Raw genomic sequence first — 72089 nt, 5'->3', positions numbered from 1 at the left:
CCAGGAGACCTTAGAACTGATAAATTCAATAAAGTGTGTGATGTACAATTACGAATACAAAGTGGTAGCATTTTTAAAGATTTATTTATTTAGTTGTTTATTTATTTGAAAAGTGAGTGTCAGAGGAAAAGAGAGTGAGAAAAGGACAGAGAAAGAAAAAGAGAGAGAGGAAGAGAGAGAGAGAAGGAGGAAGATCTTCCATCTGTTGGTTCACTCCCTAAAGTCCCATACCAACCAGGGGTGGTCCAGGTTGAAGCCAAGAACCAGGAACTCTAAGTCTCCCACATGAGTATTAGGAACCCAAGTGCTCAGGCCATTATCTCTTGCCTCCTGAGTGCATTAGCAAGAGGCAGGATTGGAAATGATGGAGCCAGGATTTCAAGCTGAACTCTGTTATAAGATGTGGGTATCCTAGATGGTGGCTGAACCCACTGTGCCACAACATTATCCTACCCCTTTTTAGGATTTATTTATTAATTTAAAAGGTAGACTGACAGAGTCACACTCACACACAGAGAGACATTAGCATATTTACATACTAATAGACTTCAGTTTTTAGAACAGTTTAGTTTACACTATAATTGAGCACAAAGCACAGAGATTTCCCAGCCCCCACACAGTTAAAGCTTTCACTATTACCAAAATTCTCAACAGATATATAATCATTAAAATTGAACTTACACTAGCAAATGTTATAATCTCAAAGTTCATAGTTCATATTAGTGTTCATAGTTGATATTTCCTGTTCTATGCACTTGGACAAATATGTGATGCATATATCCACAATGATAGTATCAAACAGAGAATTCCACTGAGCTAAAAAGCCTCTCTGCTCTACCTGTTCCTCCCACCCACCCCCCATTTCTCTTCCCAGCAATCATCGATTTAGTTCTGACTTTTCTAGATTACTGCAAATCCAATTGTAAATAGCCGCTTCACATTGGCTTTCTTCATGTAGTAATATGCTTTTCATTGCCTTTCATGGTTTCTCAGATTTGAGAGCTTACTTTGTTTCAGCACTGTCTATTATCCATTGTACTGATAGTATCACTTAATCCACTCTTCTACTAAAGGGCATCTTGAGTGCCTCCCACCCCCAGCCTGTGTCTTCTCTTCAGTTTCTTGACATTAACATTCACATAGCAAAATTTTGAAATTTTAATGAGGCCCAGCTTATCAAATTTTTCTTTCATGGATTATATCATTAGTGTATCTTAAAAGTCGATTTACCCAAAAGAAATGAAATCAGCATATGATACAGTTATCTGTATCCCAATGTTTTTAGCAGTTAAATTCACAATAGCTAAGATATGGAATCAACCCAGAGGTCTATCAATTGATGACTGGATGAAGAAAATGTGGCCCATGATGGAATTCAAGTCAGCCATAAAGAAGAATGAAATTATATCTTTCAAAGCAAAATAGAAACAATTAGAGGCCATTATACTTAGTGAAATAAGCAAGTTCCCAAAATACAAATATCAGAATGTTTTCTTTGATTTGTGGTAACTAATATACACAGTACTATACAAAAGTAAATGAGTGTAATTGACATCTTGAGATTTTTTTTTCCTTCCTAATGCATTTTTTTAACTTTTATTTAATGAATATAAATTTCCAAAGTACAGAATATGGATTACAATGGCTTCCCCCCACCATAACTTCCCTCCCACCCGCAACCCTCCCCCTTCCCACTCCCTCTCCCCTTCCATTCACATCAAGATTCACTTTCGATTCTCTTTATATAGAGAAGATCAGTTTAGCATACATTAAGTAAAGATTTGAACAGTTTGCTCCCACACAGAAACATAAAGTGAAAAATACTGTTTGAGTACTAGTTATAGCATTAAATCTCAATGTACAGCACACTAAGGACAAAGATCCTACATGAGGAGTAAGTGCACAGTGACTCCTGTTGTTGACTTAACAAATTGACACTCTTGTTTATGGCCTCAGTAATCACCCTAGGCTCTTGTCATGAGCTGCCAAGGCTATGGAAGCCCCCTGAGTTCACCAACTCTGATCATATTTAGACAAGGCCATGGTCAAAGTGGAACTTCTCCCCTCCCTTCAGAGAAAGTTACCTCCTTCTTTGATGACCCGTTCTTTCCACTGGGATCTCACTCACGGAGATCTTTCATTTAGGTTTTGTTTTTTGTTTTTTTGTTTTTTTGGTTTTTTTTTCCCCAGAGTGTCTTGGCTTTCCATGCCTGTAATTAATACTCTCATGGGCTTTTCAGCCAGATCCGCATGCTTTAAGGGCTGATTCTGAGGCCAGAGTGCTGTTAGGACATTTGCCATTCTATGGGTCTGCCATGTATCTCACTTCCCATGTTGGATCATTCTCTCCCTTTTTTATTCTATCAGCTAGTATTTGCAGACACTATTCTTGTTTATGTGATCCCTTTGGTTCTTAGTCCTATCATTATGATCAATTGTGAACAGAAATTGATCACTGGGACTAGTGAGATGGCATTGGTATATGCCACCTTGATGGGATTGAATTGGAATCCCCTGGTATGTTTCTAACTCTACCGTTTGAGGTAAGTCAGCTTGAGGATGTCCCGAATTGCATATCTCTTCCCTCTCTTATTCCCACTCTTATATTTAACAGTGATCACTTTTCAGTTAAGTTTCAGCACTTAAGAAGAATTGTATATTGATTACAGTATTCAACCAAAAGTATTAAGTAGAACAAACAAAAAAAATACTAAGAGGGATAACATATTAAGCTGCTCATCAACAGTCAGGGTGAGGGCTGATCAAGTCACCGTTTCTCACAGTGTTCATTTCACTTTAACAGGTTTCCTTTTTGGTGCTCAGTTAGTTGTCACCTATCAAGGAGAACAAGTGGTATTTGTCCCTTTGGGATTGGCTTATTTCACTCAACATAATGTTTTCCAAATTCCTAACAGGGATCACTTTTCAGTTAAAATTTAAATTTGATTGTTATTTATAGTCCTTGTCTATACTGTTAAGGAGCAATGTTTTTTTTTTTCTATTTACTACTTGTTGAATTCTTTATTTAGTGGAGGATTAAGCTTGTACTTACAAAGTAAATTGACACTATGTTCCTAAATCTGTATATATGAAACACGAAATTTATATATATTAAATTTTTAAAAAAGAAAAAAGTGAATTTAAAGTGTACCATTGTAAAAATTAAAAGAAAAACAAGAAAAGAAGGAGGAGAAAGAATGGGAGAGAGGAATGGAAGGTAAGAAATATCATTAGTTTTTTAAAAATTTTTGTTTAATAAATATAAAATTCCAAAGTACAACTGTGGATTATAGTGACTTTTCCCCCCGTAAACTCCCTCCCACCTGCAACCATCCCATCTCCCGCTCCCTCTCCCATCCTATTCACATCAAGATTCTTTTTAAATTATCTTTATATACAGAAGATCAATTTAGTATATACTAAGTAAAGATTTCAACAGTTTGCACCCACACAGAAACACAAAGTATAAAGTACTGTTTGAGTACTAGTTATGCCATTAATTCACATAGTACAACACATTAAGGACAGAGATCCTACATGGGGAATAAGTGCATAGTGACTCCTGTTATTGATTTAACAATTTGCACTCTGATTTATGACATCACTAATCACCTGAGGCTCTTGTCATGGGCTGCCAAGGCTATGGAAGCCTTTTGAGTTCGTCAACTCTGATCTTATTTAGACAAGGCCATAGTCAAAGTCGAAGTTCTTTCCTCCCTTCAGAGAAAGGTACCTCCTTCATTGATGGCCAATTCTTTCCACTGGGATCTCACTCACAGAGATCTTTCATTTAGGTTTTTTTTTTTTTTTTTTTTTTGCCAGAGTGTCTAGGCTTTCCATGCCTGAAATACTCTCATGGGCTCTTCAGCCAGATCCGGATGACTTAAGGGCTGATTCTGAGGCCAGAGTGCTGTTTAGGACATCTGTCATTCTATGAGTCTGCTATGTATCCCACTTCCCATGTTGGGTCGTTCTCTCCTTTTTTATTATATCAGTTAGTATTAGCAGACACTAGTCTTGTTTACGTGATTCCTTTGACACTTAATCCTATCATTATGCTCAACCGTGAACAGAAATTGATCACCGGGACTAGTGAGATGGCATTGGTACATGCCACCTTGATGGGATTGAATTGGAATCCCCTGCGGCACCGGCACACTGGGTTCTAGTCCCGGTCGGTGCGTGGGATTCTGTCCCGGTTGCCTTTCTTCCAGGCCAGCTCTCTGCTATGGCCCGGGAGTGCAGTGGAGGATGGCCCACATGGGAGACCTGGAGAAGCACCTGGCTTCTGGCTTTGGATCAGCATGATGTGCTGGCTGCAGCGCGCTGACTGCGGCGGCCATTGGAGGGTGAACCAACGGCAAAAAGGAATACCTTTCTCTCTGTCTCTCTCTCTCACTGTCCACTCTGCCTGTCAAAAAAAATTAAAAAAAAAAAAAAAGAGTTCAACCAACGGTATTAAGTAGAACAAAAAAATACTAAAAGGAATAAAATAGTAAGTTTTTCTGTCTGGCTGAGGGTGGACGCAGCCCAGAGCTGGTGCAGTTGTTATGTATGACCAAAATGGCACCTACTCTATTGTCTTGCTCACCTTTGTAAGGTGAGTAGAGAAAGAGAATCATGTCCATACTGGTCCCTTTTATTTATTTATTTTTTCCTCTCCTCTAGTTAGGCTGGTGTACTTTCTCCCATGGGATTTCAAGCCTCGTTCCTTCTATTCTCTTCCTGCCACTTTTCCACCAGTGTCTCAGGCTACTGTGGTTTCACCTCACCTCCCTTTCCAGCGCTGGTGCATAGACTTGGCAGCTGGGATCCTGAGCCATGGGTGCCTGTGCTCTCCACATAGGTCCATCATGTCCCTCTAATTCCAGAAGAGTTTTCTCTGCAGTTTTTTCCCTTAACTCTTCCCTGAGACTACAGTATCTCCATTTTTATTAAACTATCTTTTACTGGACTATCAGTGAGCTCCCTCCCTATTGTGCCATCTTGGAGCCCTCCCTCATTAGGTTCTTAAAATTGTATACATGAAACACATGAAATCCATTCTTTGTATACAAATAAATTTTAAAAATTAGAGAAGTGGTTGTGGCCTAACCATAACTCATACAAATATTTTCTTATTATTTTTTAGCAGTTTTAGAGTACTGTGTTTTACAATGATGTCTATGACCCATTTGATTTAATTTTAAGGGTATAAAGGTTAATTTAGATTACTTTTTGGTATAATTTTGTGGTGAGTATAAAGTTTTTCTTTAGATATTCAATTGTTTCAGCATTGCTTTTGAAATGAATACACTTTGTTTGTCTTTGCTTCTTTTTCAAAGATGAGTTTACATTTATGTAATATAAAACTATTTCTGAGTTCTTTATTCTGTTCCACTGACCTAACTTTCTATTCAATAAAAGTAAGACTGGGAAGTAGAGGAAGTGATTGAGCCACCCGGGGGTACCTTCTATTAACTCAAGGCTTACTTGATATGAGTTTGATTCCTCTTGGTCAGAAGATGAATAGACCCCCCACCTAGACCAGCTTTATATCAGTTCAGGTGGCCAAGGTTGACTTACATTGACCTACAGATTACTATATGCTCACTGTAATACATTAGCATGCTAGATGACATACCTACCAGCCACAACAACAGGAAATATTAGTCCACATAAGGAGCAAGTAGTAGCGGCAGTTAGAATCAGGGAAAGCTCCACCTGCTTCCTAGCAAAACCATGAACATTTCTCTCCTTTATTATAATAACCCCTTCTTCTCCTAAATAAGCCTTATGATGTTAAAGAGATTTCAGTACAGTAGTGTATATTTTTGGTTTCTCAATAAAATGTTTGCTACTTACTATTTGCTATTCTTTGACTTGCTCCTGAATTCTTTCTTAAGTTAAGCATCTGGTTTCCAGGTGTACTCACTGTCTGTTATCAGAACCACATGACTTGGTTATTGTAGTTTTTTAAAGGGCAGTGTCAATCCTCTTCCTTCAATATTGCGTTGGCTCCTTTGGGTCTTTTACCTCTTCATATAAACTTTAGACTTGTTTTGTTGATATCCCTAGAATGACTTGTTCAGATTTTTATTGGGATTACATGGAATCTATAGATCAAGTTAGAAAGAACAGACATCTTGACAACATTGTCTTCCTACCTATGAATATGGAATAGCTCTCCATTTCTTTAGCTCTTCATTGATTTCTTTCATCAGAGTTTTGTAAATTTTCTCATATAAATTTTGAACATCTTTGTTAGATTTGTATACTTGATTTTTGGGGTGCTAATGGAAATAGTGTTGTGCTTTTGATTTCAAATTCCACTTTTGCATTGCTGAAATATAGAAAAGTGATAGCCTTTTGTATATTAATCTTGTATCTTGCAACATTTCTGTAACTCCTTATATGTTCCAATGAATTTTTTGTTATTGTTTTGTTTTGGATTTTCTATACATTCACATCATCAGTGAACAATCTGGTTTCTTCTTTCTCCAGTTGTATAATTTTATTTATTTCCTTTTCATATCTTACTACATTTGCTAGAACTTCTAGTAGAATATTGAAAAGCACTGGTAAGAGAGAGCATCCTTGTTTTATTCCTGGTCTTAGTTGGAAAACTTTGAGTTTTTCACCGGTAAGTATATTAGCTTTAGGTTTTCTGTAGCTATGCTTTGTCAAGATGAAGAGGTATCATACATATTTTATTAAATTTATCCCTAAGTACTTTGTTTTTATGCAATTGTAAATGCTATTTAATTAACATTTCCACTTATTTTTGCAAGCATATAAGGATATAATTAGTTTGTATATTAACCTTATATATCATCTAGCATTATTAAACTCTCTAGTAATAGCAGAAAACTGTTGGATTCCATGTGAATTTCCAGATTTATGAATACTCAAATAAAATATTTTTTCTAATTTTTGCATTTTTTATTTATTTTTTCTTATCTCACTTAACTGGGTAAGGCCTTTAATACACTATTGAATAGATACTATCTTAAGTGTAAAGATTGCAGTATTTATTCCATAAGTATAGTGATAGTTATACATTTTACTTGGATATCTTTTATTGGACAGAGAGAGTTACTATTCATTCCTAATTTGGAGCTTTTAATTATTAATAGCTGTGGAACTTTGCCAATGCTTTTTCTACATTTATTAAAATTATCATAAGATTTTTCTCTTTTTTTCTATTGAAAAGGTAAATTATATTACCACTTTTCAAATGGTAAAACAGCCTTGTATTGCTGATAAAGACCCTAACATGTTGTATTTTCCATTTTAAAATTGGTGAATTTGATTGGCTAAAATGTGTTAAATATTTTTGTGTTGATGTTTGAATTAGAATTATTTTCGTTGATACTTATGTTGGGATTGTTAAGATGATCTATTTATTTTTTTAAAAATTGGAATTACAGAGAAGGAGAGGCAGAGGCAGAGGCAGAGAGAGAGAGGGAGAGAGAGAGAGAGAGAGAGAGAGAGAGATACCTTCCATCCATTGGTTTACTCATCAAATGGCCGTAATGGCTGGGGCTGGGGTAGTCTGAAGCCAGGATCCAGGAGCTTCTTCCAGGTCTCCCACATGGGTGGAAGGGTGCAAGTATTTGGGCCATCTTTCACTGCTTTCACAGGCACATTATCAGGGAGCTGGATTGGAAGTAGAGCAGCTGGGACTTGAATCAGCGCCCGTATGGAAAGCACTGCAAGCAGCAGCTTAACACACTAAGCCACAGTAAGCAATCCACTTCTATTTATTTTTGAGCCAACTCAATAATTTTATGAAAGAATTTGCTTATTTTCTTAGGTTGTCAGTTTTATGTCAATATATACCAAATATATACATATTTATGGCAATATGTCTATTTTTTAATAATTCTAATGTCACATTTTAACACTTATGCTGATATTAGAGTCTCCTCTTTATTTTATTAGTCTGACTAAAGATTTACCCTTTTAAAAATATATTTCACAATTTTAAGTGGTTTTTCTTTTATATTGTTATATATCACAGTGTTGTGTTCTATTTCATTTATTATTTCTCTTATTATTTCCTTACTTCTTATTCTGAAATCAGTTTGCTATTTTTTAAAAAAATTATTTAAAATACACAAATTTTATGCATTTCATGTATACAGATTTAGGCTTATAGCAATACTCCCCACCCCTCCTTCCTCCTATTCCCATTCCCACCCTTCCTCCTCTTTCCTCTCCTATTCCCATTCCCACTCATCCTCCTCCTTCTTCTCCTATTCCCACTGTTAATTTTTATAATGATCTACTTTCAGTTTACTTGATATTCATAAAATTAAACCTATACTTAGTGATGAGTTCAACAAATATTGTGAAGAAAAAACACTGTTCTTCAAAAGTAGAGAAGAGGGCTGTAAACAATCATCAAATCTCAAAATATCAATTTTATTCCTATTATATTGTTGATACTCTATTAGTTACCACAGAGCAGGGAAAACATGATATCTGTCTTATGGGGACCTCCTCATTTCACTAAGTATTATAGTTCCCTGTTGCATACATTTTGTTGCAAAAGACAGGATTTTATTCTTTTTAAATATTTATTTATTCATTTGAAAGGCAGAGTTACATAAAGCAGAGGCAGAGAGAAAGAGAGACTTGAACTGGCACCCAAATGGGATGATGGCACTGCAGGCAATGGCTTTACCCACTACGCCACAGTGCTGCCCCTGACTTTATTCTTTTTTATGGCTGAGTAGTATTCCACAATGCATATATATATATACATATATATATACCATAATTTCTTTATCCAGTCTTTTTTTTAACTTTTATTTAATGAATATAAATTTACAAAGTACGACTTATGGATTACAATGGCTTCCCCCCCATACCGTCGCTCCCACCCACAACCCTCCCCTTTCCCACTCCCTCTCCCCTTCCATTCACATCAAGATTCATTTTCGATTATCTTAATATACAGAAGATCAGCTTAGTATACATTAAGCAAGGATTTCAACAGTTTGCACCCACACAGAAACATAAAGTGAAAAATAATAGATGATTTTTTTTAAATGATGATGAAATCAGATCAGACCTATTGTCATGTTTAATCCCAGTGAGAGTCAAGTTGGGAGTTGATAATTTCTTTTTTTTTTTTTTTTACAGAAGATCAGGTTACTATGCATTAAGTAAAGATTTCAATCGTTTGCACCCCCATAGAAACACAAAGTGAACTCGTTATAGCATTAAATCTCAATGCACAGCACATTAAGGACAGAGATCCTACATGAGGAATAAGTGCACAGTGACTCCTGTTGTTGACTTTACCAATTGACACTCCTGTCTATGGCATCAGTAATCTCCCCATGCTCCAGTCATGAGTTTCCAAGGCTATGGAAGCCCTCTGAGTTCTCCGACTCTTATCTTGTTTAGACAAGGTCATAGTCAAAGTGGAGGTTCTCTCCTCCCTTCAGAGAAAGGTACCTCCTTCTTTGATGACCTGTTCTTTCCACTGGGATCTCACTCACAGAGATCTTTTGCCAGAGTGTCTTGGCTTTCCATGCCTGAAGTACTCTCATGGGCTTTTCAGCCAGATCCGAATGCCTTTAGGGCTGATTCTGAGGCCAGAGTGCTATTTAGGACATCTGCCATTCTATGAGTCTGCTGAGTATCTCGCTTCCCATGTTGGATCACTCTCCCCTTTATTTATTCTATTGGTTAGTGTTAGCAGGTACTAGACTTGTTTATGTGCTCCCTTTGACTCTTAGTCCTTTCATTATGATCAATTGTGAACTGAAATTGATCACTTGGAATAGTGAGATGGCATTGGTACATGACACCTTGATAGGATTGAATTGGAATCCCCTGGTATGGTTCTAACTCTACCATTTGGGGCAAGTCAGCTTGAGCATGTCCCAAATTATACATCTCTTCCCTCTCTTATTCCCACTCTTATGTTTAACAGGGATCACATTCAGTTAATTTTCAACACTTAAGAATAACTGTGTATTAATTACAGAGTTAAACCAGTCATATTAAGTAGAACAGACAAAAAAACTACTAAGAGGGATAATGTATTAAGTTGTTCATTAACAGTCAGGACTATGCTGATCAAGTCACCGTGTCCCATAGTGTCCATTTCACTTCAACAGGTTTCCTTTTTGGTGTTTAGTTAGTTGTCACCGACTAGGGAGAACATATGGTATTTGTCTCTTTGGGACTGGCTTATTTCACTCAGCATGATGCGTTCCAGATTCCTCCATTTTGTTGCAAATGACTGGATTTCGTTGTTTCTTACTGCGGTATAGTATTCTAAAGAGTACATATCCCATAAATTCTTTATCCAGTCTACCGTTGATGGGCATTTAGGTTGGTTCCAGGTCTTAGCTATTGTGAATTGAGCTGCAATAAACATTGGGGTGCAGACCGCTTTTTTGTTTGCCAATTTAAATTCCTTTGGGTAAATTCCAAGGAGTGGGATGGCTGGGTCGAACGGTAGGGTTATCTTCAGGTTTCTGAGGGATCTCCAGACTGACTTCCATAGTGGCTTGACCAGTTTGCATTCCCACCAACAGTGGGTTAGTGTCCCTTTTTCCCCACATCCTCTCCAGCATCTGTTGTTGGTAGATTTCTGCATGTGAGCCATTCCAACCGGGGTGAGGTGAAACCTCATTGTGGTTTTGATTTGCATTTCCCTGATTGCTAATGACCTTGAACATTTTTTCATGTGCCTGTTGGCGATTTGGATTTGGATTTCCTCTTTTGAAAAATGTCTATTGAGGTCCTTGGCCCATCTCTTAAGTGGGTTGTTGGTTTTGTTTTTGTGGAGTTTCTTGATCTCTTTGTAGATTCTGGTTATTAACCCTTTATCTGTTGCATAGTTTGCAAATATTTTTTCCCATTCTGTCGGTTGTCTCTTCACTCTCCTGACTGTTTCTTTTGCAGTACAAAAACTTCTCAATTTGATGCAATCCCAATAGTTGATTTTGGCTTTGACTGCCTGTGCCTCCCGGGTCTTTCCCAGAAATTCTTTGCCTATGCCAATATCTTGAAGGGTTTCTCCAATGTTCTCTAGTAACTTGATGGTGTCAGGTCGTAGATTTAGGTCTTTAATCCATGTTGAGTGGATTTTTGTGTAAGGTGTAAGGTAGGGGTCTTGCTTCATGATTCTGCACGTGGAAATCCAATTTTCCCAGCACCATTTATTGAATAGACTGTCCTTACTCCAGGGATTAGTTTTAGATCCTTGATCAAATATAAGTTGGCTGTAGATGTTTGGATTGATTTCTGGTGTTTCAATTCTGTTCCATTGGTCTATCCATCTGTTTCTGTACCAGTACCATGCTGTTTTGATAACAACTGCCCTGTAGTAAGTCCTGAAATCTGGTATTGTGATGCCTCCGGCTTTGTTTTTGTTGTACAAGATTGCTTTAGCTATTCGAGGTCTCTTGTGCCTCAATGAATTTCAGCACCATTTTTTCCAGATCTGAGAAGAAGGTCTTCGGTATCTTTATTGGTATTGCATTGAATCTCTAAATTGCTTTTGGGAGAATGGACATTTTGATGATATTGATTCTTCCAATCCATGAGCATGGAAGATTTTTCCATTTCTTGGTATCCTCTTCTATTTCTTTCTTTAAGGTTTTGTAATTTTCATCGTAGAGATCTTTAACGTCTTTAGTGAATGGACATTTGGGCTGATTCGATTCCATAGCTTAGCTATTGTGAATTGTGCTGCAATGAACATGGGGTACAGGTCACTCTTTCGTATGCTGATTTCTTTTCATTTGGGTAAATTCCTAGAAGTGGGATGACTGGGTCATATGGTAGGTCTATGCCTGAGATAGCTCCATAATATCTTCTATGGTGGCTGTACCAATTTACATTTCCACCAAAAGTAGATTAGAATTGTAAGTTGATTGGTTGTTTTTTTTTTTTTTTTTTTTTTTTTTTCAGCAGAACCTTAAGTATGTTTTTCCTGTTCACCTAGTTTCTGGCATAATGTGTCAATCTTTCTTATGTTTACTCTACTTTATTTACTCTACTTTAATATATCTCTGGTTGCATTTAAGATATTCTTACTTTCAGTAATTTGATGCCGCAGTGTGTTTGTATGTCTGTATTTCTCTGCCTGCTCATCAGTGAGTTCTTTATACCTACAATTTTATAATTTTTTTCAAACTGGGAAAATTTGGGCAATCTTACCCTTAAATATTTATTGTATGTCTCTTCATCTTCTAGAAACTTAAATATACATATGTTAGGCTGTTTAATGGGAATTCCACAAGTCACTGAGGCTCATTTAATTTTTTTTCTGTATTCTTATTTTTAACTATATTTTTCCAACTTCTATTGCTATACCCTTCAGTTCACTGAATTTTCTTTTTTTGTGTCTTTTCTTATTCTTGTTCCATAAGTGATATTTTCAAGTTTAGGAGTTTGCTTTTTTACTTAGTACTTATTTAGGAGTTTATTTTGTTCCATAAGTAGATATTTTCAAGTTTAGGAGTTTAATTTTGTGCTTTTTTTAATCTTTCATATCTCCCCTTACTGTGTTTGTGTTTTCCTTCAACTACTCAAACATAGCCTTAAAAGTTTTAAAGTCCTCATTTCCTAATTGATTCAGTTTTATACCCTTGGCTTCTTTTTTTGTTGATTGTTTTTCCTGGCTAAGGGCACACTTTTTCCCTTCTCTGTTAGTCCAGCAACTTACTAGATCCCAGGCATTGTGGATTTTATATTTCTGAATGTCCGGATGTTATTTTCTTTCTTTAGAGTATTTGTTTCCTTCTGATAGGCAGTTCACTTCTTTGTGTTTAATTTGTCAATTCAGTGCTTGTTTTTAAGCTTTGTTAGGGCATGTATGATTCACCTTTACTGTGCGGATAGTTTTGCTCTCTGTTAAACTTTGACTTTTTTCAAGTCAGGACCAAGCGCAACAAGTTATGACCGAACACTTCTAGCCTTGGTCACCTTCAGGAAATGATCAACTTATTTCTTCTTGGTCGTCTTCACCCATCGTCTAGTGTTTCATACTACACATGTGCAACTCAGAGTTGATTAAAGTCTCCAAGGTGGGTGGAGAAGCAGGTGTTCAGTTCAGCAGTTACATTGTCACTTGGACTCTCACATCCTATATTCTAGTGTCTGGTTTCAGTCCTCCTGGTTCCTCCACTTTGGATCCAGCTTCCTGCTAATGGGCATGCTGGAGGCAATGAATGATGGTTCAAGTTCTTGGATGCCTGCCACCCATGTGGGAGACCTGGATGCAATTCTGAACTTCTTTCTTGGTCCCGACCTGGGCCCTGGCCACTACAGACATTTGGGAAATGAACTAGCAAGTAGAAGATTTCTCTCTCTCTCTCTCTTTCTCCTCTCTCTCTCTCCCTCTTTCTCTCTCTCCCTTTCAAATAAATGTTCCACATGTAACCATTGCTCCTAATCCAAACAGCTGACAAGATGTTTCCAACTGCTGTTAAACTTCTAATAGTTTGAAAGATCTTACGTATGAAAGTCAGCATCCTAGATTTTAATTTTGTTTTTGTTTCTTTGTTTTACTATTTATTTGTTTAATCACTTGAAAGACAAAGAGGGAAAGACCAAGAGAGATCTCCCATCTGCTGGTTCATTCCCTAAATGCCTGCACCAAGCAGGGCTGTGGTAGGCCAAAACCAGGAGACAGAAACTTCATCCAGGTCCCCAAGCAAGTGGCAGGAAACCACGTGCTTGGGCCACCCATGAATCCAACTGGCATTCTGATATGGGAAGCAAGCATCGCAAGTGGCAGTTTAATTCATTGCGCTACAACACCTGTCCCTCATTCTAGCATTTGATGAAGTTGTTGGTGTGCTTAACTAATACCATATTTTACTATGATGTCAAGGAGATCAAATGATAATAGCTTTCAAAATTTCCACTGTGATTTTACTTTTTAATGAAAAAACTAAATTCATTTTATTTGAAATGCAGAGAGAGAAAGATCTTTCATCCATTTGAACTAAGATTTTAACCCAAAATGCAAAAATGTCTGCTATTGTAAAAGATACTTAGTGAATGTTTGCCAAACTGAATTTAAGTGAACATTCTCTGTGGCTATCTTGTAACTAACTCATAATCATAATAATTGTCTTCGTTTAAGAACAAGCCAAATACCTAAGTCAGTATAAAGACCTCTTCAAAATCACCTAATGACTAATAGACTGTGCATTAGACATGATTCTCCAGAGAGACAGAACCTATAAGATGTGCACAATGTATGAAGAGATTTCATTTTCAGAACTGGCTTATGTAATTATTGAAACTGGCAAACTAAAAACCTATCAGAATGATAGTAGGCTGGAGGCACTGAGAAGACTCAACCTTGCAGATCCTCTAGGCTGGAGATCACAAAGAGTTGATTTTTCAGTTCAAGTCCAAACACCACCTGCTGCAGCATTCCTGCTTGCTCATGAGATGTCAATCTTGTTCCTGATATTTGTACCTTCAAGTTGACTGTTTCTGTACCCACCGTGGAGTAGCAGTCCAATTTCCCCTTGGTAAATAGGACCAATCACTGCAGCCAGCACAGTAACTCCCTAGATTGCCTGTTGATTCAGTGGTCTGAGGAGCCCAAAGTGGCTGAGTGGCTATCTCTGGAAAACAAAGCATTCTTGCCTTCCAGCTTACCTAGAAGAAGGAAGAATATAAGAAGTAGATTAAAATAAAAAGTAAAAGGAGTCATCAGTGGCTCAAAACTGAATCCCAGCAGTCAGCAGTCTACTGTTTACCCTTTATAGCTTCCATCCAATCTTGACTCATTATGCTTCCTAAATACATCATGAGTGTCCAAGCTTCTGTCTGCCTCGTCACCATCCTTGAGTATGCCACCCTGTCTTGCTTGGATTTTGAATGTAACTTCCTAAAATGTATTCTTGAATTCATTCTTTCCCTTCTGGAGCATTCTCCACGGTAAACAAATTGGTCTTGCAAAAGCCACAACACTTCAGTGGCTTCCTTCCTGTAAAGATTTCAATGATTGCCCATTGTGCCATGGCTTTTAGGGTAAAGTTCAAAATGCTGGAAATGACCTGCAATGCTCTGCTTGATCTTACAGCTGTCTATCTTTTTAGCTTCATGTCTTGCACCTTCCCTTCTGATTCACTCTGCCCCACCCTCTTTGGCATTCTCTTTCCTGGAGCACAGTATAGTCTACCTATTCATAGATTTTGTACACTTATAAATGTCTAGTTCCTCTGACTGGTTATTGCCCACTTTCTATCCTCACTCACTCACACTCTCTTTCCTTACACTCCCCTGGTATTTGCCTAATATTTACCATCTCTACCTGGAATTTTGCTTTGTCACAGAGACCTTCTCTTTCCACCCACTCAGATTAACCTGTTATGTTCTTTCATGCTAGATTATAATTACATAACTCAATTTGCAAAACTGAACAACCATCTCTATTTTACCTATATCTTCATATTCAGCTGGCAAGCTTTAAAGAGTCAGAGACTGTTTTTTATTTTTATATCCTAAGATCCACACGCTGAACTTAGCCATAGAATAAATATAAATTAAGTCAGAATATGAACAAATGACAGGAAAACAAATGACAGGAAACTTTGAGTAATCAAGTGACATTATCTGTTGTTAGAAATGATAGCATCAGGTGTTCAGGGTTGAATGAGAATAGGCCTGCAGCATTTGGCCCAGCCCCTAACAATAGACAAAATTTTCAGCATCTCTCCCTAAACCGACCCAAAATCAGGGAGCTTCCCTTCACTCGGAACAACCTGGATCCTCTACCAGACCAAAAATTCCCACACCATCTGGCAGAACTGTCTGACGGAGATTGCCTTTCCGCTTGTGCTTCCTGGGAGACCGTGTGGAGGAAATGAGAGTGGATGTGACACAGAGGACCTACAGGGAGAGCAAGGTCGCCCACCGTGTGGAAGCTGCGCCGCAGAAGCTGCACCACAGAGTCTGTGCGCCAGCGCTGGAAGGGGAGGTGAGATAAAAACTTTGGTAACCTAAGACATTGGCGGGGGAAGGCAGAAAGAGCCTAGAGGGAAGGAAAGCCCCACTGGGGAAAGTTCATCAGGCGGACTGGAGGAGAGAAAAAACTAACAAATAAGGGGAACTGGCACGGACATTAGCCTCTCTCCACTCACCTTACAAAGCTGAGCAAGACAAAGAGCAGGCACCATTTTACGTATGTAAAGAGGCACCCGCCATTAGCCAAACAGAAAAACCTGACTCTGGTGGGGAGAAATAACAGGAGGTTAAGACTTAGTGAAAGTGAGGAGCTAACGAACTGAGACTGTGAAAATCTGAGGGGAGGGTGAGAGAACTCACCAAGTACACAAACTCGGCAAACTGGTGAGAGACTATTGAGAAATTTGAGACCACACTGATGGCTGCATAAACTCTTTGTGTGGTCCCAGGGGTAAGCAGACAAATACACACACAGGCCAGATTTCATACATCAGCTACCCTCAATTCCACTCAGCTGTGTGGAATTACTTCCCAACTGAGTCAGAAAAAAAAAAGAGAGAGAGAGAGAGAGAGCAAGTGGGAGAACAATCTGGGTGAGTCACTTTTGGCACACCCTTAACCCTGAAGAACCAAACAGAGCTCTCTGGCCACACCCATCACAGCCTCTAAGGATCCATCAAAAGCAGACAGTCCACTTAATCTAGAGTCACAGCATAACAAGAAGAAACCAAAGAATATCTCCAATATGCCAAACAACAAACGCAGAAACTGAGGTAACAAGAACAAGGAAGGCACTATGATGCTCCCAAATGAGACACCCCAATTCAAGATTATGAAGATGATGAGATAGAAGAAATGCAAGAAGCAGATCTCAAAAAATTGATAAGAACATTAAGAAGTTCTCAAAAACAAATTCTTGAACTACAGAAATCCTTAATGGACAAGATAGAAAATCTCTCTCGTGAAAATGAAATGTTAAGGAGAAATCAAAATGAAATGAAACAACTAGTAGAACATGAAACTGTGATAGTGACGAGAAATCAAAATGAAATGAATTCAATTGATCAAATGACAAACACGTTAGAGAGCCTTAAAAACAGAATGAGTGAAGCAGAAGAGAGAATATCGGACTTAGAAGACAGAGAACAGGAAAGGATACAGTCAAACCAAAGAAAAGAAGAGGAAATTAGAAATCTAAAAAATATTGTCGGGAATCTTCAGGATACTATTTAAAAACCCAACATTCAGGTTCTAGAGTACCTGAAGGCATGGAGAGGGAGAAGGGATTAGAAGGCCTTTTTAGTGAGATACTAGCAGAAAATTTCCCAGGTTTGGAGAAGGAAAGAGAAATCCTAGTACAGGAAGCTCACAGAACCCCTAATAAACACGACCAAAAGAGATCCTCACCACGTCACATTTTAATTAAATTCACCTCAGTGAAACATAAAGAAAAGATCCTAAAATGTGCAAGAGAGAAACGTCAGATTACTCTCAGAGGATCTCCAATCAGACTCACAGCTGACTTCTCATCAGAAACCCTACAAGCTAGGAAGGAATGGCGAGATATAGCCCAGGTACTAAGAGAGAAAAGCTGCCAGCCCAGAATATTATATCCTGCAAAGCTCTCATTTGTGAATGAAGGTGAAATAAAGACTTTTCACAGCAAACAGAAATTGAAAGAATTTGTCAACACTCGTCCAACCCTGCAAAAGATGCTTAAAGATGTGCTACACACAGAAACGCAGAAACACAGTCATCAGTATGAAAGAAGGTAAAGGAAGGAAACCTCACATAAATTAGAAAATATCTTTGGCAAATGGCAGGGCAAAGCTACTACTTATCAGTAGTCACATTGAATGTTAATGGCCTGAACTGTCCAGTTAAAAGACACCGATTGGCTGAATGGATTAAGGAACAAAACCCATCTATTTGCTGCTTACAAGAAACACATCTTTCCAGCAAAGATGCATACAGACTGAACGTGAAAGGTTGGAAAAAGATATACCATGCCAACAGAAATGAAAAAAGAGTGGGCGTAGCCATCTTAATATCGGACAACATAAACTTTACAACAAAAACTGTTAGGAGAAACAAAGAGGTGCACTATGTAATGATCAAGGGATCAATGTAACAGGAAGATATAACAATTATCAATGTATATGCACCTAACTACAGGGCACCGGTTTATTTAAAAGATCTGTTAAGGGACTTAAAGGGAGACTTAGACCCCAATACAATAGTACTGGGGGACTTCAATACTCTGCTCTCAGAAATAGACAGATCATCCGGACAGAAGATCAACAAGGAAACAGCAGATTTAATCGACACTATAGCCCAAATGGATCTAACAGATATCTACAGAACTTTTCATCCTACACACAAAAGAATTTACATTCTTCTCAGCAGTACATGGAACCTTCTCTAGGATTGACCACATATTAGGCCATAAAGCAAGTCTCAGCAAATTCAAAAGAATTAGAATCATACCATGCAGCTTCTCAGACCATAAAGGAATGAAGTTGGAAATTAGCAACTCAGGAATCCCTAGAGCATATGCAAACACATGGAGATTGAACAACATGCTCCTGAATGAACAATGGGTCATAGAAGAAATTAAATGAGAAATCAAAAACTTTCTGGAAGTAAATGAGGATAACAGCACAACATACCAAAACTTAACACTGCAGCAAAAGCAGTGTTAAGAGGAAAGTTCATATCAATAGGTGCCTACATCAAGAAATTGGAAAGGCACCAAATAGATGAGCTTTTAATGCATCTCAAGGATCTAGAAAATCTGCAGCAAACCAGACCCAAATCTAGTAGGAGAAGAGAAATAATTAAAATCAGAGAAGAAATCAACCGGATTGAATCCAAAAAAAAAATTACAAAAAGTCAGCCAAATGAGGAGCTGGTTTTTTGAAAAAATAAACAAAATTGACACCCCATTGGCCCAACTAACTAAAAAAAGAAGAGAAAAGACCCAAATCAATAAAATCAGAGATGAAAAAGGAAATGTAACAACAGACACCACAGAAATAAAAAAGAATCATCAGAAATTACTACAAGGACCTGTATGCCAGCAAACAGGGAAACCTATCAGAAATGAATAGATTTCTGGACTCATGCAACCTACCTAAATTGAACCAGGAAGACATAGAAAACCTAAACAGACCCATAATTGAGACAGAAATTGAAACAGTAATAAAGGCCCTTCCAACAAAGAAAAGCCCAGGTCCAGATGGATTCACTGCTGAATTCTACCAGACATTTAAAGAAGAACTAACTCCAATTCTTCTCAAACTATTCAGAACAATCAAAAAAGAGGGAGTCCTCCCAAATTCTTTCTATGAAGCCAGCATCACCTATCCTAAGCCAGAAAAGATGCAGCATTGAAAGAGAATTACAGACCAATATCCCTGATGAACATAGATGCAAAAATCCTCAACAAAATTCTGGCCAATAGAATGCAACAACACATCAGAAAGATCATCCACCCAGACCAAGTGGGATTTATCCCTGGTATGCAGGGATGGTTTAATGTGTGCAAAATAATCAATGTGATACACCACATTAACAGACTGCAGAAGAAAAACCATATGATTATCTCAATAGACGCTGAGAAGGCATTTGATAAAATACAACACCCTTTCATGATGAAAACTCTAAGCAAACTGGGTTTGGAAGGAACATTCCTCAATATAATCAAAGCAATCTATGAAAAACTCACGACCAACATCCTATTGAATGGGGAAAAGTTGGAAGCATTTCCACTGAGATCTTGTACCAGACAGGGATGCCCACTCTCACCACTGCTATTCAATATAGTTCTGGAAGATTTAGCCAGAGCTATTAGGTAAGAAAAAGAAATTAAAGGGATACAAATTGGGAAGGAAGAACTCAAAGTATCCCTCTTTGCAGATGATATGATTGTTTATTTAGGGGACCCAAAGAACTCTACTAAGAGACTATTGGAACTCATAGAAGATTTTGGCAAAGTAGCGGGATATAAAATCAATGCACAAAAATCAACAGCCTTTGTATATATAGGCAATGCCATGGCTGAGGAAGAACTTCTAAGATCAATCCCATTCACAATAGCTACAAAAACAATCAAATACCTTGGAATAAACTTAACCAAGGATGTCAAAGATCTCTACGATGAGAATTGCAAAATCTTAAAGAAAGAAATAGAAGAGGATACCAAGAAATGGAAAAATCTTCCATGCTCATGGATTGGAAGAATCAATATCATCAAAATGTCCATTCTCCCAAAAGCAATTTATAGATTCAATGCAATCCCAATCAGGATACCGAAGACCTTCTTCTCAGATCTGGAAAAAATGGTGCTGAAATTCATATGGAGACACAGGAGACCTCGAATAGCTAAAGCAATCTTGTACAACAAAAACAAAGCCGGAGGCATCACAATACCGGATTTCAGGACATACTACAGGGCAGTTGTTATCAAAACAGCATGGTACTGGTACAGAAACCGATGGGTAGGCCAATGGAACAAAATAGAAACACCAGAAATCAATCCAAACATCTACAGCCAACTTATATTTGATCAAGGATCTAAAACCAATCCCTGGAGTAAGGACAGTCTATTCAATAAATGGTGCTGGGAAAATTGGATTTCCAAGTGCAGAATCATGAAGCAAGACCCCTACCTTTCACCTTACACAAAAATCCACTCAACATGGATTAAAGACTTAAATCTATGACCCAATACCATCAAATTATTAGAGAGCATTGGAGAAACCCTGCAAGATATAGGTAGTGGCAAAGACTTCTTGGAAAATACCCCAGAAGCACAGGCAGTCAAAGCCAAAATTAACATTTGGGATTGCATCAAATTGAGAAGTTTCTATACTTCAAAAGAAACAGTCAGGAGAGTGAAGAGACAACCAACAGAATGGGAAAAAATATTTGCAAACTATGCAACAGATAAAGGGTTGATAACCAGAATCTACAATGAGATCAAGAAACTCCACAACATCAAAACAAAGAAACCACTTAAGAGATGGGCCAAGGACCTCAACAGACAATTTTCAAAAGAGGAAATCCAAATGGCCAACAGACACATGAAAAATTGTTCAAGATCACTAGCCATCAGGGAAATGCAAATCAAAACCACAATGAGGTTTCACCTCACCCCAGTTAGAATGGCTCACATTCAGGAATCTACCAACAATAGATGCTGGAGAGGATGTGGGGGGAAAGGGACACTAATCCACTGTTGGTAGGAATGCAAACTGGTTAAGCCACTATGGAAGTCAGTCTGGAGATTCCTCAGAAACCTGAAGATAACCCTACCATACAACCCAGCCATCCCACTCCTTGGAATTTACCCAAAGGAAATTAAATTGGCAAACAAAAAAGCTGTCTGCAACGTAACAGGGTTAAGTTTCCCCACTTAATACATTATCCATCACAATTAATCAATTAACAATTACCATAGATTTTGGGGACCAAGTCATTAACTCATGGACTTTTGGGACTCACACAAACTATATGCAAACCATAGAATAATAAAAAATTTATGGGGCAGGCATTTGGCACAGTGGTTAAGATACACTTGGGATGCCTGCATCCCACATCTGAGTACAGGAATTCCAGTCCTGGTTCCATTCTCTACTCTAGCTTCTTGTTAATGCACATTCTGGGAGGCAGAAGGTGAAGGCGCAAGTAGTTAGGTCCCTGCCATCCATGTTGGAGACCTGGACTGAGTCCCTGACTCCAAGCTTCAGCCTAATCTGTCACCAGCTGTCGCTGGCATTTGTGAAGTGAACAAGCACACAGGAGATGTCTCTGTACTCTGTCTCTCTCTCTCTTTTTGCCTCTCTACCCTTCCACTAAAACATACAAATGAATAAATAAATGACTTTAACTTGAAAAAATTAAATCAATAAAAGCTTATTCTCTGATACAGAGTACTCCACTGCAGTACGCTGGATTGAACAACTAACTATTGTGTACGGCTTTCTTAAGAGAAATCCTCTCTCTTTTGTGGCTTTGCTCTCATGTGGCTCTGCTATCCTAAGGATGCTTAGAATCTTGTAGATTCGGCATAGGGATGTGGAGAGACAATGTAGAGAAAGAATGAATTTTTATGACAGAATATCATAGGAGAGAAGCAGGAAATGACATTCATGTATTTCTCTGAAACAGAGGCTAGGAATTGTCTGTCTAGGAAACCAAGAGACACACTTTAGTGAATAAATAGTAAATTTCTGCCACATCTTTCATCTGAGTTGTCATAACATTATCCCAATCCCTAACGCATCACTCAGAAACTCTCCTTTATTCAAGTCTTTATTCTTGTTACTCCACTGGACCAGCTTGGGGATCTATGATGTTTACAGAGTTACAGCCATTAACGTTTAATTGGAATTCATTTTGTTGCTATTGTTGACTTGGTTGTGGGAATTGTGCTAACATTTAAAAATTAATTTGAAGTCCAATGGAAATATATTCACTATTCCTATTTATCTACATCTGACTATATTGAGATTTTCAAATAGTATTTGAAGAGAAGACATTCTGTTTTAGAATCATTTCCTTATTATGTACTTCAGTTTGGTAAGAAGTAAAAGTGTATTATTTACATGGACACCAATATCATCAATGATGAATATTTATTTTAGCAGAAAATCAACCAAGCATAAAAGGCTTAGTTCCCCATGACTCTATAAAAATTCTTCCTTCAATTTTCATGAAAAAGAAGAAAATGTTAGACAGATTCAATGAAGATGGGATTTAAAAGATGGAGAGTCAGTGTTATACAGCAGCCAGTTAAGCTATGCTTGCAACACTGGAACTGCATGTTGAAGTACTGGTTCAAATCCCAGCTCCCTGCTAATGTGACTGGGAATGCAATGAAGATGACCCAAGTACTTGGGCTCCTGCCACTCACGTGGGAGACCAGGATGAGTTACTGGCTCCTAGTTTTGTCTCAGCCCAGACCTGGCTATTGTGGCTATTTAGAAAATTAACCAGTAGATGAAGGAAGATTCTCTCTCTCTCTCTCATATCTATGCTCTTTCTGTTGCTCTACCTTTCAAATAAATTAATCAAAATCTTATTTTAAAAAGAAGTTAAAATGTATTATATTCATTGCATCACCAATCCTTCTATTTCTCCAAGATTTAAATTCTTACATGATTATTATATCGATTCTGTCTGATTCTACAATGAACCACAGCATGCATATATATATACATACATATGTATATATATATATACAGCACGCATATATACACACATATATATGCACACATATATGTATATATGTATATGCTTATAGAGTCACCATGATTTCACATGTGGTCCCCACCCTAAGAAGACATTCTAACCTAATCATTCCCCAGAGGCCTCACCTTCAGGCACCATAACATGGTTAAGTTTCCCCACCTAATACATTATCCATCACCATAAATTAACAATTACCATAGATTTTGGGGATTAACTCATGGACATATATATGTATATGTATATGCTGACTATATATAAATTCAGCAAAATCAAAATAGCAAAGACTTGTGATATATATATATATATATATATATATATCATGAAGCATTCAAGAAATAATTATAAGCTGATGCTTTCTAATTTCTGGATTGACTTATTCCATGTTCCCAATCATTATACATTGTTAGACTCATTTAATTACTGTGTTATCAGTCAGTCATTTTCATTTCAACAGGTGAATTTGAAATATGCTGATATGCTGTGTCAAATATTTCAAGTAATTTTAATTTCTAAAAGGTAAAGCTATTGTTGAAATAGATTTGGGTTTTAATGCTTTACAGCAGAAATTTTTCTTTTGCCTTACAAAATTGTTGATTCCTCTTTGTCTTAGAAAAGGATGAGCTGAAGCCATAGTTAAATTCAAGATTATATGGATAAAACTAGAAACAAAATACCAAATAAGGCAAGTATCAGATTTCAAACTTCCCTTAGTTTTTTCCTTTTTAAAATTTTTACAGGAATATAACCTTACGCATTTAATATATACAGATTTCGGAACATGGTGATTCTTTTTTTTTTTTTTTTTTTTTTTTTTTTTTTTTTTTTTACAGGCAGAGTGGACAGTGAGAGAGAGAGACAGAGAGAAAGGTCTTCCTTTGCTGTTGGTTCACCCTCCAATGGCCGCCGCAGCCGGCGCATCACGCTGATCCGAAGGCAAGAGCCAGGTGCTTCTCCTGGTCTCCCATGGGGTGTAGGGCCCAAGCACTTGGGCCATCCTCCACTGCACTCCCGGGCCACAGCAGAGAGCTGGCCTGGAAGAGGGGCAACCAGGACAGAATCCGGCGCCCCGACAGGGACTAGAACCCGGTGTGCCGGTGCCACAAGGCGGAGGATTAGCCTATTGAGCTGCGGCGCCAGCCAGGTACATGGTGATTCTTGTCCCTACTTCCCTCCCACCCATCCTTCTGCCTTTCTTCCATCTCGTTCTTCCTGTCCCATTCTTATTTTTTACAGAGAATAAATTTTCAGTTAATTTTTATACTCATAAAATTAACCGTACACTAAGTAGAGAAGTATGAAGTAGTATGAAGAAAAAACAGAACCAATGTACCAACCAAACAAAAAAATATTGTTCCTCAATAGTCAAGGCAAGGGCTGTTCAAAATCATGGCATCTTAAAGTGTCAGTTTCACTCCTATAGGTTTTGTTTATGTACTCTATTAATTACCATAGATCAGAGAAACCATATGGTATTTGTCTTTCTGTGACTGGCTTATTTCACTAAGTATAATAGTTTCCAGTTGCATCTATTTTCTTGCAAATGAAAAGATTTCATATTTTTACCACTGTGTAGAGCTCCATAGTGTATATATACCATAATTTCTTCATCCAGTCTTCAGTTGATGGACATCTGGGTTTTTTTCGTATCTTGGCTATTGTAAATTGAGCTGGGATGAACATCAGAGTACAGATCACTCTTTCATTTGCTGATTTCATTTCCTTTGGATAAATTACCAGGATTGGGATGGCTGGGTCATATGGTAGATCAATATTCAGCTTTCTAACATATCTCCATATTGTCTCCACAGTGGCTATACCAGTTTACATTCCCACCAACAGTGAGTGGATTAACGTACCTGTTCCCCACATCCTTTCCAGCATTTTTTGTCTGTTGATTTTTGTATTAGGGCCATTCTAATGAAATGAAACCTCATTTAGTTTTGATTTACATTTCCCTGATGGCTAGCGATCCTGAGCATTTTTTCATGTTTCTATTGGCCATTTGAATTTCCTCTCTTGAAAAATGTCTGTTCAGATCCTTTGCCCATTTCTTGACTAGGTTGTTTGTTTTGTGGTTGTTCAGTTTCTTGAGCTCTTTATAGATGCTGGAAGTTAATCCATTGTCAGCTTCATAGTTTGCAGATATTTTATCCCATTAAGTCAGTTGCCTCTTCACTTTGTTGAGTGTTTCTTTTGCAGTGCAAAAGCTTCTCAGTTTGATGTAATCCCACTTGTTAATTTTGGCTTTGATTACCTGTGCTCCTGGGGTCTTTTCCAAGAAGCCTTTACTTATGCAAATGTCTTGTAGGCTCTCCTCAATGTTTTATAGTAATTTGATAGTATCACATCATAGATTTATATCTGTGATCCATTTTGAGTGGATTTTTGTGTAAGTTGTAAGGTAATGGGTCTTGTTTCATGCTTCTGCATGAGGAGGTCCTGTTTTCTTTCCAAACACCATCTGTTGAAGAGACTGCGTTGGCTCCAGGGGTTGATTATTATTGCTCCTTTGTCAAAGTTAAGTTGGTTGTAGATGTGTTGATTTATTTCTGGAGTTTCTATTCTGTTCCATTGGTCTACCCATCCGTATTTTGCCAGTACCAGGCTTTTTTGATTATAACTGAGGTCTGGAATTGTAATGCCTCCAGCTTTGTTTTTATTAAGATTGCTTTAGCTACTCAGGGTGTCTTGTGTTTCCATATGAATTTTAACATCATTTTTTTCTATATCTGATAAGAATATTATTAGTATTTTGATAGGGATCACATTGAATCTATAAATTGCTCTTGGTAGTATGGAAATTTTGAAGATGTTGGTTCTTCCAATCCATGAACATGGAAGATTTTTCTACCTGTAATGTCTTCTTCTATTTCTTTATAATTTTGTGTAATTCTCTTTGTAGAGATCTTTGATGTCATTGGTTAAGTTTATTCCAAGGTATTCAAATTTTTTTGTAGTCATTGTGAATGGGATTGATCTCTAAAGTTCTCTCTCAGCTATGGCATTGTCTGTATACAAAAGCTTTTGATTTTTATGTGTTGATTTTATATCCTGCTACTTTACTAAACTATGTTATGAGTTCCAATAGTCTCTTCATGGAGTCTTTTGGGTTCCCTATATATAGAATCATGTCATCAGCAAATAGGGATAGTTTGACTTCTTCCTTCCCTATTCATATCTCTTTGATTTCTTTTTCTTGCCTGCTGGCTCTGGCTAAAACTTCCAGGACTATATTAAATAGCAGTTGTAAGAGTGAGCATCCTTTTCTTGTTCCAGACCTTAATAGGAATGCCTCCAATTTTTTTCCCATTCAGTAGGACACTGGCTGTGGGTTTGTTATAAATTGCTTTGATTGTGTTGGGGAAAGTTCTTTCTATATCAAGTTTGCTTCAGGTTTTCATTGTAAAAGTTGAATTTTGTCAAATGCTTTCTCTGAATCTATTGAGATAACCAGATGGTTTTTGTTCTTCAGTTTGTTAAGGTTATGTATCACATTGATTGATTTGCAATTGTTGAAATATCCCTGCATATCAGGGATAAATCCCTCTTGGTTCAGGTGAATGATCTTTCTGATATGTTGTTGGATTTGATTGGCTAGTGTTTTGTTGAGGATTTTTGCATCTATGTTCATCAGGGATATTGGTCTATAATTTTCTTTGTCGTATTTTTTCTGGCTCAGGAATGAAGGTGTTATAGTCTTCATAGAAGGAGTTTGGAAGGATTCCCTCCTTTTCAATTGTGTTAATAACTTGAGAAGAATTGAAGTTAGTTCCTCTTTAAATGTCTGGTGGAATTTAGCAGTGAAGCCATCAAGACCTGGGCTTCACTTTGTTGGAAGGGTCTTTATTACCGGTTCAATCTCCATCTTGGTTATTGGTCTGTTTATGTGTTCTATGTCTTCATGATTCAATTTAGGTAGATTTGCCATGTGTCCAGGAATCTATGCATTTCTTCTAGGTTCCCTGATTTGTTGGCATACAATCCTTTACAGTAATTCCTGATGATTATTTTTATTTCTGTGGTATCTTTGATTCTGTTAATTTGGGACTTCTCCCTCTTTTTTTTCTTTTTTTTTGGTTAGTTGGGCCAATGGTGTGTCTAATTTGTTTACTTTTTCAAAAATCTAGCTCTTCATTTCATTGATATTTGTATTCTCTTTCTTTTCTGTTTCAATCTTGTTTATTCCTTAGTTTTAATGATTTATTCTTAAAAATTTGGGGTTTGATTTTTTGTTGTTTTTCTAGGTCCTTGAGATGTGTTGACAGCTCATTTAGTTGGTGACTTTCCAGTTTCTTGATGTAGGCACTAATTCCTATAAACTTTCTCTTAACACTATTTTTGCCGTATTCCATATTTTTGATATTAATGTATTGTTATCTTCATTTGTTTCCAGAAAAGTTTCAATTTCTCTTTTGATTTCCTTTATGATCCACTCTTCATTTAGGAGCAGATTGTTCAGTCTCCATGCATTTGCATATGTTCTTGAGATTCCTGAGTTGTTGATTTCAAGCTTCAATCCACTGTGATCAGAGAAGATACACGGTATAATTTTGACATTTTTGAATTTGCTGAGACTTTCTTTATGGCCTAGTATATGGTCTATCCTAGAGAAAGTTCTGTGCAGTGCTGAGAAGAATGTGTATTCTGTCACTGTATGGTGAAATGTTCTGTAGATATCAGTTAGATCCATTTGGTCCATAGTGTCACTTAGCTCTGTTGTTCCTTTGTTGATTTTCTGTTTGGTTGATATATCTCTTTAGATACATTAATAGTTGCTTTAGATGACCAGGTGCCTTGTGGTTAGCTGCATATACATTTATTATTGTCATATCTTCCTGATGTATTAATCCTTTAATCATCATATAGTGTCCTTCTCTGTCTCTTTTAACAAATTTTGTGTTAAAGTCTATTTTTTCTGATATTAGGATCTCTACACCTGCCTTTTTTTCCCCATAAGGGTGGAATATCTTTTTCCGTCCTTTCACTTTCAGTATACATTTATCTTAATTGGTAAGATGTGTTTCTTGTAGGCAGCAAATAGAAGGGTCTTGTTTTTGAATTCATTCAGCCAGTCTGAATCTTTTAACTGGATCGTTGAGGCCATTTACATTCAGGTTAACTATTGATAAGTAGCTACTTGGCTTTGCCATTTTTGTGTGAATGTTCCTATCATTTGCTTTGGAGTTCTTTTGTACTTTTACTGGGGGATTTTTCTATCTTCCCACTCTTTCACAACTGTTTGTAGCACATCTTTAATCATCTTTTGTAAGGCTGGATGGGTGGTGACATATTCTTTCAATTTTGCTTGTTATATAAATCTTTATTTTACCTTCATTTATAAATGAAAGCTTTGCAGGGTACAATATTCTGGGTTGACAATTTCTTTCTCTGAAAATTTAGACTGTATCTTGCCATTGTCTTCTAGACTGTATGGTTTCTGCTGAGATTTCAGCTATGAATCTCATTGGAGATCCTCAAGGTAATGTGGCATTTCCCTTGTGCACATTTAAAATATTTTCTGTATGTATCAAGTTTGATTACAATGTGTTGTGAAGATCTTGAACATTCCTTTCTTTCTCCACATTAGGGGAGTTTTCTGTAATTATTTCACTAGGTGGACCTTCTAGTCCCTTCTCTCTTTCCACACCCTCAGGAACTCCTAAGACTCATATGTTGGGTCTTTTGATAGTATACCATAGATCTCCAACACTGTTTTTAAGTTTCTAATTTCTTCTTCTTGTTTTTGGTCTGACTAAAATTTCCAGAGATTTATCTTCTAGCTCAGATATTATTTCTTCTGCCTCACCAACCCTGTTGTTAAGGCTTTCCACTGCATTTTTTATTTGATCTATTGAATTCTTCATTTCTAGAATTACATTTTGATTTCTCTTTAATGTCTCAATTTCATTGGAAAAATTTTTACTCATATCATATGTAGTTTTCTTTAGTTCACACATTTGCTTCTCATTGCTTTTGAGTAACCAATGATTAATTTTTTGAATTCCATTTCTGTCATTTGCTCAATCTCTTCATCTTTACATTCTAATATTGAAATGTTGTAGTGTTCTTTTGTGAGGCTCATAGTTCTTCCCTATTCTTGTTTCTTGAATTTCTTCATTTATTTTTAGGCATTTATAAAATGTATTTTTTTTATTTTTTGCCTGATGGCTTTAATCTTTGATCTGTGCCTCTGTGGCTTAGTGTGTCATCTACACTTTCAGTGAATACCAAGAGGTGTGTGGTAGGCATAGCCAGAGAGCTCTTTTCAATGCTCCAAGGTGGGGCAAGTATCCAGAGTAACACCCAAATTGGGCATGGTAGCTCTCCTCTGGTTAACTGGATGGAGAGGAATGGTGACCACCCCTTCAACTCCAAACTGAGGGATGCCCAGCTGTTAGTTCCCAGAGTGGTCAACACTGATCTGCACCACTATAAAAACTGCACATATGATATATGCAGAATCCTTCCTGTAAGCATGATTCCCTCTGCTATGAGCTGCTCTAGGAAACCAAGGAGCTCTGAGAGTGTGGAGAAGCACTTTTTGGTTGCCCAGAACCCAGCCACACCCAGCTTCCTCTCATGAACTCACAGTGTTTTCTCAGTCTCTGCTCCCAGGGCTCTCAGGGTCAAGGAGTGCCAGTAGAGCCACTCTGTCTGTCCTTTCCAATGGGAAACCAACGTGTTCCCAGAGCCATTGTCTGTGTGTACTTCAGCCTGTTGGATCAAGTCTGGTCCTCCCAACCAGATTCAGTGTCAGTGGAAAATATGGGTTTTTCTCTGCTTAGATCTATGCTTCACAGGCATGCAAAATACCCACCCGCCACAGCTCTACTTGTTTCACAGTTGTGCTGGGTGTGTAGGGGAATCCTGCAGATGGCACTTCTGTTCTGTAGGGATTGCTCCCCCTGCCCATCCTGTTGCCAAGTGGGTACAACTGGTGCAGTGGAGGCCATCTCCCTCAGTTTCCCCTGAACTGCTGTGGTTGCCCACACTGACTGAGTGAAAGATGACCCCAATAATTGCTGGGTACCACACAGGAGCTGGGGCAGCTGCTACCTGCCTGTGTCTAAAAATGGCACCAGCCCTCTCACCACTGGCTGCAGATCTCTGTTGTAGCAGGGAGGAGGGTAGGGAGAAAGACACTCACTTTTTTTTTCCCACCTTGGGGTGAGCGGTTGCCTTGCTATCCTGGGAGATTCAGGTGGGACTATAAAAGGTACAGTTCACTAGGCTCTCCCTCCCTCTGTATCAGCAGCACAGTGGGCCTGCAGTGTCCACTCTCATCTAGTTTGCCAGGGTGGGTGCCTTCCTCCCCAGATCCAAGCTGGTGGATCTTTTGCTGTGCATCTGTTCATTCTGTATGGGTCTGGACCATTTCCACTGGCCTCAGAGGATCTACTACTGCAGCTCCCCCATAGCTTTACCTTGAGAGTGCACCTTTTTGACTTTTTTCCAATATTAATTTCACCCAGCTTAAATCAAACAGCCCTGTTGCTATTCCACCATCTTGGAACACCTGAATTTCTTTCTTCAAATCATAAGCACAATTATCAGTTCTCAAATCTCCCATAAAATCAGGTCACATCTTATTATTTTATAGAGGTTATTTTGTAATTGCTGGTTTTTAGAGCAGATGAAATTACCAGAAATGAGGCAGGGTAACATATGGTAAGACACAGTTCTCCTGGTTTTAGAATTATTTTAGAACCTTTGTAATATTCTTAGTATAATAGTCTTCAAGTATTTTATTAATCTTCTCAGTATCACTCTGATAAATCACTCAGTAGCTACCAATTCAGACACAAGCATAGTTTATTAATTTATGTATTTCTAGAACTTTGGACAATGCTTAAAACATAGCAAACACTTGTTAAGTGTTTGATGAAAAATTCATTGAAATCTATTTTGTTTTTATAAACATAAATCAAAACAAAGTAGAATGATTCAAGTCTGATAAATTGCATAAAATAACTCACATTTATTTTTCTTGGGTTGCCTCCAACTCAAAACTTCCCAATTATCAAATTCTGTTGTAAAATATCATGGCACAACTCCTGGTAAAATGTATATGTGATACAGAGTAAATATTTAATGATACACATTTGAAGAATGACTGAATGAACAAATAGGGATGCCAAATAAAAGGCAAAATTGTGAATAAGGCTTAGATGTGGGAACTATGTTTTAAAAGGATTATTGTCACATTAGTGTAATTCTTATAATTCACAGAAAAAAGCATATTGATAACAATGTATTTAACCAATTACATCATACAATGAGATCAATATAAAATGAAATCTTAAGGAGGAATCAAAATGAAATACAGAAACTAGTAGAACATGAAATTGTGATAGTGAAGAGAAATCAAAATGAAATGAAGAATTCAAAAGATTAAATGACAAATGCATTAGAGAGCCTTAAAAACAGAATGAGTGAAGCAGAAGAATTTGGACTTAGAAGACAGAGAACAGGAAAGTATACAGACAAACCAAGGAAAAGAAGAGGAAATTAGAAATCTAAAAAATATTGTCAGGAATCTACAGGATACTATTAAAAAAACCGACATTTGGGTTCTAGGAATTCCTGAAGGCATGGAGAGGGAGAAGGGATTAGAAGGCCTTTTAAGTTAGATACTAGCAGAGAACTTCCTGGGTTTGGAGAAGGACAGAGACATCCTAGTACAGGAAGCTCATATAACCCCTAAAAACATGACCAAAAAAGAGATCCTCACCATGACACGTTGTAATCAAACTCACTACAGTGAAACATAAAGAAAAGATTATAAAATGTGCAAGAGAGAAACATCAGATTACTCTCAGAGGATCTCCAATCAGACTCACAGCTGACTTCTCATCAGAAACCCTACAAGCTAGGAGGGAATGGCGAGATATAGCCCAGGTACTAAGAGAGAAAAGCTGCCAGCCCAGTATATTATATCCTGCAAAGCTCTCATTTGTGAATGAAGGTGAAATAAAGACCTTTCATAACAAACGGAAATTGAAAGAATTTGTCAACACTCGTCCAACCCTGCAAAAGATGCTTGAAGATGTGTTACACACAGAAACACAGAAACACAGTCATCAATATGAAAGAAGGTAAAGGAAGGAAAGCTCACAGTAAAAGATCACAGGAAGTTCAAAACATAAATTAGAAAATATCTTTGGCAAATGGCAGGGCAAAGCTACTACTTATCAGTAGTCACATTGAATGTTAATGGCCTGAACTGTCCAGTTAAAAGACACCGATTGGCTGAATGGATTAAGGAACAAAACCCATCTATTTGCTGCTTACAAGAAACACATCTTTCCAACAAAGATGCATGCAGGCTGAAAGTGAAAGGCTGGAAAAAGATATACCATGCCAACAGAAACAAACAAACAAAAAAAGCTGGCGTAGCCATCTTAATATCAGACAAAATAAACTTTACCACAAAAACTGTTAAGAGAGACAAAGAGGTGCACTAAATAATGATTAAGGGATCAATTCAATAGGAAGATGTAACTATTATAAATGTATATGCACCTAATTACAGGGCACTGGTTTATTTAAAAGATATGTTAAGGGATGTGAAGGGAGACTTAGACCCCAATACAATAGTACTGGGGGACTTCAGTACTCCACTCTCAGAAATAGACAGATCAACAGGACAGAAGATCAACAAGGAAACAGCATATTTAATCGACAGTATGGCCCAGAATTAAGAAGGAGATAATGACCCAATATGGGAAGTGAGATACACAGCAGACTCATAGAATGGCAGATGTCCTAAATAGCATTCTGGCCTCAGAATCAGCCCTTAAGTCATTCAGATCTGGCTGAAGAGCCCATGAGAGTATTTTAGGCATGGAAAGCCAAGACACGCTGGCAAAAAAAAAGACCTAAATGAAAGATCTCTGTGAGTGAGATCCCAGTGGAAAGAACGGGCCATCAATGAAGGAAGTACCTTTCTCTGAAGGGAGGAGAGAACTTCCACTATGACTATGACCTTGTACAAATAAGATCAGAGTCGGTGAACCCAAAAGGCTTCCATAGCCTTGGCAACTCATGACTAGAGCCCAGGGTGATTACTTACGCCATAAACAAGGATGTCAAATTGTTAAGTCAACAACAGGAGTCACTGTGCACTTACTCCTCATGTGGAATCTCTGTCCTTAATGTGTTGTCCAATGGGAATTAATGCTATAACTAGTACTCAAACAGTATTTTACACTTTGTGTTCTGGTGTGAGTGCAAACTGTTGAAATCTTTACTTAATATATGCTAAATCGATCTTCTGTATATAAAGGTAATTGAAAACAAATCTTAATGAGAATGGAAGGGGAGAGGGAGCAGGACATGTGAGGGTTGCAGGTGGGAGGGGAGTTATGGGGGGGAAGCCATTGTAATCCATAAACTGTGCTTTGGAAATTTATATTCATTAAATCAAATTTTAATAAAGAGATACTTCTAATTTATAAATATACAAATGACTGATAATAAAAGATTTGAATTGATATGTGAAGTTAATACTATTCAAAGGCTAACAGTAATGTAATATCAGTGAAAACAGACTAAGGTACAAAAATTTGTTTTATGTTACAGGCTATTACATGGTTGAACTTTGAACATATTATACTTAATGAAATAAACAAGACAATAAAGTATAAATATTGTATGATACCATTTACGTGAGAAAGCTAGATTGGGCAATTTCATACAAGTAATGTGGAATAGAGGCTAGTAGGTATTTGAGACAGGAGAGAGTTTTACATAGTGGGTACAGAATTCCTGATTTGGATGGTGATAAAGTCCTCGATATATAGACAGTGGCAGTATGGGCTACATGTTCCCCCAAATTTTATTTTGAAACTCTAATGGGATAATATTATGAAATTTGACTTTTGGAAATAGTTAGATTTTAATGACCTGGAGTCATGAGGGTAGACCTCGGTGGTGATATTAGTTTCATTGTAACAAGAGAATGAGTGCCTCTTTCTAGCTCTCTCTGTCTTTCTAGCTCTCTGTCTCTGTCTCTCTCTCTCTCTTTGTCTCTCTCTGTGTGTGTCTCTGTCTCTGTCTCTCTCTGTCTCAGCCATGTAAGCAAACAGCAAGAACACAACCATCTGAAAACTAGGAAGAAGGCTCTCACTGGACACTAAACCTGCCAGAGCCCTGATCTTGAACTTCCCAGACTCCAGAACTTCAATTATAGAACGCACATCTGATGCACATACCTGATGCACATATATAACATTAAAAAATGATTAGAAGCATTAGTAGGCCATAGACAATATTCAACTACCCCTGACTGGTACCCTAAGGAAACAAATAAAGAAGAAAATTAAAGGCAGTATTTAAAAGGAAGAAATGACATCAAAGAATCTAATTAGACGAATTGAGAATAATATGAACATATATAGCAAATTGGCAGAATATTAGATTCATAGACAATAATAAATCATATTTTATAGAGCAGCAACAAAAAGTAAATGCAATTTATTTATTTATTTTCAATGATTTATTTATTTGAAAGGCAAAGTGAGAGAGAGAAAGAGAGAGATGTATCCTTCATCCATTGGTTCACCCCATAAATTACTGCACCATCCAGAGTTGGGCTACTCTGAAGCCAGGAGCTTCTTCTTGTTCTGCTATGTGGGTTCAGGGGCTCAGGTACTTGGGACATCCTTTGCTATTTTCCCAAGCTGATTAGCAGGGAGCTAGATCCGAAGTGGAACAGCTGGGACTTGAACATGTACCCATATGGGATGCCAGTGCTACAGGTGGCAGCTATTCCACTACACTACTGTGCTGGCCCCACAAATGTAACTTTAAAATACCATTTGCATTAGCAACTAAAACAATATCATAATAGGAAAAAAATCAAATACATGATATGGAAGGGCAATTAATATTCTAAAGATTCAGCCAAAAAATTAAACTAAGACTTATATTAATGGAGTAATTATATATATATATATATATATACACACACACACACAGATAACCAATGATGTAAAATTTTCAAATGAACCGAATTTGATCTATAGCTTTATTGCTATCTCATGTTTTAAAATCAGATTCTAATATTTAGAATAGAACAGAATTGCTACAAAAAGCTATATGTTAACAAATTGGGAAACCTAGAAGAAATGGATAGATTCTGGACACATGCAATCTACAAAAGTTGAGTCATGAAGGCATAGAATATCTAAACAGACCAATGACCAAGACAGAGGTAGAATCAGTAATAAAAACCACCCCAAATAAAGAAAAGTTCAGGGACAGATGGCTTTGTTGCTGAATTCTCCCAGACAGTTAAAGAAAAATTAACTCCATTTCTTCTCCAGGTATTCAAAAAAATTGAAAGAGAGGGAATCTTCCCAAACTCCTTCTGAGAAGTCAGCATCACCTAAATTCCTAAACAAGTAAACGTACAACAGAGAAAGATAATTATAGACCAGTATTCCTGATGAACATGGATGCAAAAATCCTCAACAAAATAATAGCTAATTGAATCCAAAAACACATCAGAAAGATCATTCAACCTGGACAAGTGGGATTTATCCCTGGTATTCAGGAATGTTTCAACATTTGCAAATCGCTCATTGGGATACCTCACATTAACAAACTGAAGAACAAAAATATACAATTATCTCAATAGATGCAGAGAAATAACTTGATAAAATACAACATCCTTTCATGACGAAAGCCTTAAGCAAATTGGATATAGAAAGAACATTCCTCAACACAGTCAGGCCAATTTATGACAAATCCACGGGTGGCATCTTACTGAATGGGGAAAAGTTGGAAGCATTCTTACTAAGATTCAGAACCACTTCTATTTAATATAGTCCTGGAAATTTTAGCTAGAGCCATTAGTCAAGAAAAAGACATCAAAGGGATACAAATCGGAAAGGAGGAAGTCAAAATATTCCTACTGGCAGATAACATGATTCTATATATAGCAGATTCAAGAGAGACTATTGGACCTCATAAAAGTGTTCGGTAAAGTGTCAGGATCTAAAATTAACACACAAAAATCTGTGTACACAGGCATTGCCATGGCTGAGAAAGAATTTCTAAGATCAATCCCATTCACAATAGCTACAAAAAATTTAAATACCTTTGAAAAAATTTCACCAAGGATGTAGAAGATCTCTATGATGAAAACTAGAAAACATTAAAGAAAGCAGTAGAAGACAAAAAAAAAAAAAAATGGAAGAACTTTCCATGCTCATGAATTGGAAGAATCATTATCATCAAAATGTCTGGACTACTGAAGCAATTTACAAATTCAATGAAATCCCAATTAAAATACCTATAGCATTCCTGCCTTCGGATCAGCGCGGTGCGCTGGCCACAGCGCGCCGACCACGGCAGCCATTGGAGGGTGAACCACGGCAAAGGAAGACCTTTCTCTCTGTCTCTCTCACTGTCCACTCTGCCTGTCAAAAAAATAAATAAAAAAAAAAGAAGAAGAAAACAGCACTAAAATTCATATGATAGCACAAGAGATCCTGAATAGCTTACTCAATCTTGTACAACAACAAAAAAGCTGCAGGCATCACATAACCAGATTTCAAGACATACTACAGGGCAGTTATAATCAAAACAACCTGGTACTGGCATAATTCAGATGGTAGACTCATGGAACATAATAGAAACTCCAGAAATTAATCTATGCATCTACAGGAGAAAGGGGCTAAAAGCAATCTTTGGAATAAGGAAATTTCTTCAACAAATGGTTTTGGGAAAACTGGATCTCTGCATGAAGAAGCATGAAGCAAGACCCCTACCTTACACTTTATTAACAAATCCACTCAAAATGGATCAAAGACCTAAATCTATGACTCAATACCATCAAATTATTAGAGAACATTGGGGAAACCCTACAAGACACTGGGATAGGCAAAAACTTCTTGGAAAAAATCCCAGAAGCACAAGCAATCAAGCAGAAATTGACAAATGGGATTACATCAAGCTGAAAAGCTTCTGCACTGCAAAAGAAGCACTCAACAAAGAGGCAATCAATAGAATGGGAGAAAATATTTGCAAACTATGAAACTAATAAAGGTGAACATCCAGAATCTAGAAAGAGATCAAGAAATTCAACAACAACAAAACAAAAAAATACAGTTACAAAATGGGAAAAGGACTTGAGCAGGCATTCTTCAAGAGAGGAAATTCAAATGACCAACATGCACTTGAGAAAATGCTCAGGATCACTAGCCATCAGGGAAATGCAAATTAAAATCACTATGATTTCCCTGATCTGGGATAACTAATAGAGTACCTAAAATGTAATGTGTTGTAGTGTAATAGACGTTTTGAGATTTGATCGTTGTTTATAGCCCTTGTCTCTACTTTTGAGGAACAGTGTTTCTTTTTCTTCATACTATTTGTTGTACTGCTTACTTAGTGTAGGGCTAATCTTATGAGTATAAAGTAAATTGAAACTAGATCTTTATAAAATTTAAGGGTGGGGTTAGGAGAGGAAGGAGGAAGTGTTAGAATGTGGGTAGGAGGAGGATAGAGTGAAAAATACCACTATGTTCCTAAAACTGTTTGTATGAAATACATGACACTTATATACCTTAAATAAATTTTTTAAAAAAGGTGAAACATTTTTCCAAGCAAACTTATGAATTATAAATTCTATCTTATTGATAATAAGTAAAATGCATATTAGATGCAATGAGCAGTCACCATTGGTACCTATTTAAACAGCAGAACAAAGGATCAGCAGTTGGAAATTTCCAGGCTACCCTCTAATTCAGATCCAACTATTTGATAATGCACCTGTCAGGAAATGAGTGATGTCCCAAGTACATGGGTTTCTGCCACAAATATAGGAAGCTGGGATGGAGTTCCTGGCTCCTGTCTTTAGCCTGGCCCAGGACAGGCTGTGGCAGCCAGCTTGGGAGTGAACCACTGAATGGAAATCCCTCTCTTTCTCTTCCAATTTCTCTCTGTTGCTCTGCCTTTCTAACAAATTAATTTTTGAAAACACATTAAAAGAATCTGACAATGCAATAATTGAAGAGGATATGGAAGCTCTTAATCAGTAGTGGCACAATATTAATTCTTTCAATTAAACCCTTACAAGTACATCAACTGTTCCCACCAGGGCACTGAGTAGAATGAACATTGTTGCTTATGTCATAAATCTCAGAGTCATGGTTGGTAGATTTATTCTTGTAATTTATAACATTTCTTTTTTTAATACATAGTTTATATTATTTCATAGTACATGTTTCAGACAATCCTCTATATGTATTAAATATGTTTAAAAATAATATTTGTATATAAATATTACTTATATAATGTTATTATGCATATATAAATATGACAGTTATCAATATGGATAAAGTCTTCTATTGATATAAATTTCATTCATAAATGAAAGTTTCTGAGTTCCTTGAATTCCTGCTTTTGTATGAAATAAGCTTCTGAAATTTCTCTATTCCAGAAATTTAACTGTAGTTCTCTTAAATACTAAACATAACTAAGAACAAAATTTACATGTTTCAAAATTATTTGTTGTGCTTTACTGTTCAAAAACGTGCTTTAAATATATTTGAGTCCCAAAGTAAGGCTGAGCCATGGATGGATAACTCAGCTATTAGGGCAACTAAATAAACAGAAACAAAATCTTTCATAGGGTAAGTTTACCTACAAACACCCACACAACTAGTTAGTGGTGTAATTGTACTTTTTAAAAATTTGTTTTATTTCCTCCACCTGCAGCGCCGGCACACCGGGTTCTAGTCCCGGTTGGGGCGCCGGATTCTGTCCCGGTTGCCCCTCTTCCAGGCCAGCTCTCTGCTGTGGCCCGGGAGTGCAGTGGAGGATGGCCCAAGTGCTTGGGCCCTGCACCCACATGGGAAACCAGGAGAAGCACCTGGCTCCTGGCTTCAGATCAGCGTGGTGTGCAGGGCGCAGTGCGCCAGCCACGGCGGTCATTGGAGGGTGAACCAACGGTAAAGGAAGACCTTTCTCTTTGTCTCTCTCTCTCTCTCACTGTCCACTCTGCCAGACAAAAAATATTTATTTTATTTGATTTATTGTATTGATTTGAAATTTTATTTTTTTTATTGATTTGAAAGGAAGAGAGACAGGGAGAAGGGAGAGAGAGAAAAGGAATGAGATCTTCCATCTGCTGGTTCACTCCCCAAATGGCTTGTGACAGCCAGGACTGGGCCAAGCCAAAGTGAGAAGCCAGAAACTCCATCCAGTCTCCCACAGGGGTGGCAGGGACCCTAGGACTTAGGCCTTCCTCTGTTGTCTTCCAAGGCACTTGAGCAAGGACCTGAATCGGAAGTAGAGCAGACAGCTTCCAACCAGTGCTATGATATGGGATGTCAGTGTTAGAAGTGGTCACTTAACCCACTGTGCCACAATGCCAACGACAGTTTGTACTTCTGACTCTGTGTCGGCTCTTTCTCCTGCGCTGTTTTACCTCTAAAGATGATAATAAGCTTGGAAGTCTGAAAAAACATTTCGTAGTTCAAATGCTTTCCATATCACATCATCTGTTTTGATTCTCGCATTTAACTTTGAGTTCCTAAAGCATGTATCCCGCTTCTCTGGACATACAAAAATGACAATTTAAACCAAGCATGCTATTAGCTATCAATGTAACATTTTCAGTTTAAAAATTAATGGAAAATTGAATCAAAGTAACAATAAAATGATTGTGTTCTGTTTCATAAACTCTGTGGCTGTGTCCACTGATTTTGCTAAGATATAAGTACAAGCAATTATTTTAGAAGTTTCTTGGTGGTTTCTTTTTTTTTTTTTTTTTAAAGAACAACTGAATGAATGAATAGCTATAGAAACAAAATAGCTTCCGTTTTTCTGGACTTTGTAGAAATAGAAAGGAATTTGTCCCTCCTTCTAGAAAACCACTTATGCTACATCTAACAAAGGAAATCTTCCTAGAAATGTTTCTCTAACTTTGCTGCAGCAATCATGGGTATTATTTGAATGACTAAAGTAGTAATATTAAACAATAACATTTATTTTCATTATTATTTGTAAACACATTGCTTAAAAGTCCTCTCTCTCTCCTTAACCGTCCATGTGACCTTGGCAGTGAATGGTAGTCTGGTTTTAGGCAAATTACATCTCACATCCCATTAAACCCACCTGCTCACACGAGGCAGGGTTTGGCCGGTGTTTCTGCTCATTAGAGCCCCTGGCAGAGAGAAAGGGTGAATGGAAGAAGCAATGAAACCAGTGCCTGAAAAGTGAAACTGAGGTTTAGGTTTTATATGGGGTTTTATTTGGTGAGTGGTTACACTGCTTTTCATTATACCAGATAACAGGTTGCTGGCAGCGTATTTAAGAGATACGAAACTTTTAAGGGGCTGAAAATGAAATTAAAACTTGATGAAATAAATTCTAATCTGTGCCCCCATGTTCATATGTGTGCCAGGCAATGAGCATGCTGGTGTTTTAATGGTAATCCGGCTGCTCCCTTAAAGGCAGCAACAATATCCACTCTGCTGCACATGGAGAATCTAGGAAACAATGCCGTTAAGAGTTTATGTGCCATCTTAGGCTCTGCTTTCTTCATAACTTTACATCAGTTCTACAGGCATTTTCTGCCCCATTGACCAACTCCACTCTAGTCAATGAAGTTTTGCTCTATATGCCCCCAGGGAAGAAAATAATGCAAGAGTTTTACTGTCCATGTTAATGCCGTTTAATACATTACTCAAACACATACTGAGGACCAACAGTTCTGATTGCACAACTTGGGTTTAAAGTGGCTTCCAAACTTTCTTGCTAACTGGCAACTTCTCCAGAGCTCCTGTCTTCCCAGACTTCTTTTTGGAGGATTGGAGGGTCAAGCAAATTCGGTTTGTGATGCAGCCTACCCTCTGGGTTGTTTTTAATACTGTCATTTTATTGTCTGAAAATAAAAGGAAAGAGTAGTTTCCTGCTGGTTTATTTTGCTTTGTTTTTAAAGCTTTTTGCATTTAAATGCTGCTTTGAAATGGAATTAGTCCCCATCTACCTCTTGGAAGGCTAATGTCTTTGAAAAATGGTTTAACATTCTAAAAATGATATGAGTCCAAAAGTCAGAGTTTGAAGTAGAAGTGAATAGTGAGGTACAACAGCATTCCATGTCTTTTTTTGGAGGACTTGGATTTCACTCCAGTTCTTTGGAGTAGGAGAAAACATATCTGTCTTTTCTCTGTTTGGATAAGGAGGGGAGAGGGCTTAAAGAAGAGAAACATTTCAGTACCAGCTGTTCCCCAACTCAAGCCCTGCATAAATTTATTCTTTCCTAAGCTGCAGATATTAGAACAAAACCCTAAATAGAGCGGAAAACAGTCAGTGAATCAAAGAAGTCAATTTTATTATTCTAAGTCACAGATTTCTTACAGAAGAACAGAAAGACTAAGGAGATAAACTAACCACATTCACTCCGAATGGTGCTATGAAGATAGGGATCTAAGCACTTCTCTGAACATACTCTCGTGGGGGAAGAACTTTCAAGCCATCTATGTGAGATCGATATCAACAGCTAATTTTTTTTTAAATAAAGCTCTCTATATTTGTTAGCAAATATCACGATTTGTATGAATCAAACAATGCCATCTCAAGACTAACTAACTGGCGCTCTTATTTTTGATTAAATGTGTTTTCCATAGCTAAACTTATTATAATACTGTCTTCATATTAGGTCTTGTTATTAAAGCTTAATATCTAAGCTTAACACTAAGTTTAAAGTCTTGTTTAAGGTTTGACTCCCAGGAGTGAGTGTTGGGGTGCTGCAGGTTTTGCTGCTGCTTGGAACACTTGCATCCCGTATCAGAGTGCTGGTTCATGTCCCAGTGCCTCTTCTAATCCAGTTCCCTGCTGATGCACTTGGCAGGCAACAGATGACTTCTTGCTACTGGCTTTGGCCTGGCCTATCCCTGACTGTTGTGGGTATTTGGAGAGTGAACCAGTGGATAGAAGATTTCTCTCTCTTTCTCTCTCTCTCTCTTCCCTCTCTCTCTTTTTGCACTTTTCAAATAAATTAAATAAATATTTTTAAAAAAGATTTAACCGTTTATCCTGTAAACATAGTATAGACTAGCAGGTTTGGGATATGTGTACTTAAGTTCAGGAAGACTTTAGCTATTTCAGTTCCATAATAAGAGTAAAAGACACATAATAAGCATGGCAACAGGAATTTAAAAACAGTGTCTCTGTATAACTCTATATTTTATTCATTCTGACCACTGAACATAGATTTGTTTAAAAGCAGAGAGTAAGTGGGATCAGGAGGCAAGCTAGAATTCTATTTCTCTTGCCGCACATGTTCATTTGAGAGAAATTATTTGCTAGACAAACTCATGATTGTTTCTGTCATACTCAGACCCTTTCTTTTCCAAAATTTTCCATTTCTTACAATGGCACCCGTTTTCTTGATTTGCTGAAATAAAGATTTTATGTCTTTTCCCCTACATTCTAGTATAGATTCTACGATATTACCTGAATTTTTTCATCTTTGTAAACCACCTTAAATTCTGCATGAATAGTCATGGGTTTTGGCACCCAACAGATCTGAGTACAATCCCCATTTCTATTGCCTATTAGTATGTTGTCTTTAAAACCTCGTATCATGAACATACATTTCCTTATCTAGAAAATGAAACTGTGTTAAAGGAAGTAACATGAAAAACAAGATGCTAGGGTCTTCATAATGTTCATGGAAAAGATATTACATATTATGAAAAAACTGTGCACGGATTTCAGGTGTTTTTTTTTTTTTTTTTTTTGCACCAAAAGAAACTTATCTTTTCACATCATTTTTCACAAACTTTGAAATCCCCTTTACAATGCAAAGATGAGTTTTAGCCAATGGTAAGTCTTAAAGTAAGGACCTAAGGGGAGGTAGGATGAGATGGATGGATGGTCATGCCATCTCCACCCCTTCCAAGCGGAGTCTTTGTGTGCTAGTCCAGGCCTGAAAGCCATGGAGGCAGCAGATGGGCCATAAGAGAAGCTGGGAGAGCTGTTTGAGAAAGAAGTGTTTGGCTACAACTTCACTCCCCGAGTGACTAACTCATCTGGGCAAGGGAAGCGAAGCCTGAAACACTGGGATTGCTGTGAGGGAAGCCAGCCCGACAGGCTGAGTTGCCTTTCTTGTCCTTGGCATTGTAACAGTGCACGGTCTTCTGTTGTTCCTGGAACCACTCAAGCATTTAATGAATGGAGTACCAGTGATTGGAAACGGTCGGCCCAAGATGATATTTCCGCAAGTTGTTTTCCTTCTACAACTTGGTAATGGATTTCTCTAACTTTAACAGGATGGTTGAAGTGTCTCTTGATTTTATATGCTGTTGCCCCTTCTGGATTTGGCTCTGTCCAGTTATCATGTCAGGTTTTTCAACACTGAAAAGCAACTACTCTGCACAATCTTATATGTTTTCCTTGGAGGGATACATGATCTTAAGCAAACAAACAAACTGCAGAGCCATTCTGGCTTTTCTGAAGAAATTGAAACTTTTTTTAAAATAAGCTTTTGAATCTGTAGCTTAGGTTCACTGAATTCTGCAGAGGTCAGGGGAGAGTACAGAACGTTTGACAGTCTCTGGGCAAGAAGGAAATGGAGTCTGTGAGGCTGATCCATTTCAATGGACCAATACCTGGTAGGCCAGTTGAAGGGTGTGGCAGAGGTCCAGGCTGTGAATGGTGAGTAATGAAGCACTGTGACAGCAGACTGGCCACACATGCATGGGTTAAAAATCCCAGCTGTACTCATCACTACAAGAAGGAACTTAAAAAGCATTCGGAAAATCAAAGAGCTTCAATTTCACATCCCTGTGGCATTGGGAGGATTCCTATTTATTGAGTGCTTACTAGATGGTGGTCATTATTTTAAGCACTTTCTTGTAATATCCCACTTAACATCCACAACCCGCCTACGAGGTATGAAGCAAATATTAATATATGTACTATATAAATATGAAGATGCTAAGAGAAAGGACATCTGGTCAAAGGTAACACAATTAGTTATGACACATTTAAAATTGTCACCTAGGCAATTTGACTACAAACCCATGTTTTTAACCACTATGATGTAGCTAAGTCACTAGAGAGATTGTCTGGTATATAACGAGCATTTAATAAGTGGGAAATGTCAATGTAGACTTACAATGCATATCGTTTATGTATTTAAACATATATATGTCATATGTATGTTTCAATTTTGGTTTTGCAACTTTGGAAAGAAACAGTAACCTTAATCTGTTAAAAAAATTAATAAGCTTTGAGAATTTGCTTATTGGAGTTGAGAGTGACACAGGTCACTGATTGGAGACCTGTTCCCCTCTGAATGCTGAGCGTAAATAGGGAAATCAAAGGAATGCTCTACCATTAGAGCAGACATTACATAAGGATCTTTCCTTTTTATTTGTTTATTTGAAAAGCAGAGTTACAGAGAGGCAGAGGCAGAGAGAGAGAGAAAGTCTTTCATCCGCTGGTTCACTCCAAATGGCCACAACGTCTGGAGATGGGCCCATCCAAAGCCAGGAGCCAGGCAGCAGGAACTTCCTCGGCTTCTCCCATGCAGGTGCAGGGGCCCAAGCACTTGGTCCATCTTCCACTGCCTTTGCAGGCCATAGCAGAGAGCTGGATCAGAAGAGCAGGACTCAAACTGGAGTCTGTATGGGATGGTGGCACTGCAGGCAGCTTTACCCGCTATACCACAGCACTGGCTCCAGGGTCTTTTCTTTTGCCCTTTTTTCTTTAGGATATGATTTTCTTTCCTAGAAAGGGGAAAATAATTGAAATGATTTTTAATTTGGCACTACTTTTCAGTCACTTTTGCTGTGCTTTCAATTGATACAACTTTATGATTCTTTACCCTAGATTTTTGGTTGCTGAGTTTCGATTCTCTCAGGAATAGGGAACAACTGACCCATGGGCTGTATAAGGACCCCAAGATCATTTGGTCAGGCTCTGCCAAGGGAAACTTTTGCTGCTGGGACTCACAGTTTAATAAATCTATATTGGGCTAGTTTTTAAGTTAGTAATTTTGTGTGACCTGCGAATGATGTTATAATATCTAAGTGGCCCTTGGCAGAAATAAGGTTCTCTACCCATTCATTTTACAGGGTACAATTCTGACTCAGTGGTTGCACGCTAGCGGGTAGAGTCCCTTCTTCCATCTTCACAGACACAAACCAATGTCAGTGCTGTCATGGAAAATCCCGTTTCTAGTCCCCCTTGAATATAAAACTGCAAAATTAACAACAGAGCCTTGTCTGTGCCTTCTGTAAGCCCCGTTATGCCAATCCATCACCCCCACAAGCATATAAGCTTATAATAATTAATAGAAATTTCGGGACTTTAAGTGCTGCCTCTATCAGATTGCAATGATATTTTTGTCTTTGAGCACCTTAAACTGTTCCTCTGTTTTCCACATCATTTCCTAACACAATCACCTCTCTGCAGCCCTGTTCATGGTCTTCTTTTCCATCTCACTTGTATTCCTGGCTTTTCTGATTCTGCTCGCATCAGTCAAAAATCTGAGACCAGTCTTGCTCAATGACAGTCTCTTGTGAATCTACCTTCCAATTTACCTGTCCAAATATTTTTTTTGCTGACAACTTTATTATCTGATGATTATTGGTGTCCTAAGTTATAGAATCAGTTTTCAATAAGTTACTGATTTGTGAATTCCTTACTAAGCATGGAGGTGCATATGGAGAGAAGTAATTAAACTGCAAGACCATGTGTTGTCAAACTCTGCCCTTGTTTGGGTTATGTTCTCTTACATAGGTCCAAAAGTTGCTTCGCAAGTGCTCGCTACATGTTTCATTTGTGTTTGCTTAGGTTCCTGTGCTGCTTTGTTTTGGGGAAGGAAAATTGATTTTTAAGTTTTTCCTTTGAGTCTGTCATTTGGTCTCCTTTTTTCCATATTCAAATTCCTACTCAAATGTATCCCGATGTTATAAAAATCTATGAGAGGGCAGGCATTTGACCCAGTGCTTAAGATGCCACTTGGAACTCACATACCCCATATTGGATCATCTGAGTTTGAGTTCCAGTTCCGCATCTGATTCTAGCTTCCTGCTATCGTACACCCTGATGGGCGGTTAGTTATGGTCCAGGTAAATGAGTCCCTCACCTCAAATGGGAGACCGTGATTGAGTTCTCCACTCCTGGTTTTGGCCTAGCTCAATCCTCCCTGTTGCAGCAGTTTGGGGAGTGAGCCACTTTATGGAAGATATCTGTGTGTGTGTGTCTATCTGCCTTTCAAATAAATGTTTTCAAAGAAATAAAAGAGTAAACAAAAATTTGAATTTAAATTAAATAAAAAATTTAAATCCAAGTACACATTAGCAGGGAGGGGATCAGAAGGAGAACCGAGACTTGAACTCAGCATTACAATATGGAACTCAGACTTCTTAACCACTCTGCCAACACTCACCTCCCGAAATAAAAATTGTAAATACATCAATAGTTCTTTACTTGTTATTAAGTCAAATTTCATCTTTCCTCATAACTTTTTAAAGAAAAGAAAAGAAAAAAAGAAAACTAATTTATTTGTGATTTTTCCATATTTAAATCAATTAATGAGCTAATTAATGATTTTTTTAATAACTGTGAGTTTTTAAGAAATGTTTAATGAGCCAAACAGACAGCAAGCAAAACAAGTCAGGAAATAAAGACAAATAGACTAATCAGTCATATAAAAAGAGAATTTGGGTAGTGGAAGCTCAATGCTGTTTTGACATTCTTGAATGAATTCACATGTGAAACCCAGATTCACACAGTGCATAAACTTAGCAACCAAAGGCTGACATTTTGGAAATTTCAGCAGACTCATAAAAGCTGTTATTTTTGATTGAAGAAATGAAATTTGCATTGATTACCCAAACAGACTGACATTCATTTGTGTGAACATGATAAATCTACAGCAAGCACACCAGCCAAATAGCACGTTCGCTGGAAAATAGCTTCAGTGTGAAATTAATAAGTTGTTTTCCTTTTTTTAACATGAGCAATAGGAACTTTTTGGTTTTGCTTAAGTATTATCTATTCCAGCTTATACATTGTTTACTTTTCTTAATGTAATAATAACAGCACAGCACCAATGCATTCTTTCCATGTGAGATAATTACATAAATTAAGTTAGTCCAATACTTACACCTAGCCTGAGTTCAAAACAGTTTTTTTAATGTTTTGATTATAAGCAAGTAAATGAGCATATGTCCAATTACATTTTGGGTGCAATAGCTTTAGCCACCACATTTTGGCATTTTATTTTATTAGCTAAAAGTTCACATATGGTTTCCATGTCTCCAAGCTGTCTTTAAGGATACAAGAGTTGTATAACCTAATATTGTTTTCTTTCCTTCTCTCTCCCAGCCCCTTCCCTATGTCTCACACATGCTCCCTTATAGTGGTACCTTTCTTCGTTTTACAGATTATATGTGCAAATAATGAAAATCTGAAATTTTGCTGATGCTTTGAAGAAACGATGAAAGAAATGCTGGCGAGCCGAAAATTTTTACCTAATAAAAGATTCTGAAATGAATGCCAAAATGTTTACTATAGAAACAGCACTATTAAGTATACAAATGCGACTATATAAAGCTTACAATTGTTATTATTTAGCTGCTTCCTTCTTTTGGCCAGAGGCCACAATTGAGTGGCTGCAGTCCCTCGCCACCTTGGGAGACTCCACCAGCGCTTTGGGATGAAGGAAGGGGGGACCTCAGTGAATATCTTAAAGACTGAAATAGTGTAAGACACAGCCATGCTGGGGAAGGACACAGGACAAGGGAACACAAAGAACACATTCAGCTCTTTTTGGCTTCAGCATTCAGCTCTATGTATCTGTGTTACTGATATAGTTAATGGTTTGGAAAACTGCAAGTCTTGCATATTCTGGCCAACGGTAAAAGACAACTTTCCTGAACAAGCAACTAACAACTTGGTTACTTTTTAAGGCTGTTGCTCTAGCATTTCAAGATCCTTGGAGTAAACCAAATTTCTCTCTTTCAGCAGCCACACCTCTATACTGGGAATCGTATGTCAAACTTCCAAAGACAGTGGGAAATTTGAATAAATACTGATTTAAAAGATTTCTGAAACTTCATACACAGGCAGGATTCAAGTTCAAGTATATATAAAAATATCTATTTAATTTAACAAGAAAAACAATGAGATCCTAAAAGAGTCAACTGTTAAATGTCAAACTCTAAAATATAAAATGTAAATTATTGCAGGCCATGTCAGTAGATTAGGCTCCTGGCTTTAAAGATATGACATTTGAAGATTCCACTACTTTGAGGCAACACATAAGAACCAGGACATGGAATATATAGTCATTTTCTCTCTGAGGAACAGATTGGTTGGGCACATGGGGCATTTTATTGTATTGGCTCAAAGGCCACATTCAGTTTGATAGAATATTATGGAAAAGTGAGCTTAGCTGACTACCACATGCCTACTTGTCCAACTGATTTTCATTTCTCAATGGACATGCACAAAAGTATTTGTAGGCAGTAGAAAACCTTTGTTTCTTTGTGGAAAAAAAAGGGAGCCAAAGCTTAATAAATCGCTTTAGTCTTTTCTTATAAAATCATTAAGAATTTGAAAGGGCCATTTACTTTTCACTTCTTTTATTCAGTTATAAAATATACTTAGGTAGGATGCATGCTAATAGAGTTATTTAGAATTTTGCATCATAAATGCCAAAATATAAATATATTTTACTTCTTTTTCAGATAGAAAAATTCAGTTTTGAAATATGAAGATACTATTGTTGTTCTACTTAATACTATTGGTTGAACTCTGTAATTAACACACAATTATTCTTAGGAGTTTAAATTTAATTGAAAAGTGATCCCTGTTAAATATAAGAGTGGGAATAAGAGAGGGAAGAGATGTACAATTTGGGACATGCTCAATCGGACTTACCCCAAATGGTGGAGTTAGACATGTGCCAGGGGATTCCAATACAATCCCATCAAGGTTGCATGTACCAATGCCATCTCACTAGTCCCAGTGATCAATTTCAGTTCACAGTTCATCACACTGATAAGTCTAAGAGTCAAAGGTATCACACAAACAACACTAGTGTCTGCTAATACTAACTGATATAATAAAAAAGGGAGAGAACAATCCAACATGGGAAGCGAGATGCACAGCAGACTCATAGAATGGCAGATGTCCTAAACAGCACTCTGGCCTCAGAATCAGCCCTTAAGGCATTCGGATCTGGCTGAAGAGCCCATGAGAGTATTTTAGGCATGGAAAGCCAAGACACTCTGGCAAAAAAAAAAAAAAAAAAAAAAAAAAAAAAAAAAAAAACAAAACCTAAATGAAAGATCTCTGTGAGTGAGATCCCAGTGGAAAGAACGGGCCATCAAAGAAGGAGGTACCTTTCTCTGAAGGGAGGAGAGAACTTCTACTATGACTATGATCTTGTCTGAATAAGATCGAAGTCAGCGAACTCAAAAGGCTTCCATAGCCTTGGCACCTCATGACTAGAGCCTAGGGTGATTACTGACACCGTAAACAAGAGTGTCAAATTGTTAAGTCAACAACAGGAGTCACTGTGCACTTACTCCTCATGTGGAATCTCTGCCCTTAATGTGTTGTCCAATGTGAATTAATGCTATAACTAGTACTAAAACAGTATTTTACACTTTATGTTCTGTGTGGATGCAAACTGTTGAAATCTTTACTTAATATATACTAAATCAATCTTCTGTATATAAAGATAATTGAAAATGAATCTTGATGTGAATGGAAGGGGAGAGGGAGTGGGAGATGGGCAGGGTGTGAGTGGGAGGGAAGTTATGGGGGTGGAAGCCATTGTAATCAATAACTGTACTTTGGAAATTTATATTTACTAAATAAAAGTTTTAAAAAAAGAAAGAAATATGAAGATACTTCAAAAAGTTCAAGGAAAACTAATGAAAAGATTAGTTTGGTGCAAAAAATTTTCAAATGCATTTATAGATTTTTCATAATGCACATTTCTATAGTCTTTTTGAAAATCCTTAATTTTCAAGGATTTTAAAAAACTTTTTCACCGAAAATCTTGTCTGCAATTACATTTTTCATGAATGTTTTGAAGACTCCTCATATATGTCTATAGCTAACTGCTGTCATTTTGACTTATTTTGGCTTGGAAAGCCACTTTGTGCTAGAAATTGCCAACAAATGTTGGCTGATAGGAATTTAGAGTTGAGTCAGAAATTTCAGTTTCTTTTCAATGTGGCGGAACCATGCTCAAGACTAATTGCTCATTTTCTATAGCCAGATACTAACATTAAAATTCAACATAGGGGATACATCCATTTAATAGTATTAAGCCTAGTGACTTCACTGCTTAAATCACATGTTCAAAGATTAGAGAAACTATGATGCTCTCAGACTTGTGGTTAAGACATAATATAGGCTATTGCTCTTTATAGCACATCTGCTTGTTATTGTACTCCTTCTGAAATGACAATTTTGACATTATTATTCCTACGTTATTAGAAATACCCAACCTCATATTAATATTCTCAGGAAAGATGATTGTTGTAATAGTGATACAAATAGTTGTTACTACTTTGAAACCCCTTCTCTCTGTCTGGTACTAAGGTAAATGCATTACATACATTACCTAGTTTAATGCCACATCAATAATTTTATTCCTATGCTGTACATGAGAAAACTAGTGTTTTGAGAAAATACGAGTAAGCTATACAACTTATAAGCTATATAACCGGTAAGTGACGAAACTGAAGTTTTAACTCCAATTGTTAATAATTATTTATAATGGTGAAAATTAGTAGAAATTATCTTTTTAACTTTGGAACATTTGATTAAGAAAATTTTGAATTTTTTTTTTTTTTTTTTTTGCCAGGCAGAGTTAGACAGTGAGAGAGAGAGAGACAGAGAGAGACTTACAGACAGTGAGAGAGAGAGACAGAGAGAAAGGTCTTCCTTCTGTTGGTTCACCCACCCCCAAATGGCCTCTACGACAGGCGCGCTGCGCCGATCTGAAGCCGGGTGCCAGGTGCTTCTCCTGGTCTCCCATGCAGGTTCAGGACCCAAGCACTTGGGCCATCCTCCACTGCCTTCCTGGGCCACAGCAGAGAGCTGGATTGGAAGAGGAGCAACTGGGACAGAACCCAGCGCCCCAACCAGGACTAGAACCCGGGGTGCCAGCGCCTCAGGCCGAGGATTAGCCTAGTGAGCTGCAGTGCCGGCAAAAATTATTATTTGAAAAATATGTTAAGTGGAGGTGCAATTTTAATAAAAATATTTCTGAATAAGAAATATGTGTTTGTTTTAAAATTCAAAAGTTAGTATTATACACTAAAAGTACTTCTTTGCTTTCACTTAAAACACTGTTTTTCTCCTGAGAGAAAACCAGGACTACCACTTTCTTGTTTCTCCTTGTAGACATCTGTTGAACATAAAAGCACTCACACACATACACACGTCCACACACACACATATCTATTCTTCCGTATCAACTTCCCCTTTTTTATATTAGAAGTTCATTCTGTTCAAGGTAGAAATGTGCCCAACTGAAATACAACAGTCCCATTTGGCTGTTCTGGCCAATGAGAAGGAAGCAGGACTGTACTTTGCAAAGGTGCAGAATGTAAACTTCCACTTATCTCTGCCTGAATTACCAATAAGATGCTGGAAATGGAACAGCCAGCTTGCAAGGTGGCAAACTGCATGGTCAACATTAATGAGGATAATAATAGACAAAACCTGGATCCTTGCTCATATAATGCCGCTGTTGTGGTCTGCTGCACTGGACTGATTTTATGTCAGAAAAATAAAATTCCTAATTTATGCTGCATCCTTTTGACAACAGCGTAATATTTTACTTTATGTATTTATTACATTTTATTTCCAGACTCCTGTTCAAGTTCAATTGGGTTGTTTTGTGCTCTTATGAATGATAATTCTGTAATAAGTACTCAGAAAAATATCATTTGATGCATAATCAAATGAATATGCACAATAAATTCTTAGAAGCAAAGTTACTTGAGCAAAAGGTGCATATATTTTGAAAGTTTAGGTGTTGTGAAATTGCTTGTCTTAGAAAATTCCAATTTAATATCGGTTCATAAAAAAGAAAGCTTATCCACACCCTTATTATTGTAATACATCAAAATTTAATTTTTTTTCTAAACTTAAAAGAAAAAATCATCCCAGGGGAGAATCAAATTAAATTTCTTTCATTATAAATAAGGTTTAAAATATTTCCACTTTTTACTGTCATTTACTTTCACAACCTTTGGTATTGCTTGTTTAAATTTCAATGGATTCATTATTACCCAACCATTCAAAAGAAATATTCGAATAACAAAAATGATTCCTTTATTTTTAAATCATTTAAAGATTCTCTAGCTTTTTTTTTTTTTTTTTTTTTTTTTTTTTTTTTTTTGAAAGGCAGAGTGGACAGTGAGAGAGACAGAGAGAAAGGTCTTCCTTTACCGTTGGTTCACCCTCCAATGGCTGCTGCGGCCTGCGCACCGCGGCCGGCGCACAGCGCTGATCCGAAGGCAGGAGCCAGGTACTTCTCCTGGTCTCCCATGGGGTGCAGGGCCCAAGCACTTGGGCCATCCTCCACTGCACTCCCTGGCCACAGCAGAGAGCTGGCTGGAAGGGGGGCAACTGGGACAGAATCCGGCGCCCCGACTGGGACTAGAACCCGGTGTGCTGTGCCGCGGCCGCAAGGCAGAGGATTAGCCTAGTGAGCCGCGGCGCCAGCCTGATTCTCTAGCTTTTAATTTGCTTTTTACATCCTTTGTTTTAAAATCCATGCATAATTTTTTTTACATTTATACAATTGAATTGAACTTTTTTAAGTGGATACTGAATTCACATCTGACTTATGCAGACCTTCCCTACCAAATTATAAAGTCATTCTCCAATAGATTTAAATGTTTGATCCACTTTGGGATTCAATTTGACATAGCATGTGAGGTAGGGATTCAACTTCATTTTTTAACCAGTTGTTTACTCAATTGTTCCAATACAATTATTGAATAATCCGTTCCCCCACCTATTTGCAATGCCACCTTTATCATATAGTGAACTCTGTATGCATATGAGTCCATTTATGGCCTTCCTCATCTATTACATTAATCAATCTGTCTAGTCATGTGCCAGCACCATGCTGTTTTAATTATTGTAGCATTTTAATGTGGTTTAGCATTGGGCTTATTCCCCGCTTATTACTTTCATTTTTCACAGTTCTTCTTACTCTGCTTGCTTGCTTATTTATCCACATGAACTTTAGAAACATAATGTCTGGTTCCAAAATGTTTGCTCTTCTTATAAATATAACCTTAAATATACTGTTTAATCAAGAAAAAAATCTTTAAGATGCTGTGTCCTCCTATTAAAAACATTATGTGCATTTCCACTTCCTTACATCTTCCTTTGTTTCTTTAGTAATATCTTTTGATTTTCTTGAAGATATTATGCTCTTCCTGTTTATTCTTTCATATTTCATTGTTGCTATTATAAAAGAAGTCTACATTATACCTCTTAACTTGCCATTGTTTTTCTATACATGATGATGGGTGATTTAAGCATATTAACATTTCTCCAACAAACTCACTAAATTCATTCATTTTTTTGTTAGGTCTTTTAATTAATTTTCTTGGATTTTCTAGGTAAACTGTAGCAAAGTTCATAATGATAATTTTCTTTCTTTCTAATTTTAAGCTAATTAATGCCTCCTTTTTCTAAATTCAATGAGTAGAGCAGAAGTTCAAATCCAAATTAGGGCTGTAAGTTAACACAAAAATATATTAAAAAGTTCTCCCAACTTTGCTCCCTGCCTCCGTTGCTAATACTATTATACTTATCCTAGCATTCTCTTGGGAGATTTTAACAATCCATAGGAAATGTCTTCTAACTATAACTAATTTTTGATAGAAACAAGGTAGTAATAAAGAGAAAAAATGGTGATAAATATAAAAAACCACATCCAATGTCAGTGAAATTCTTGAATAACGAAAATATTTACAAGCATTAACTGACAATTCCACCATTCCAAAGAGTATTGATGGCAACAAAATTCAAAGTAAAGAACAACATTTTCCTAGAGCTTAACGTAAAAAAAAAATTAATCTGGAAAATTCTTCATCCTAATGAAAATGAATGTTAGCCTCTAAGATAGTGTTTTATAATTACATTCAATATATTTTAGCTGAAATCTTATTTCAATTGTTTGGTATAGAACACTTTACATCTAAGCAACTGGAAACTTTAAGGTGAATAGATAACATCTCTAAATTACTGAGCTTTGCATAGAATTGTCAAATGCTGGCGCCCTCTGCATTACTTGTTATATATCACATTTGAATTTTAAGAGAGAGAGACAAATAAATGGACAAAAGGAACCATCATACAAGAAAAAATGAAGCATACAATAATGAGTAGAATGAGATCAAAGATCATAAAGTTGGTTTACTGTGATGAAGTTTACCTGTTTCAAATGTTGATCTCAAAACTAATTTTACAGCAAATTCTTTCCTTAAAGAAAAAGAAAGAAACATGTCATGGCCAATAACTGCTGAAAAACTGTGGAGACTGGCACTTCCAAATGCTTGGCAGATTATTAAGCCAATTTTTATTGAGTCCACTCTAGCTGTTGGAGGGTCTGTGATTCCCAACTGTTTCACATCAGAGAATGAAAACAAGTAGGGCTCAGCCAAGACCACATTGGTGACTGCCAGCCCCTTTATATGCCAAACATGAAAGCAACAAGTCTAGAGGCTTTGATCCTTGCATTTTTGGACTCAGCCCAATGTTATAGAAAAAAAGCACAACTCATGTAAGGACAACATACATTATAACTAGAAATCAATCAATAGCACTGTGACCTTCAAACTTAGTAAATGTTTGGAGTTAGTTTCAGAGCATGTAATCTAAATTGGGGATTGGAAGTTGGAACGGGTCCTAAGCTAACAGAAAAAAATGTATATTTTTAAAAAATAGAGATTAAAGGAAGCAACAGATGAAGTTTTAATTTATATGTGTATGTACGTATGTGTATATACATATATATATTCATGAAGAATGTATTCTAATTTAAAAGACTAAATGGTAAAGAAAAGAAACCCACCACCACAATGAAAACCTCTTTTCCTGCATATAATTAAAACAGAAACTGAATTGTGGCAGGCAAATATATTGGAAGGAAATTATGAGTTTTCTCCCAATTTCGGGTAAGAGAATAATGAGATAATTTAAGAGGTGAGTCACTTGGTTGCTAGGACACTGTCCTGACTTGTGGCAGTAGCCCAGGCCTGCCAACTTGTGAAACAACTGGCCCTGCTCTTGGCAGGGCTGTGGACCTACATTCCCCAACACAGGTATATTGAAGAACTGGTGATGGCAGAGCTAAGCTGGAAAAATTATGGCCAAGCTGAATTTGGGCACAAGTAAAATTGTGGCCTGAATTCCCATAATTTAAGCCAGGGAGTTACCTGAAAAAAAAATCTGCTAGGATAGAGGAAATATCTGTAGCTACCTTTGCTAAGGGGGTGGAATCTGGCACCAAGAAGTATTGAAAAGGAATTTTGCATCATTTATTTCATTTTATTTTCTTAATTTTACAGTAATGATTTGACTGTTTTGTCACACAATTTCTGTCTAGACTACATTGTGCTAAAACTTCCCCCTTTTGTATTCTGAGACTTTTGAATCATTCCTGGCACCAAATAGCCTATTCTAGCACAAAGGCTAATTTATAGTAATGTTGATAGCATTCAAGAACCTATCATTAGACTTCTCTCTCTTTTCTCATTTTTTTAAAGAACACTTTTCTTGGTCAGAAAAGTATATTAGCAGTGGTGATAATACTTTCTAATAGTTTCTACTGACATGTCAGAAAGGCAATGAACAGATAGTGCAAAGTTTTCAAAATGTCCCTGGGACTGGAGGAGCCATTGCTGAAAGACGTGGCCCCATCCTTTAAAAAAAAAAAAGTTTGTTTTGGCTGCATGTGAACTGTCCCAAGATGCTTCCTGACACTTTCAGGAGATCAGAAGTTGGCCTGTTGGTGAGTGAGCTCATTTACTCAAGTGCGGAGAACATCTTGATTCAGAACTGAGAAACATTGGCCCAACAATACAAAATCTGTATTTTGCATTGAAATAGTTAAATTGATTAGTGCTTATATCTTTAGAAGAAGATACTTCAAAAATTCATGGGAAAAATAATTAAAAGATTAGTTTAGGGGCCGGTGCTGTGGTGCAGCAGGTTAATATTCTGGCCTGAAGCGCCGGCATCCCATATGGGTGCCGGCTCAAGACCCAGCTGTTCCACTTCCAATCCAGCTCTCTGCTATGGCTTGGGAAAGCAGTACAAGATGATCCAAATCCTTGAGCCCCTGCACCCACGTGGGAAACCCAGAAGAAGCTCCTGGCTTCTGGCTTCAGATAGGCTGCTGCGACCAACTGGGGAGTGAACCAGCGAATGGAAGACTTCTCTCTCTCTCTCTGCCTCTCCTCTCTCTGTGTAACTCTGATTTTCAAATAAATAAATAAATCTTAAAAAAAAGAAAAAGATAAGTTTATTTGGGTTAAAAATGTTAAAATCCATGCGTAATGTTTTCATTACACATATTTTCTATGAACTTTTGGGAGACCTATCATATGTATGGATTTCAAAATTGTCTGCACCAAAATAAGTTCATCTTTTTTTTAAAAAAATTGATTTTGAAAGTCAGAGTTAGAGAGAGAGAGAAAGGGAGAGAGAGAGATCTTGCATCTGCTGGTTCACTCTCCATATGGCTGCAATGACCAATTCTAGGCCAGGCTGAAGTCAGGAGCCAGGAGCTTTATCAGGGTCTCCCACATGGCTGCAGAGGCCCAAACACCTGGGCCATCTTCCACTGCTTTGTTCAGGCTATTAGTACAGAGCTGGATCAGAAGTGGAGTAGCCAGGACACAAACCAGTGCCCATATGGGATGGAGGCCAGTACTGCAGACAGTGGCTTTATCCACTATGCCACAATATCAGCCCCAGGTTTATCTTTGAATTGAAGAGGAATTTCTCTTTTACTCTTAAATAAATGTCAAACAAGTCTATTTCTAAATAAGTATGTAAATTGGGAGTGGACAAGAGCATGCAATTCCACTCTTATTTTAGGCCCTGATAGTTGAAGGGGATTTTACAAAGTGGATAACAGTATGCCACAATAGAAGGATCAGGGCCTTCAGAGTAAGAATGTTGAATTCAGTTCCTGCTTTGCTTCTTGTGAGGGGGGCCTTGAATAAATCACCTATCCTCCCCACATTTCAGCTTGATCATCTCTACAGTCTGAATAAGTACACTGGTCCTTGATGATAAAGGGACACAAGGCTAAATCTGTGACATTCTTGCAACCTGTAAACATGAAGCAGTGCAGGTATTATAAGGAGAGGTTGTTTTTCCAGCTCCAAATGAGTTTCTCTTCCAATTCTAAGGCAAGACTTCTTTACCTAAAATAGTTTTAGTACTGATTAAAGTACTAATTAGTACTAATTAAAGCAAATTTTGATTAACAATATTAAATAGTGAAGATATACATGCTTTAGTCATATTAAAAACAGTTTCTTTCAATAGAGAGAGGAAACATCAGAACGAAAGAGCTCCATTGACTGGTTCACTCGCTAAATGCCTACAGGCCAAGGCCAGGAACCTGGAACTCAATCTGGGTCTCCTTCGTTGCTGGCAGGAGCCCAACTACTTTAGCTATCATCTGCTTCTCCCAGGGGATACTTTAAGAGGATATTGGAATTGGGAAATGAACCAGGAGTCAAACATAGGCACTCCTATACAGAATGCAGGCATCCCAAGCAGTGACTTAACTCCTGCACCAAATGCCACTCGTGTCTCGATAATTAATTTACAAGAGACATCAAGTGGGCTACAATAATGAGCAGAGGCTTCAAGCTTTGAGAGGAGACCAAAGGGTGATATAGTTGCACTAGACCAAGATAAAGACAAAACACGTAGAGTTAGGGAGTTCTTTTAACCACAATATGAAAATAGAAAGATAAAACAAATATTCCATCTATTATTTATTCACACAAAAACATTGGTTTGGTATGAAGAGAACAGTTTGGCTGACACACTTTTGGAAAAGATATGAAAAAAAAAGAAAATGTGGAGCTTTTACTGCCTTCTGCTATGCTATAATCATAAAAGCTGGGGCAACTCTGCCATATTAAAGATGGTACAACTAAAAGATGTATATCTGAAAAAAGAGAATGTAAGAGACATTAACAGGAAACCTCTGTGCCAATTCCTCTAGCCTTAGCTTGCCAAATGGGGAAGTGACACCCAAGACAAAATATAGTGATGTATTTTTGGAACAACTCCTGGCTTAGTTCTGAGTTTGGAATAACCTTAAAGGGTATTTTGGATGGTGTATCTGGTCTACTTTATGTTGGCACCTGTGATGTTGTTCCGAAGCTAGGTGAGCCACTCTGTCTTGTCAGAATGCAGGCAAATCTAAATGTCAGGCAGATGGCCAGGAACGCCAAGACAGGCCTGAAACAGGGTCAGAGGTAGAGGAGGAAAAAAAGGAAAAAAGTCCAGCCTCGGTCCCAGCTGGCATGCACACAAGAAATGCAAACGGGAGAAGCCTTAGAGCCGCAGATCAACAATGAGGCTGAGTAAAGGATAGTGTGGTGCATCCAGAGACTCCACTGGCTTGAGCAGATTGGTTGAAACTACAAGAAGAGACAGACACAAGAAAGATACAGGTTGGAAAAATGCAGAGAGACAGACGCAGCCTTGGGATGAAAGCTGCCTGCACCAGTAAGAATCGGGTACCTCGGCAGCACCGGCCGCCTTCTTTTCCCTCTCTCTCTTCCTCCGATTCTTTCAGAAAAACTCTTTGTCTCCTTTTTCTCTCTCCCTACTTTCCTCTCCCTGATTTCTGTCTTTAGTAACAGACTATAGGAACACAATTTCAAGTTCAGGATTGCATTTGAGAATTTCTTGAAATTCTTTTACAGAATTTTTTTTTTTTTAATAAGAAGCAAAGGTTTAAGACTTTGTATCAGGAATTTTCATCCTATGGTAATGGTGGGCTAGGTTAATGCAAATAAACTCTCCCACCAAGATAAGGAAAAACATGGAGATGCACATATATATGCAAGTCTCCCCTTCCATGCTTCAAGTGAATAATTTTTGTGTTCATGAACTGGAGAGCTATTGTAGCAAGGAGGATTACAAAGGTCCAAATATTGAAGACACAACAATAAGAAAGAGGTAGAGGGACTGGCATTGTGGCACATCTCTTGCCACATTAATATTTGGACAAGAAAACAGCAGGTGGAATAACTGTGTGTGTGTGTGTATAAGTATGTCTGTCTTCCTCTCTCTCTGTCACTCTGCCTTTCAAGTAAATAAGTCTTTCTTTTTTCTTAAAGAATGAGGTAAAATTGTGAACCCAATGTTCTATGCCATTTTACTTCCACCATTCATTGATTCGTAATCCAGAGTTAATAAGCTGAAAAGCAGAATAGTTCTTCTGGAAGGTTTAGGCAACACAAAAAAATGGAGTTCAGGGCTCATTAACATGGAGCCCCAGGAAAAGCTCTAGGCTTCAATACCTTACAAGGGTCACCCTTTAAGTGTAGGAGTAGAATGGAATTAGACTGGCCCTAATACAGACTAAAGCCCACTGATTGGATTAGAATGATCTGTCTCTATCATAACTGTCCACAAGTTCAAGTGGTCCAAAACCAAATATAAAGAAAAAAAAAAAAAAGACAAAAGGAGGAAACTCCAAAGGAATCTAGGTATGCACATTCTCACACTCTCCTCAATTTGTGATAGAGTTCTATCCCAGCAAAGATACCATAAGATAAAATGATATTTGGTCAAAAATGCACTTAATACACCTCCTCTACTGAACATCATAGCTTAGCAATACAACACCCAATGTGGTATTTGTTATTTTCCCTGCTGCTACCCAACATTGTGAGAATATTGTATCACATATTTGTAGGTTGGGTGATGATCAAGATTCAAAACTTATTTTTACACTGTCAAACATAAAAAATGTCATAAGCAGAACAATTCATCATAGGTCAGAAATTATCTGTAGTGGTTAGCAGACACAGACTTTAGAATAATCATAATTTATATATTCAAGAAATCAAATAAGATAGAGCTTTCATTACAGGATGGAAAGCAAGAAAAAGAATAAAATATAAATTGCTTGAATGAAAAATACGATAATTAAAGTTAAGAACACACTAGACTAGATGAGTTTGTATCAACCAAAGCACAGCTGGTGTGGGTGGTTATTGAATTAGAAGACAGGTAAGAAAAAAATCATGTCTCGACTGAAACATGGAGAAAAAAGGATAAAAATAAAGAAAGAAAACCTTAAAAAATAACACACAAGAAATTTCCGAGATAACGAGAAAAAACAAACAAAATTGCTATATTTGTAATAGGAATGACAACAATTCTTTGTTTGGTCAAATTTTCAGTCAGACTTCTTCGACTTGCCTGTGCGCATCTGTACACTACCTTGCACAATCCAGTTTTAGCAAAGGAACCCTGCTAAGTTAGTGTAGGCAGAGCCCTACCACCACCGCCATCCTCAATACCTGATCATCCTGGATATCTGAGAAGGTGCCCTATCCCCACCATCCCCCAGGCAATGTCTGATCAATCAGACCTTTCATCAGCAAGGGTCTTATTAGATCAGTTTAGCCAGAATCCCCTTTAACCTTGATATTTCTTTATAATTTTTTCTCTACTGATCCCCACACTGCTCTTTGGCTATAAATTCCCATTTGTCCAAGCTGCATTTGGAGTTTAACTCAATCTCTTCCTCGGGCAATACCACATTGCAGTGATCTCCATACCTATCACAAGAGTCCTGGGTAAAATCTGCCTTCTATCTTTTCACCCATGTTACTGAATAATTTTTTTCTTTTCCTTTCTATTAATTTATTTGACAGGCAGACAGAAAGAAAGAGAAAGAGCTCCCATCTGCTAGTTCGCTCCTTAAAAGCTCACAATAGTTGGGGCTGGTCCCAGGGCCAGAGCCAGGAATCAGAGCCAAGAACCAGGAACTCAATCCTGGTCTCCCATGTGGGTGGCAGGGACTCAACCATCGAGCCATCACCTGCTGCCTCCCAGAGTCTGCATTGGCAGCAAGCGGGGATGGGGGCAGAGCCAGGAATCGAACTCAGACACTGATATGGAATATGGAGACCGCTAGACCAAATGCCTGCCCCCAATTTTTTTCTTTAATATGAACTCTAGACAGAAGAGAGATAATCTTTAAATTTTAACAAAAATGTCATTAAGCAGCCAAAAACACTGTGAATTCCAGGTAGAATAAATATAAACAAGAGTATATTAAGAAAAGAGTATATTCCAGTCCATCACATTAAAACTTCAAACCAAAATAGAAGTAGTTACTTAAAATTAGCAACAATAAAATTGGTAGTGAATGATGAATGACAGAAACCAAATTCATGATATTTTCCAAGTGCCGGTAGAAAATAGCTGCCAACTAAGAAGTCTGTATCTTGGGAAAAACGCCTTCAAAACCAAAATCCAAATAACAGCATTTTATGACAAGTAGCTATCATCAATATACACACTTTTATGATAAGAAGGTATCACCATACTGTACTAATGGAAATACTGGAAGGAGCTTGTCTGTCCGAGGGAAAATGGTCTTGGAGAATGTAGGAAGGACTAATGTACTGAGAAAAGGGGGAATATGAGAGGATATCTTACATGAAAGCTAGTGCCTTGCTGGATTTAAGATAGGTATAGCATTAAAACACATGACAATAATGTAATAACACGAAGGTCATGAAAGTAATAAAAAGTTAAATTATCCTAAGTTGTTAGAGAAGAATGAAAAAATACCAATTAATAATATTTAAAAAGAATAAAATTCTTGGCCGGCGCCAGGGCTCACTAGGCTAATCCTCTGCCTGTGGCGCTGGCACCCTGGGTTCTAGTCCTGGATGGGGCGCCAGATTTTGTCCCAGTTGCTCCTCTTCCAGTCCAGCTCTCTGCTGTGGCCCGGGAGTGCAGTGGAGGATGGCCCAGGTGCTTGGGCCCTGCACCCGCATGGGAGACCAGGAGGAAGCACCTGTCTCCTGGCTTCGGATTGGCACGGCGCGCCGGCCATGGCGGCCATTGGGGGGTGAACCAACGGAAAAGAAAGACCTTTCTCTTTGTCTCTCTCTCTCTCTCACTGTCTAACTCTGCCTGTAAAAAAAAAAAAAAAAAAAAAAAAAAAAAAAAAAAAGAATAAAATTCTTACTAAGATAACCACTAACAGAATAAACAGAATAGAACAGTGCATAATTAACAAGCTAACAAAGAGAAAACTATAAGAAAAAAGGAATATTGAAACAAATAGAAAACAATAGATGGTGAATTTAAAACCAAATATGAGTATGAGAAATTAAAGTTAAGTGAATTATCTGCTACAATAAAATCAAAGATGATCAGGCTGTATTTTAAAGAAAAGCAACAAAAAATCATTTGCTATTTATAAGAGGCACGCTTTAAATATAAAAAATGTTAAAGGATAGAAAAACTGTCTTAAAAGCCATAAAATAAAGGAACCCAGTAGAGTTATACTAATGTCAGACAAAGTAGACTAATATATGAATCATTACTAGAACTAAAAGAAAAATTTCATTTTCTTAAAAGGTTTATTTATTTATTTATTTATTTATTTTGAGAGAGTTACAGAGAGAAAGGGAGAAACACACACACACACACACACACATGGACACACATAAATAAGGAGAGAGAGAAAGAGAGAGAGAGAGAGAGAGAGAGAGAGAGAGAGAGATATTCCATCTGCTGATTCACTCCCAATGGCCAGAGTTGGGCCAGGCCAAAGCCAGGAACCAGTAGCTTAATCCCAGCCTTTCATGTGGGTGACAAGGGTCCAATTACTTAGGCTACCTTCTACTGCTTTCCCAGGCCATTAACAGGGAACTGGATTGGAAGTGGAGTAATCAGGGCATGAACCAGTGCCCATGTGGAATGTCACAATACCAGCCCCAAACATGACTTCCCTAATGTCAAAAATTCTAATTGTATTTCTACCTAATAAAAGTAAAATTGGTTGTGCTATAAGGAAAAAGAAAATACCTACAACTGCTTTTCCATACTTCAGAAATTGACAAAACAGACAAAAAAATCTGCAAAGATACAGAAGAATTAGCAACATGATTAGTAAATTTGACTTAAAGGACTCATGTAGCACACTACACTGAACACCTACAGAACACATATTCTGTACAAGTATTCTTGAAACATTGATCAAAGTTGGATGTATAATGAACTACAAGGCAAATCTCAACCAATTTGAAGCCATTCAAAGTATGTTATCTGACCATAGTTGCATGAAGCTACAAAACAATAATAAAAAAATTTTAAGTTCCTAAATATTAAAATTAATAGCAAGGGCCTACGCTGTGGTATAGTGTGTAAAGCCGCCACCTGCAGTGCTGGCATCCCACGTGGCCGCGGTTTTAGTCCCTGCTGCTCCACTTCTGATCCAGTTTTCTGCTATGGCCTGAGAAAGCAGTAGAAGATGGCCCATATCCTTGCGCTCCTAAACCTGTGTGGGAGACTCGTAAGCAGTTTCTGGCTCCTGACTTCGGATTGGCGCAGCTCTGGCCGTTGCAGCCATCTGGGGAGTGAAACAGCAGATGGAAGGCCTCTCTCTCTCTCTCTCTCTTTCTCTCTGCCTCTGCTTCTCTATAATTCTGCCTTCAAATAAATAAATAAATCTTTAAAAAATTAATTGTAGACTTGTACGTACATTTGTGGACTAAAGAAAAATCATAATGGGAATTAGGAATAAATTAACTTAATATTTATAAAAATATAACTATAAAAATGTGAAATTCAACAAAGTTGTGTGTTTTTTTAAAAAATGTTTTAAAAGATATTTGAGAGGTAGAGAGACAAATAGAGATCCCATCAACTGGTTCACTCCCAAATGCCCACAGTGTCAATGTCTAGACTGAGGCCAGAGCCAGGAACCAGGAATTCCAGGCCCCCATGTTGGTGTCAGGAGCTCAATTCTTGAGCCACCGTTTCTGCTTCCTGTGGTCTGTGTTGACAGGTAGCTGGAAATGAAATCCAGGCACTCCAATGTGGGACACAGGTATCTTAAACACAAGGCTACATACCTGCTCCTAAAGTCATGTTTAGAGGAAACCATATAAACTCATATTAGTAAAGAAGAAAGATTTAAAAATTAATTATCTAAATATTAATCCCAAGAACTTTTGTTAAAAAAGATTTATTTATTTATTTGAAAAGCAAAGTTACAGAGAGGCAGAGGCAGAGACAGAGAGACAGAGTTCTTCCATCCACTTGTTCACTCCCCAAATGGCCCCAATGGCCCAAGCTGGGCCAATCTAAAGTCAGGAGCCAGGAGCTTCTTTTGGGCCTCCCACGTGGGTGCAGGGACCCAAACACTTCTTTCCCAGGCACATTAACGGAAAGCTAAATCAGAAGTAAAACAGCCGAGTCTTGAACCTGCACTCATATGGGCTGCCCCCGCTATAGACAACGGCTGTATCATGGCACCACAATACCAACCCCAATCCCAAAAAACTTTAAAAACAAGAGATGAAACCTGAACAAATCATAAAATAAGAGGAATTAATGAAACAGAAAAGACAGTCAACAAAAGAAAAATGATTTTAAAAATATAATAGAATTAATGAAAATAAGGTAGCATTCATCAGTAAATTGAGAGTGTATTAATTTCCAGAAATGAGAGTGGTAACGATGTCCCCATAATTCTATAGAAAAAAGAAAATAAAAATAAAATAGCATGAGCTATTTTATACCAATAAAGGAACAAATATGTGGAAAAAATGTTCAATGACAGTCATAAATTTTTATTAGCTTTATATTAAAGTACCCTAAGGGATGGATTTTTGGATCAATCCTTTGTGTGGATATTTTTAAAAATCTATTTTGGGACTATTCAGAACACCATTCTGGTCATTTCTGTCCCCTCATATGACAAGTGAACACCATGTGTCTAGCCCTTAACAGCTGCAATATAGAATTAGTCTTGTGCTTTTGATGACAAAATTCATATGGAGAGTTTAGAGAGTGACAAGGTAGACTTGTAAAACAAATGAACCTTGGGCTGGATGACATGATACAATAAAAAAGAATGGATTTGATGGTCCTATGTCCTGTAGCATAAGTCCTACTCTATCCCAATGCTTGAAAGACTCGCGTAGCAGATATGTCAGGTCTTTGATGAGGTCCAGCAGGCCAAAGTGCCACAAGTTCCCTTGATGTGTCTGAAGGTATTTTCAAAGAAAAGGTTTGTTGCACCAGAACATTCTTCCCTATCTCCATGCAGTCCCCTTTCTTGTTTTTGTAAGATTTTTTAAATTTATTTGGAAGACAGAGAGTTACCGAGAAGCAGAAGCAGGGAGAAAGAGAGAGAGAGAGAGAGAGAGAGAGAGAGAGAGAGAGAGGTCTTCCATCTACTGTTTCATTTCCCAGATGGCTGCAAAGGTTGGAGCTGCACAAATCCAAAGCCAGAAAACAGGAGCTTCTTCCAGGTGTCCCATGTGGGTGCAGGGGCCCAAGGACTTGGGCCATCTTCTACTGCTTTCTCAGGCCATAGCAGAGAGCTGGATTGGAAGTGGAGCAGCCAGGACTAGAACTGGCACCCATATGGGATGCCTGCACTGCAGGCAGTGGCTTTACCTGCTAAGCCTTTCCTAATCTTCTTCCCCGGTTTCTCTATTTCTCCTCTGTCTTGTTGTGAAAGACTTTCCTAAGCAGTGTCTACTCAGAACCTCAAATTACACACATCTTTTTTGGCATCCTCCTATAGTTAAAATTAATTATGAGTGACTTCTCAAAATCTGTAAGCTCAGCCTCTCTTTTGGACCCAGAATAGAAATCAAATCATGACACTCTCCCCTCAATCCGATGTTCAAGGGCCTTTATAACTCAGAATTTTACCATTTAACTCCAAACTACCCTTCTAGTGCTTCCTGTCTTTAACCCCTGCTTCTCACTTTGCAACTAGAGGCCCATTTTTCTATCACATGACAACACACAAGTCTGTGAATATTCTCTGTATGCTTCAGTGTACTTACACTCCTTCCTTTTGCAGAAAGGTCCTTTCTCCTGAATCCATCCCTCTTGTTGTCACCTTTCAAAGTGTAGCTCCGATCTAATTACACCTGAGAAACTGTCTTGCATCAATTTTCATTCTTTTTCACCTCTCTATAGTCTTTCAATAATTTTCTCCTTAGAAAGTGTTCATTATATTTTTCATAATGGTGTTAGTTAAATTGCTTTCTCTACTACATTATGATGGTGGGGATCCCTTTTAATTCATCATTCTTTTGCCACAACTCTTAGTTCACAGTCTGTACAATGTAATCAGTAGAATCCTTTTGAATTTTGAACTTTGAAGTTTTATGCGTTTCAGTCATGCACATGCCTGTGTTTTAATTGTGCCTCTTGACAGGTATTTGGAGCAGCAGTTAAGACACCACTTGGTATGCCCCCTTTCACATTGCAGAGCTTTAGTTAAAGTCCAGCTCTGCTTCCCATCCAGGTCCCTGCTAATATGCACCTTGGGAGGTGTCAGTGATGGTCAAGTATTTGGGTCTTTGCTGCCCATATGGAAAATATGGATTGAGTTCTTGGCTCCAGGCTTCAGCCTGGCTCAGCCCAGGCTGTAGCAGGCAAATATGGTGAGTGAGCCAGCAAGTGGAAGATTTCTCTGGGTCTGTTTCTCTGTATCTCTCTGTCTCCGCTGTGTTCACGTCTGTTTCTCTCTCTCTGCCTTTCAAATAAATAAAAATAAGTAAATAAAATTCTGCGATTGCTCCTTCTGCCTGAGAAAATCCTGTTTATTCTGAGATATCCAGTTCTTCTGTGATTTAGTCAGTGAAGACTCATTACCACGTTGAACTAACTTCCTGATTTCACATGTAAATATGCTATCTTGTTAGAACATCTAACTGGATTTCTCAGAGACATGCAATATTTAATTTTAAATTTGTAATATGAAATTTGAATTATATATGAATGTGTTTGGTATCATGTTGAAGTATACTTTAAGGCACATTTGACTATGTGCAACTATGTGTGTATTCAATTAATTTTTCATAAATGTGGTAATTAAAATGTGGTAGAAAAAATATATTCCCACTACAATGTATCATCTGGAACAAAGTCTGAGGGCAAAAGTAGCTGTCACAAAACTCCAAAATTGAAGGCAAAGTAGAAAACCGCATGAGAAGCCTCAGTCAACAGTTTCTGCAGCATTGCTTTGGCTCAAGGTTAACAGCATGTGTTTGGGGGGAACATTAAGTGTACCCCATATTTCAAATTGACCCATACAGTAATGTCATGGGAACAGCAGTCTAGTAAAATATTTAGAGAAGAGATTGTGAATTTCCAGGAGATGAAATTTGATTTATTCATCCAAATGCAGTCCTCTTCAACAACCACAGAAAAATCCTACCTCACCAAACATTCTTGATGCAGGCATAAATCCAGTAACTGTCTGTTGTATATGTTCAACAATTGAACAGTACATATCCTGTAGCAGCTCTGGTGTGATCCAGGATTTGTGCCATTTTATTGTGTTCTGATCTTGTCTTGAACCATATTTCTAGATAGACAAATGCTTTTACCAAGTCAATAAGTAAACAGCCAGTGATTGTTGCTTTAGTTAGAAATATATTTTACGAGATACACTGAGTTGCTATCTCCCATTCTTTACTGTCCTCTTCAAAAACTAATCAACCTTGTTCAAACCATGGTGACACAGTGTATCAGGATACAAAAAGATGACATTGATTTACATAAGAGAGGTTGCAGTTGAATTGAAGGAAATCTGCATGAAACCACAAATTACTGTAGGAAAAATTGAAAACCAAATCTATTGTTTGTAAAACTTCTCTTGCATGGGGAACGATTTAGGACATTGTTAGGATGAAAAGTAAACAATAATCCTCTGAAGGAATTACTCGTGTTTTTAGTCAGAAAGCAGCAGCAATATCAGACTAAGTTGAAGTCAGAAAAATAATGCAAGGTCCTTCTATTAAATAGCTTTTACAGAATGATCTGTGAAAATTACTAGATGCAATGTCAACTCAGACTGTGTACCTTCATGTGGCATATCCATAGTTTGAGTTGTCAACTTTTTTGATGGTTCTCTCATATTTATACTTTTAATAGATTGAGTTTAATTTTCTTATGTTGAACTCATGGGTTGCTTTCAATAAAAATCAATAGATTTTTTCATTACCCAGAAATTTTAAACTTTACTTCCTTACTTTACTTATTTACAACACAGAAAAACAGGGAGAGAGAGAAAAAATAGAGAGCTCACATCAGCTGGTTCACTCTGTAAATGTCCACATTGGCTGGGATAGGCCAGGAAAAAGCTGGGTGCTGGGAATTCAGTACAATTCTATGCTTGGGTGGCAGGGACTAGAGCAATCACCTCCTGCTTCCCAAGGTATGCCTCCCAGGGATCTGGAGTTTGGAGTGGAGCCAAGGCTTTTGCCCTCTGACATGGATGCAGGCATTTCAACTGGTCTCTGAACCACTAGGTCTAGTGCTTGACTCTCCCAGCAATTTTAGAATGTGCATTTTATTCTGTTGATAATTATGCAATAATAAGTGAAGTTGAATTTTAATGGGTAAAATGGAAATAGAGTTCTCTGGCTTTGCAAAAATAATTTTGACAAAAAAGCACATGACTCAGTCTAAGTAGTTAATGAGATATAAATCATCTCAACACAAGCTTCAGAATGTTGTTTTAAAATTGAAGAAATAAAGATTTTTCTTCCCTGGCATTTCCACAAGACAGATCTTCAAAGCCAGATGCGTACCATAATACTCATCCAACACAAGTGTTATTGATTGAACAAGTATCTTTAGCAGAAGCAGAGTATATGAAGAATTATCTGGTGGTGTCCTTACTTAAATTGATGTTTACTTTTTTCCATAGCTAACAATTTGGGATCAATCTGAAATAGTCATTTAACATTTTTCAGCTACATTTTTTGTGGACAGCTTCTTTCATTCGTAACTAAAGACCTAATAAATCATCCAGTGTTTATTGAGTGCCTGCTATGCACTGGGCTCCAGGCTCTGCTTTATATGATATTATGAAGAACACATTCCAGGTCTTGAAGAGACTATCGTCCAATTGAGAAGACAACAGGCGCACAGTTACAGTGGCAGCCTTGACTAGACCAAATAGAATCTAACTTTTCAGAGCATGGAAAAGGTTTTTGATGTGGCTAATAGAAAAGGGAGTTTGGGGGGAGACAGAAATTTGTTTTGAAGAAACCCCAGAAACTGAAGAAGCAGAGTTCAGTAGATGAACAGTGTTACAAAGCAGTACTGACCTGCACCAAGAGTGTGGAAGAACAGAGCATGCTCCAAGCCCAGGACTCCATGGATGCTGGCCTTCATGACATCCCCAGCACCCAAACTGTCCCACTGGTCATGCCAACAGGTTGGATTCTCAATCTCTTCTCCCATTTCCAAAAGCCTGAGATGTATTCCTTCAAGTTCTCCCCCAAGTTCTGCTCCTTCTTTGATGACAGCTGATTGGTCCATGTGTTTTCTTTCAGAACTCTGAGTCTACAACTCTTTTAATGCAGGACCAATTTTTACTTTGAATTCTGGTGTCCAGCTTTAGAGTCTCACTCTTCATTAGGAGCATCTGTACCAAAAGGACCAAGTATTCTTCAGAGATAGAGACTAATGATGGCTACACATCCAAGAATTATTTGTCGAATGAATGGATTTGTTATGAACTGATAAGTAACATGCAATCAAAGGTAACATACTGCTTTTGTATGCACTCCTGTGGTACCTTAATGCAGAAAAATCTTCATTCAAATCACATGCAAGGAAACTCATAATGTAGTCTTGGATGCTAAAAAGGAGGATTTTGGTCAAAGAGTGTAACAAGGACAGGTCCAGATTAGTAGCAATAGTGATGGAGGACAGAATGGGATTATAAAATTGAATAGGTACAAGACATGAAAAAGGTAGGTAATGAATTAAGTGCTTCCTTATTTGAAGCCTCATAGCAGTTTAAATAATGCCTTGCCATTGTAGATACCATGATATTCAGCAGTGACTTGCAAGTTAATGAAGATCACTCAAAAGAAGATTGCTGAACTCCAATCCCAAGATGGGTGTTCCCTGGATTAGAGATGTTGCTCAAGGTAGTTAATATTTCTAATCCACAATTTCCTCAATAATAAAATAAGGGTAGCCTTGTTGAACTAATTTTTTTCTTTTGGTGGGAATGTAAATGAATACAGAGACTGTGGAAAACAGTCTCAAAAAACTAAAACTAGAACTACCATATGACCCAGGAATTCCACTACCAGGTGTATATGTCCAAGGAAAATGAAATCATTGTGTTGAAGACATATCTGTACTCCCATATTTATCGCAACATTATTCACAGTAGCCAAAAAGTGGAAACAAGCTGTCTCCATCAACTAATGAACGGATAAAGAAAATATTGAATTCTTTTGATTGCTGTGAAGAATCAAGAGAAAATACCAAAAACTGCTTCCCACCACATCTGATATTTATTAATTAACTGGTTAGAGGTAGTTATCAATAAATGTTTCCTGATTGTATAAAGAATCCCTTATGATAGAGGTAGAAGGGAAAGAGGAAAGAAAGAACACAAGGAAGGAATGAATAGGCCCTTGGAAGATAGAATTTAATGGAGGTTGTCAATTCTCTCTCTCTCTTTCTCTTTCTCTCTGTTTTGTTGTTGTTGCAGGAGGCTTTGCCAAACAGATGAGCCACTAAGCAAAAAGAAACTGGAATCAACAGAGTTCACTGTTGTATGTGTAAAAAAGTAGACCCAAGAATGAATTGGACTTATTTTAATAATGAGTAATCCTTACTAGGCTGTACTGCTATTAGGTACAGAGAGATTGTACTTACCATAAATGATAATAATTACTATTATCGTCACATGGATCCACTGAACAGAGCTACCTGAGGAGAAAACAGTGAAATTCGCAGAAGCCTTAGGCTGTGTAGCCATCTAATGACAAAAGCATGGGGTAAAGAACAGCCATCGAAAGGAAACACCATTCATATACAGATCATGACTCATGCTCTCTGCCCCTTCCCCCTGTTAAAGTTCTCCAACATTTAAGGAATGAAGGACAAGGAGCTTGTGCGTGAGAGCCTTCAGATTTCTTTAGGACGTACAAGCCAACATTTTTAAAAATCACTTAATATGATGAAAGTAAATCCAGGTTATAGACATTTGTCCTTTGTATGTATCCCAAGGTACCTATTGACTTTCTTTTTTTAAGATTTATTTATTTATTTGAAAGTCAGAGTTATTCAGAGAGAGGAGAGGCAGATAAACAGAGAGAGAGAGGTCTTCCATCCAATGGTTCACTCCCCAGTTGGCCACACCGCTGGAGCTGTGCTGATCCAAAGCCAGGAGCCAGGAGCCTCCTCTGGGTCTCCCAGGTGGGTGCAGGGGCCCAAGGACTTGGTCCATCTTCTACTGCTTTCCCAGGCCATAGCAGAGAGCTGGATGGAAGTGAAGCAGCTGGGTCTCGAACCGGCACCCATATAGGATGCCGGCACTTCAGGCCAGGGCATTAACCCACTGCGCCACAGCACCAACCCCTGACTATCTTTCTTAAACCTAAATATTTTAGATCAGTAAGTGTGGTCTGCAAGTCAGCTTCCATGCCAATGTGCATCTAGGCGCTCATTCTTGAACCCAGGTGATTTAGATCAGAGAGCTTCCTGCAAGGCCTCATGACTGACCTTAGCAATCAGGTCCAGCCTTCCTTCTTCAGAATCCACCTCAACATGTTGCTTTAGGCAGTCAATGACACGTG

This window comes from Oryctolagus cuniculus, chromosome 4, assembly GCF_964237555.1.
Source record: "Oryctolagus cuniculus chromosome 4, mOryCun1.1, whole genome shotgun sequence".
NCBI classification, from domain to species: domain Eukaryota; kingdom Metazoa; phylum Chordata; class Mammalia; order Lagomorpha; family Leporidae; genus Oryctolagus; species Oryctolagus cuniculus.
This window is presented reverse-complemented; position numbering follows the sequence as displayed.